This window comes from Capra hircus, chromosome 29, assembly GCF_001704415.2.
Source record: "Capra hircus breed San Clemente chromosome 29, ASM170441v1, whole genome shotgun sequence".
NCBI lineage: Eukaryota > Metazoa > Chordata > Mammalia > Artiodactyla > Bovidae > Capra > Capra hircus.
The window spans coordinates 39,758,925-39,819,872 of NC_030836.1; the positions used below are offsets into that span (position 1 = coordinate 39,758,925).

At 43.1% G+C, this 60,948-nt stretch overlaps 1 protein-coding gene and 1 pseudogene across 1 annotated transcript; both read right to left on the reverse strand.

The window, feature by feature from the left end:
* LOC102191679 lies at window positions 6,757-17,373 on the reverse strand (annotated as a pseudogene).
* PAG-2 (pregnancy-associated glycoprotein-2) lies at window positions 32,112-49,426 on the reverse strand. The gene is given in 9 exon segments (NM_001285720.1): window positions 32,112-32,249; window positions 34,179-34,277; window positions 34,364-34,505; window positions 44,399-44,515; window positions 45,383-45,576; window positions 46,827-46,945; window positions 47,023-47,140; window positions 48,100-48,250; window positions 49,374-49,426. Coding segments are annotated over 9 exon segments (1,131 nt in total).

Here is a 60,948-nt window from a genome sequence, read left to right on the forward strand (position 1 = left end):
AAGAACTATACAAAAATGCTCATAATGACCGGAATAGGGATGATGCTGGGGTCACTCACATAAAGCCAGATATACTGGATATGAAGTCAAGTGGTCTTTAGGAAGCATCACTACAACTTAAGCTAGGGAAGGTGATGAAATTCCAGCTGAGCTGTTTAAAATTCCTAAAGAATGAGGCTGTAAAAGTGCTGCATTCAATATGTCAGCAAATTTGGACAACTCATCAGTGGCCACAGTGCTGGAAAAGGTCAGTTTTCCTTCCAATCCAAAAGAAAGGCAATTCCAAAGAATGTTCAACCTATCATGCCTATTGTGCTCATCTCACTTGCTAGCAAGGTAATGCTCAATATCTTTCAAGCTAAGTTTCAACATTACATGAACTGAGAACTTCCAGCTATACAAACTGATTTGAGGAAACAGAGATCAAATTGCCAACATACATTGGATAATAGAGAAAGCAAGGGAATCCCAGAAAAATATTTCCATCTGCTTCACTGACTATGCTAAAGCCTTCCACTATGTGGACCACAACAAACTGTGGAACATTCTTAAGGAAATGGGAATACCAGATCACCTTACCTTTCTCCTAACAAGTCTGTATATAGGTCAAAAAGCAGCAGTTAGAATCAGACATGGTCAACTGAAAGATTTAAAATTGGGAAAAGAGAATGACAAGGTATACATTGACACTCTGGTTATTTAACTTATCTGTAGGATACATCATTCAGTATGCTGGTCTGGATAAATCCCAAGCTGGAATCAAGATTGCTGGGAGCAGTATCAACATCCACAGACATAAAGATGACACCACCTTAATAGCAGAAAGCAAAGAAGAACTAAAGAGCCTCTCAATGAGGAGAGGAGATGAAAAAACTAGCTTAAACTCAACATTCAAAAAAGTATTCACAAAAAGATACTCAACATTCATGGCTTACAGTCCACCACTTCAAGGCATATAGATGAGGGAAACATGGAAATAGTGGCTGATTTTATTTTCTTGGGCCCAATATCACTATGGACCTTGACTGCAGCCACAAAATTAAAAGACACTTGCTTCTTGGAAGGAAGAAAGGCTATGAAAAACCTGCACAGTGTATTAAAAAGCAGAGACTCACTTTGCTACAGAGGTCTGTAGTGTCAAAGCTATGGTTTTCCCAGTAATCAGGTACAGATGTGATATCTGGACCATAAGAAATGGTGAATGCCAAAGAATTGAGCTTTTGAACTGTGGTGCTTGAGAAGATACTTGAGAGTCCCTCACGCAACAAGGAAATCAAACCAGTCAATCTGAAAGGAAATCAACCTCTGACCCCTGCTGTCTCAGCTGAGGCATCAACTGAGGGCCTCTAGGTGGAAAGAATGAATGCTTCCACTAAAACAGTGCCTAACCATGGCAGCTCCAAGCAAATAGTTTGTAGCCCCACCCATGGAGAAGATCAGAAAGGCTGAAGGCTCTGTGTTCCCTGAGTCTCCCGATACATGCATTGCATTCTCCCCAGCAGCACTGGAGGCCAAGGAAGGGGCATTCTAGGCCCTGGAGGAGGGGGATGGCTCAGGGATCCACTGGGGCCACCACTTACCAAGTAGGACTGTAAAGGATAGAGCGAGCATATGTGGCAGAGAGCTGGTGACTGGGTGTGGGACAAAAGGGAACCAGCTCTCCATGAAGTACCTCACCCAAACTCCCCTGGAGGTGAAGGCCAGTGATAAGTTCATCTGAGATGGGATGAAGAGAGTCTTTTTCATTACCCCTTATAATTCCTCTGAATGAGGAGGTAGTGGAGTTGGCGGGTCATCACAAACTCTTCCATGGCCTAGACTATCTCCCAGTCGCTTTCTTTGGAGCTGCCTCTCCCCAGCTTCAGTCATGTAGTTCTGGAGGAAATTGACAATCATGTGTGCTGCTGGGTCAGGGCCACAAGACCATGTAAAGCCAATCATAGGACCCCATGGCCCTGCCAGAATGGCTGATCTAGGACTGTACTTGTGATCTGTGTTGGGTCATTCAGAGAACACCCTTGAACTCTAATGTCTTCAATCTTTTCTTTCCTTATTGGAGATGCCTTCAGGATTTAAAACCCTAGGGCAGGTAGCTTGGACTCCCTCACTAGGTGTAGAAGCCCTAAGGAAGAAAGTTGTCAGGCTAAGACCATCAGAGAAGAGGGAATGAAACAGTGAGGGTGTGAAATAGAGAACTGGTGCCTTCTGATTTCTTGGGTCCAGTCACAGAGATCTTTGTATTTGCTCTGAGTCTTGTGTCCTGGATTCCCAGAATCATTTCAATGAGTCTCCCCTTTCCTTGAAGCCAGGTGGAGGTGGGCTCCTCTCAACTGTGATTCAGACTTTGTTTTAGATCCTTCCCAGTCATTGTACACCTCCCAGACACAAACAGAGGCACCTGTTTGTTTCAGCACCATTATGAGTGAAATCCTTTATTCTTTAATGAGAACAGGGTGTTCAGAACAACAAATACAGTTCACAGGCATCCTGGGCAGGAGTACCCTAAGTATGATTTAGTGTTTGCTTAGAGCAGCCTTACTGATTCCTGAACCACTCCAGGCATTTCTACTGCCTGTGCCAGGCCAATCCAGTCATTTCCTCAATCAAAGACTGAGAAATACAGCCTCAGGAAGACGTCATCCAGGATCCAGGTCTCTCTAGATGTCCTCACTGTGTTCTCTTTAAAGGTGGTATAGCAGTGGCCTCTAGAATCTTGGGGGAGTCAAAGACACACACCAGTCAGCCTGAGCCCTTACGTGCGACTCCCACAAATATCCAGACCCAGCACATCTCTTGGTTTTGTTTCCCTCTTTTGGTAAGTATCAAGGGATTTTCTCATTAGCAGGGGATATGAGAGCTCATCCACAACTGAAAAGGGCCAATACATGAGGTTGCCATGAGGAAGGGTATGGGGGAGCAAAGGACTGGGAGTTGGGGATACAGAGGAATGATAAAGAACAAAGTCCTACTGAAGAGCATAAGGAAATATATTAAATATCCAGTCATAAACCACACAAGAAAGAATAAAAAGAATATATATTTCTGTATGTGTATAACTGAGTCACATTGCTGTGCAGCAGAACTTAACGCTACACTGAAAATTAGCCACACTTCAATAAAAATTTTACAAAAGAAAAAGAGTGTTCATAGTCCTCCTCTCTCCCTGTTTATTTCTTTATGACTCCTGCTCCTTGTTTTCTCTGCAGAGAAGGCTGATTCTCCTTATGCATCCCCACAATCCATACTTTATTAAGAAACTTTATTTTGTATTGGAGTATAGCTGATTAACAATATTCTGAGATTCAGGTAGACAGTAAACGGACTCAACCATATGTATCCATGTAAACTGGCCCCAAAAATCCCCTCACATCCAGGTTGTCATGTAATTAAGCGGAGTTCCCCATGCTACACAGTAACTCATTGTTGGGAGTTAAGTTGTCCATCTTAAATAGAGCAGTGCCCACAACACTTGAAGACTAACTTAGGAACTCTGGGAAGCTTCCTTCACCCTCTTGGGCCACTCCAGGCTTGGCTGAGTAATGTACTCTGGTTCCCCATCCCCACTGGTCAGTCCATAGCCCTCATCACCCCGAGTAAGTACCCAGTGCCCCAGTGCAGAGCACGTTGGGATACTATTTGCATGGAATCCAGTGCAGATTTACCTAGAACCAAGCCACCCTCCATATGGCTCCATGAGTTTACAGTTTTCAGGTCAGTTCAGTTCAGTTCAGTTCAGTCTCTCAGTCGTGTCCGACTCTTTGCAACCCCATGAATCGCAGCATGCCAGACCTCCATGTCCATCACCATGTCCCGGAGTTCACCCAGACTCACATCCATCGAGTCAGTGATGCCATCCAGCCATCTCATCCTCTGTCGTCCCCTTCTCCTCCTGCCCCCAATCCCTCCCAGCATCAGAGTCTTTTCCAATGAGTCAACTCTTCACATGAGGTGGCCAAAGTACTGCAGTTTCAGCTTTAGCATCATTCCTTCCAAAGAAATCCCAGGGCTGATCTCCTTCAGAATGGACTGGTGGGATCTCCTTGCAGTCCAAGGGACTCTCAGAGTCTTCTGCAACACCACAGTTCAAACGCATCAATTCTTCAGCACTCAGCCTTCTTCACAGTCCAACTCTCACATCCATACATGACCACAGGAAAAACCATAGCCTTGACTAGACAGACCTTAGTTGGCAAAGCAATGCCTTTGCTTTTGAATATACTATCTAGGTTGGTCATAACTTTTCCTCCAAGGAGTAAGCGTGTTTTAATTTCATGGCTACAGTCACCATCTGCAGTGATTTTGGAGGCCAAAAAAAAAAGTCTGACACTGTTTCTATTGATTCCCCATCTATTTCCCATGAAGTGATGGGACCAGATGCCATGATCTTTGTTTTCTGAATGTTGAGCTTTAAGCCAACTTTTTCACTCTCCTCTTTCACTTTCATCAAAAGGCTTTTTAGCTCCTCTTCCCTTTCTGCCATAAGGGTGGTGTCATCTGCATATCTGAGGTTATTGATATTTCTCCCGGCAATCTTGATTCCAGCTTGTGTTTCTTCCAGTCCAGCATTTCTCATGATGTACTCTGCATAGAAGTTAAATAAGCAGGGTAACAGTATACAGCCTTGACGTACTCCTTTTCCTATTTGGAACCAGTTTGTTGTTCCATGTCCTGTTCTAACTGTTGCTTCCTGACCTGCATACAGATTTCTCAAGAGGGAGGTCAGGTGCTCTGGTATTCCCATCTCTTTCAGAATTGTCCACAGTTTATTGTGATCTACACAGTCAAAGGCTTTGGCATAGTCAATAAAGCAGAAATAGATGTTTTTCTAAAACTCTCTTGCTCTTTCCATGATCCAGTGGATGTTGGCAATTTGATCTCTGGTTCCTCTGCCTTTTCTAAAACCAGCTTGAACATCAGGGAGTTCATGGTTCACGTATTGCTGAAGCCTGGCTTGGAGAATTTTGAGCATTACTTTACTAGCATGTGAGATGAGTGCAATTGTACAGTAGTGTGAGCATTCTTTGGCATTGCCTTTCTTTGGAATTGGAATGAAAACTGACTTTTCTAGTCCTGTGGCCACTGCTGAGTTTTCCAAACTTGCTGGCATATTGAGTGCAGCACTTTCACAGCATCATCTTTCAGGATTCGAAACAGCTCAACTGGAATTCCATCACCTCCACTAGCTTTGTTCATAGTGATGCTTTCTAAGGCCCACTTGACTTCACATTCCAAGATGTCTGACTCTAGATTAGTGATCACATTATCATGATTATCTGGGTTGTGAAGATCTTTTTTGTACAGTTCTTCCATGTATTCTTGCCACCTCTTCTTAATATCTTCTACTTCTGTTAGGTCCATACCATTTCTGTCCTTTATCGAGCCCATCTTTGCATGAAATGTTCCCTTGGTATCTCTCATTTTCTTGAAGAGATCTCTGGTCTTTCCCATTCTGTTGTTTTCCTCTATTTCTTTGCATTGATTGCTGAAGAAGGCTTTCTTATCTCCTCTTGCTATTCTTAGGAACTCTGCATTCAGATGTGTATATCTTTGCTTTTCTCCTTTGCTTTTCACCTCTCTTCTTTTCACAGCTATTTGTAAGGCCTCCCCAGACAGCCATTTTGCTTTTTTGCATTTCTTTTCCATGGGGATGGTCTTGATCCTTGTCTCCTGTACAATGTCACCAACCTCATTCCATAGTTCATCAAGCACTCTATCTATCAGATCTAGACCCTTAAATCTATTACTCACTTCCACTGTATAATCATAAGGGATTTGATTTAGGTCATACCTGAATGGTCTAGCGGTTTTCCCTACTTTCTTCAATTTCAGTCTGAATGTGGCAATAAGGAGTTCATGATCTGAGCCACAGTCAGCTCCTGGTCTTGTTTTTGTTGACTGTATAGATCTTCTCCATCTTTGGCTGCAAAGAATATAATCACTCTGATTTTGGTGTTGACCATCTGGTGATGTCCATGTGTAGAGTCTTCTCTTGTGTTGTTGGAAGAGGGTGTTTACTATGACCAGTGCATTTTCTTGGCAGAACTCTATTAGTCTTTGCCCTGCTTCATTCCGCATTCCAAGAATTCCTGAAATTCCCTCCCTTCCTCAAAGTCTTCTTTGAGCCCATCAGCCAGCTCTGAACTCCCACAGGGAACTGACATGAAGCCTCCACCCTGTGCCAGGGCTGAGCAGTCACTGTGCACCCTTTATTCACATTAGCATCCAGCCTCCCCACAGAGGGATCGGGTAGCCTGGCTCACAAAGGGGTCACCCAGCCAGAGCTAGGGGAAGATCCATCTGAGAACTGGGGTGACCATATAACTAATCATCCAAATGAGGAAAACTGCGAGAAGGGAAGGGAGACTGGTAACCTCTATGGTGGGAGAGCACACTGGGAGTGTCCCCAGTCATTCTCCTTTTCACATGGCCTATTTCAATGACCGCTAGAGATGACTTTCATGTTCATGCATCTGAGGTTTCAGATTGAATTGAAGCTCTTTGAGGACTGAGGACCATAGTGTTCCCCTCTCCTTGTGACTCCCGCCATGCCAGCATGGTGTGGCATCTCCACATTTATTTCAGGATGATTAGTGTCCCAGACGGCCTTTTACTCCCAAGTGGTTCGTCTTGTGGAAGGCTCTGGCCCAGCAACAAGGCTCAGCAGCATCTGCAATAGTGCAAGATAGCCTGCAGAGGGCACCTTCATCCCAGCAGCAGCCCAGGGGTTCCTGCAAGTTCCTACTTGAGAACCACCCCTCAGCGTTCTCCCCTCGCCTTGAGGATGTAGGCCTGAGCTGACACCTGGTATTTGATGCTGTTGATAGTGAAGATAATAGAGGGCAGGGTACTGACCGCAAAACATGAAACACAGTGCTGTTAGAGAGAGAGGTTGGCCCTGGAGATCCTTGTTGTGTGTGGAGACTGGGAGTGACCCTGGGACATGACCCTTCACCTCAGAACCCCATGGCATGGTGCCGATGCACCTCTGGAGGTTATTGACCAGTCTTCTTGGGCCAATGACCAGTGATGACCCGGTATCCACAAGGGCCTCGCAGCCGCCAGAACAAACAATGATCTTTCTTTTCATGGAGATGCTGAGAGACAGTGTGACAAAGCAGGCATCAAGGTCACTCTGAGTCTCCCCAGAGCTGCCCCCCTTCCCGACTGTCTTCTAAACAGCCCTCATCTTTTGCACTGACTCTTTTAATTTGCTCTTGACACGGCACCTTCCTTGACATCTTTGAATGCAGTACTTGAATACACCAGCAACTTTGGTATCTTGACACAAGCTGGTCTTCCTTCCTAGAAGAGTCCCCTCCCCTTTGACTAGCAAATTTCTTCTCATCTTCCAGATTCCAGCTTAATTGTCAATGATTCAGGGAAGTCTTTCCCTCGGTGTTTATCAGTCTCCTGCCTTGGTCACTTTCTGTAGACCCTATCTCATGTCTGCTGCTGCTGCTGCTGCTCCTGCTGCTGCTGCTGCTGCTAAGTCACTTCAGTCATGTCTGACTCTGTGCGACCTCATAGATGGCAGCCCATCAGGCTCCCCCATCCCTGGGATTCTCCAGGCAAGAACACTGGAGTGGGTTGCCATTTCTTTCTCCAATGCATGAAAGTGAAGTCGTTCAGTCGTGTCTGACTCTTTGCAACCCCATGGACTGCTCCTCCATCCATGGGATTTTCCAGGCAAGAGTGCCGGGAGCCACCACGGGAGATCCCACCCATGACAAGGTCATGTGGAAGAGAACTGTTAAGCAAGGCTTCAGAACTCAATGGGCTCCCTAGGCTTTCTCGAGCATCTGCCCCCAAAACTAGAATCTGTCTGTTTTACTATTTCATGACTTTCACCAACTCTTCTGACATTAACAGGGGTCTATTCCTGACCACCTTTCTCTGGAAAAAATTAACTTAGGGCTATAGATAATAAGTCTTCTGGACATCAGAAAAATATTTCAAATCAAAACCCCTCTGTTAGCATTTTAGTTTGCTTGGCAAATATATCCAGACTCTTGCAGCTACGCATATGATTATTTACATCCTCCCAACTGTGAGAGGCATGGAAAGCTTAAAACATAGAGCCTTTCAAAGAGTTAAAAGTTATTAGAGTAGTGTTAATGTAGGATTTCATTATTTGGCCAATGCTTATTGCTAAGTTCCCATATCTCTTATCCACTGTGCACCTGGGAGTGCATTAGTTAACATAGTTGGAAAGTAAAAAAAACAAGTGTAGCCTTGAAATTAACCATATCAGACTTTTGAGCTAATTGGTTCTTTCTTGTAACTTACTGCACCTTTACTCTGTGAGAAATGTAACTTGTTTAATACTTTCTGAGGCTGACATAGATTAGAAATATAAGAAAAAAAAACATTTCAAGGGAAAATAAGTTTTCTGGTTGAGAAGCCTTTATCAAAAGAGGGTCATAAAATGTTCACAGGCCTCCAAGGCCAGAAGATAATGTACACAATATTGTTTATGGGAAAGGTTTGCAGAAAAATCCTGGTTTCAATAAAGACAAAACAGATGTAATGTTTGGGCTGACTCTGTATGACTTTGCATCTTTCATTTCCCTCTATGTACAAGTAAAGGTATAAAAGACCCTTTTGAAAATAAAAACAATGGGCCTCGCTTGAAGAAGCTTGGTCACCCCGTGTTTTTCTTTTTTCTCTTTTTTCTCTCTTACTTTCTTTTTTCAGGCTGATCCCTTGGAGCATAGAGGCTCCCTGCGTTCACTTATCTGCCCAGGTTTCTAAAACCTGAACGGGAAGACATTCTGTGTCTTCACTCCCTTGGGAGACAGGGAAGGCACCTGTGGCCTCCGTGAACAGGGCAAACTTCTTGTCTTGAAGTTTTATTGGCTTTCTATGTAAACCAAGGAATATCAGCCTCTGTCTCTCCTCTATTTTCTTATCTACAATATTCTTTCCTTATCTCTCTCTAAATCATCGGCCGACGCCCGTTTTTCCTTCAGGTTCCCCTGGATCCTGCGGGGGCTGGACCCCGGCACAAGAGTACTGGAGTAGGGTGCCTCTCATGTCTAGCATGTACCAAAGTCACAATTCAGTATGTGTGTGTCATTTCTTGTGCACCTGCCTTCTTAGATGTGAAGGCGAGTTTTTATTCTCATTGCCTCCCTAAAGTGTCTGGCACACCGTGGATGCCAAATGTTTGTCTGTTCAGTGAGTGAATGAAGACTGTGAGAATAATGAATGAGAAACACCCAGAGAGTTGTATCTGGTGGGGAACTAATAATGGGTTAAATCGCAGAGTGAAGATGGAGATTCGCAGGGGCGGCAGATTCTCATAGTGAGAGGGTAACAGGCAGGAAGGCCAGGGGTCTCCAAATGGAGGAAATAGCCTGCAAGTGTCAGACATTTTTATCTCTCTTAAGTGGCAGGAGGAAACAAACTAGCGATATTTTTTCCTTCTCTATACAAATTTAAAAGGAGTTTTCTCTTAAAATTCTGTGTTGCCATGACACCTGGTTTCACCTGAAGTTAACTATTCTCAAACCTAGAGATAACCAATGCCTTTTTCTTATGGAAATGTTTGTCTTAAGCTATGCTAATGTACTATGCATTTACCCCAAACTCTGTCTTCAAGTTGGTTCTACCTCTTGGCTCAGAACCTACTTGACAAACCAGTATGTTGTACTCAGATATTGTTCCTCTAATCTATGTAAATGAAACTATTTGTATGGTGATCTGCCTTTCTTCAAGATTCAAGTTAATCATTTTATGGCCCAAGATGAACCATTTGGTGCCAAGATTATCACAAAATGCATCTCATGGGTGAGGGGCCTGGTGCAATTCTGAATTTTAAGACATTCCTTTCTTTCATTAACAGACTGCTGGTGACTATATAACATCCAGCTAAAGACTAGCATGGGGGTACTCTTTCTGCCTCCTTCTGATGCCTATGCAGAAGATTTCTCTATCTTCTTTATACTTTAATAAAACTTTATTACACAAAAGCTCTGAGTGATCAAGCCTTGTCTCTGGCCCCGGATTGAATTCTTCTCCTTTGGGGCCAAGAATCCCAGCATCGTGATTCCACAACAACCTTTCAATAGTGGTGGGAGAGAGAGGCTCCTCCGGGAGAAGGTGTCTGCCAGCACTGCTCCTACAACCAGCTCAGACCCTGAGACCCTGGCCAGGAAATACATGACTAGCCCATAGAAATTCCAAAGGACAGGTCAGCTTTTATCTGAGGGTATCACACAGAATCCTATCAATTATGCCTCTTGTCCTCAGGTCACTCCTGGATCCCACCTTCCTGATTCTCAGTTATAGCCCCTGCCCCACTGTGTGCCCAGGTATGTGAGGTGTCTTTTTTATTAGTTGCTTTCAAGTCTTAAGACTGCAGCCAAGCTCTCTCCACTGCTGGGTAGCTGCTCCCTAAGGAGACCAGCTTTCCCCATTTGCTGAGGACTTACCCTGTTTTTAAACTGACATTTATCTGTACTGAGAACTTCCTTGGTCCCAGGTAGCCCTGGACAGTTGGTCATCTTATAACTCTGTTCAGGCTGGTGTAATCTTCCCTGATCCTCTGTTTACCACACTGTAGAGTCCTCTAACCATGCTCCACACCTCACAGGGCAGTGGGTACAGCCCTCTCCCAGCTGCACAGGCCTCTCCGGACCCTTTTAGGATCCTGGTCAGAGCCCTGGTCAGAAGGCCTGGGGATTATGAACCCATGGGTTGTTTGTGTATCTATGTGTTTATGTGTTTGTTTGTATATGTGTTTGTATGTGTCTCTAATTGTGCTTTTGTGTCTCTGACTAGCTATGCATGTTTATATGTGTCTCTGTTTATATGTGTCTGCTTGTGTGTTTCCATGTGTCTGTGTGTCTGTCTCTGTCGTTGTGGGTGGTGTATATGTCTATGTCACTATGTGTCTGAGAATCCATTGTGTGTGTGTCTGCCTGTGTCCACATACAGATGTGGAGCATCACTCGGGCTGACCCTCAGAGGGGGAGGCTTACCGGTCCATGTGTACAGGCCAGTCTCCCGCTTGGATCAATGGTACCCAGTTGAGCGCTCCCTGGTAGTAGGCTTTGTCCACCCCACAAAACACATCACCACACTGCCCTTCCCCTGCATCTGTAGAGAGAAAAGAGGGGGAGATCTTTGGAGGACAGTAACAACAGCACGGTTGGAGAGCTTTTGTTTGTGCTTGTCTACCCATCAAGGCCCTAATAAGGTCTCCATTTACAGATGCAGATATCGAGGCTAGGAGCAATTGAGAACCAGACTGAAGTCAGTAACAGGCTAATGAGTGGCACAGAGGAGGTTAGAAGCTGAGTCACATGGCTGGGCTCCACCCACTATGTCTTCTGAAGAGGCCCAGGACCTCCTACTACCTGTGTGCTCAGAAACCCTCAGATGACAGGGTGCTGAAGAGTTTTTGCTTTCCCTTTGTCCAGCTTGTCATTTTTCAGGAAAGTCAAAGCCTGGGAGTGCTAAAAATGTGGGTTCAGGTCACCCAGAGTTGGCTCCACTGGCCTGTGACCTCTACTGTTCAAAGGGCCCCACACTCAGAAGGGACCCCACCTCTGCTCTCCCTGTCTTGAAATGCCTAATATTTCTTGAACTGTGGGTCCCACACTTTTGTGTCCCACACTTTCATTTCTCACTGGCTCCACAAATTGGGTAGCTGGTCCTGGGCTCCCAGTGAAATGCTTATGAGGAAGGAAAGATATCACCATTGTTCTCCTTCCTTCCTTATCAAATTCATAAGTAAAGTAAGTAAGTAAGTAAAGTCACTCAGTCGTGTCCAACTCTTTGTGACCCCATGGACTGCAACCTACCAGGCCCCTCAGTTCATGGGATTCTCCAGGCAAGAATACTGGAGTGGGTTGCCATTTCCTTCTCCAGGGGATCTTCTCAGCCCAGGGATCGAACCCAGGTCTCCCACATTGGAGGCAGATGCTTTAACCTCTGAGCCACCAGGGAAGCCCTCAAATTCATAAGCAAATCCTAATGCCTTTCCTTCAACTTGTTTCTTGTTGCCTTCCATTAACATTCCTCCTCACTCACCCCCCTAGACCAAGTTATTGCTCTTGAGCCCAGGAGCAGGAATGTGTTCCAATAAAACATTATTTATAAAAACCAGCAGTGATGCCAGGTAGGGCCCTGGGGCCCTAGTTATCCTGGGTTAGATTATCTCTCAGGATACTTCTTTATCAAGTGTTCTATAATTTTCGTGCAACTGAAAGCATCTTACAGCTAATTTGGAGAAACGGATTGTCCATCTCAGACTTACTCACTCAAGTAGAAGGCAAAAACAGGCTCAGAAATGGCACCTTGACTCTTCAGTTTGTCAAAGATGGGAATGGCTCCAGAGAAGGATATGTTGGGGTAGTTCAAGGCCAAGACACCATCAAAAGGTACACCCTCAAACCCAGATTCTGCCATGCTTAGACAATGGCTGGTCAGTGCTTACAAGGTCCCCAGTCTGTGGGAGAGAAGAGTGTTCCACTTACAGATACATGAAGTGGGGCTAGGACTGGGCTGGGGTGCATTGCCATTAGATCCTCAGAGAAGAATTGAGGCTGGGCTGTATCTTTGGTGGACCTCAGATGGTTAGACCAAGCTGGGAGGGGAATTTGGGTTCCTTTTGTGAGAGGCTGTGAATTTTAAAACATCTGCCCCTCTGAAAAACACCACCTGAGTGAGTCAAAAAGCAAGAGGGTTCCAGAAAAACATATATTTCTGCTTTATTGACTATGCCAAAGCCTTTGACTGTGTAGATCACAATAAACTATGGAAAATTCTGAAAGAGATGGGAATACCACACCACCTGACCTACCTCTTGAGAAATCTGTATGCAGGTCAGGAAGCAACAGTTAGAACTGGACATGGAGCAACAGACTGGTTCCAAATAGGAAAAGAGAGTACATCAAGGCTGTATATTGTCACCCTGCTTATTTAACTTCTATGCAGAGTACATCATGAGAAACGCTGGGCTGGAAGAAACACAAGCTGGAATCAAGATTGCTGGGAGAAATATCAATAACCTCAGATATGCAGATGACACCACCCTTATGGCAGAAAGGGAAGAGGAGCTAAAAAGCCTTTTGATGAAAGTGAAAGTGGAGAGTGAAAAAGTTGGCTTAAAGCTCAACATTCAGAACACTAAGATCATGGCATCTGATCCCATCACTTCATGGGAAATAGATGGAGAAATAGTAGAAACAGTGTCAGACTTTATTTTTTGGGGCTCCAAAATCACTGCAGATGGTGACTGCAGCCATGAAATTAAAAGACGCTTACTCCTTGGAAGAAAAGTTATGACCAACCTAGATAGTATATTCAAAAGCAGAGACATTACTTTGCCCACTAAGGTCTGTCTAGTCAAGGCTATGGTTTTTCCTGTGGTCATGTATGGATGTGGGAGTTGGACTGTGAGGAAGGCTGAGCGCCGAAGAATTGATGGTTTTGAACTGTGGTGTTGGAGAAGACTCTTGAGAGTCCCTTGGACTGCAAGGAGATCCAACCAGTCCATTCTGAAGGAGATAAATCCTTGGATTTCTTTGGAAGGAATGATGTTAAAGCTGAAGCTCCAGTACTTTGGCCACCTCATGCGAAGAGTTGACTCATTGGAAAAGACTCTGATGCTGGGAGGGATTGGGGGCAGGAGGAGAAGGGGACGACAGAGGATGAGATGGCTGGATGGCATCACTGACTCGATGGACGTGAGTCTGAGTGAACTCCAGGAGATGGTGATGGACAGGGAGTCCTGGTGTGCTGCAATTCATGGGGTCACAAAGAGTCAGACACGACTGAGCGACTGAACTGAACTGAGTGAGTCAAATTGGCTTCTGTCCAGGTGGAGCAACCAAGAGTCAGGCCAGGACCCATTGATGCCACCTTGTGGACGAAATGATCGAGAGCAAGATAGCCTTCTCTGGCATCCCTATCACCTAATGACAGGAATGGACTGCATTCTCTGTAATGTACTGAGGATTCTGCATCTGTCCAGGAAGACAGAAGCCGAAAACACAATCATGCTTGCTGGAATCTATGAAATTACTGCCTGGGAAATTCACTTTTGGGGATATGTATGTTTCTTTGAGTGTGTATGAGACAGAAAGAGAGAGGGTAACTATTCAAGTACTTTGGGGTGGCAGGCCAAAGGTTTATTAGATTCTCAAGGGTCCTTTAGAGTGAGAACTCATTCATCAGGCCCCCTGACAATTCTGACTTCCAGTTTCCCACTCTGGATACCTGAAGCCTTTGACTGCCCCCCAGGGTTCCCAGATCAGCTTTATCCTGTCCCCAAACACCCCACAGCAACTTCAGTCCTGAAAAGCCAGCTAAGTTCTACCGCTTACCACAGGCATAACCTCAGCAAGGCCCTTGCTGTCTGCACCTCAGTTTCCTCATATGTCTCATGAGCTAATCAGACTACCTGCTGTGTGAGGTTGTTGCAAGATTAAACCAGTTATTACATGAAAGTGCCTGGAACAGTCTGTGAATATAAAAGTGGGTGTTTTTCCCCTTTTCTTGCTCCCAGCAAAATGAACCTTGAACTGCTCATGGGCAGAGGAGCTGCAAGTCCACACCTCAAGCTACTCTCTGGGTTAGCTAATCTGTTTGCTCGGGTGTAACCACAGGCACTGCCTTCCCAGTGACAGGATTCTGTGTGTAAGATGGTCAATATCTATCGGAGTTAGGCTAGGAAGGGTCCTGCCAGATGGTCCTGCATCTGTTTTGCAAGCCATGGTCACTCCTTAGAGAGTCCTGACTCAGCTTCTGTTTACACGTTACCCGAACGGTGTCATAAGCAAGAAATCCTTCCAGAACCATAGGCGATGCCGAAGGTCTTTTGGGTAGTCCAGAAGGTGGAAGACTCGAGATGTCTGAACATAACATGTGTAGCTGTGGACACAAGAGACAAGTGTCATCAGGTCTCAAGTGTGGAAACCAAGGCAGCAGGGCAAGTGAAGGATGGTCCGGGTATGAGGTGTCTGTACTCACAACAGACTGGACTGGGGCAAAAGACGGAGGGCACTCGCAAGTCTGATGAGCCTGTGTAAAAGACAACCTGGAATTCCTGAGGGTTTGTTCCAATGGTGATGTTACCCACATAGAGCATCTACAGGGAGAAGGAAGGAGTGGGTTAGTGCAGAACTGGCTACCCTCTATTCCCACACTGATGCCTCCCTCTGGGTGTCACATATCTCTTGAGATCACTTTCTAACCACCGTGCACCTCACAGCCTTTTGTCACAGAAGTGCCTGCATTTGATTTTTTTTCTGTGCTACATGGTATGCAGGATATTTAGTCTTACCAAGCATTGAAGTGGTACCGCGTGCACTGGAAGCCCAGAGTCACAACCCCTGAAACTCCAGGACCACTGGACACCCAGGGAAATCCTGGGGCCTTCATTTGAGAAGCTCTGTAGTCTCTTCAAATCCAGCCTTAGCACCCCCTTGTCCAGGAGTCCTTCTTGATCAACCTCAGCTACTCCCTCTAAACTCAGACCACATCCATTCAACACCACATGTGACCCTCTCATGACATGTATTTACTCTTTGCCTATCTCTCAGGCTGGCATGGGAATTCTTAAAGACAAAATAAGTCCTTTTTCTAATCTAAAAACAGTAACCACTGTGTTAGATTCTGATGGCCTTACGCAAAATACAGGTTCTGTAACTTTTTACTGCTATGGTTCTTGCATCTGTGGAAACTGAATTCCTTTGCCTCGGGATTCACAATTGCTTTGCAGTTGGTTCTACCTTTTGATCAGTGATGGTTCACTCCTTATCTGTAACTGAGTGGCTCACTTAGTTCAGAAGGAAGAATCGCCCTCAAACTAATGACACATCTTTGACACAGAAATGGATGTTTACCTGCCACCTGGCATTTGCTGGGCCCAGTCACCACAGACCAAGAGTTGAAGATGAGAGTGCCTTCTCCTCTGGTTGGGGTCCCTGATTTCCAAGGTGTCTGCCTCCTGTAGGTACCCCAACCCCAGCATCCACCAAGCACCTCCAGATGAGCCCTGGTGCTAGGCTAAAGCACCAGGGGGCACTGGGAAGCACCTTCTTCCCAAAATACTCACATCCATGGTGTTCCTCAGGGGGTGAGTAGTTATATTTGAGCCACAAGAAGAAATCTGGTACAGTCTATAAGTACGTTCCTTCAGAAAACTGTTCAGCAATTTTTTTTAAACTGAGGGTTTTTCGCATGGTCTTCACTTTTGTTAGAGGTATTCTTTCACCAAGCATTTGACAAAGAAAACAAAGAAGAAGCTACAATTATCTGTCAGTGTTAAGGTATAACTGTCATTACGTATAACTGTCATTGTAATGGCACAGTGTATTTTCCAGTCATTTTTATGAGTCGCCTTGTTATCAGAATTTTATGCATATCCCATGGCAAAGACATAGGTTTGAATACAGGTTCTGTTCTGCAATGTTGGATAAGCCATGTGCCCATGTGGGGTCTGTCTCCCCCTCAGTAAAATGGTGGAATGTAATAATTCCCACCCTCCAAATAGAATATCTTGAGGATAGTGAAGTGATGGATATAAGGTGCCTGATAAATAGGAAGTCTCAACAATGACAGCCACTAGCACTGCTGTTGCGACCCCACTGTATCCTTCTCATAGAAGCTCAGGGAAGGAGGTAGAAGGGGGATTATTATACTTTTTTTCCAGGGGAGGGATTTGAAATACAGGAAGTTTGTGAGTTGGCTGTAGCCACACTTCTTGTCAGATGTAAAACCATGTATAAGTAGCTCTCCCAAACTTTCTCCATGTTGATAGAGAAGAGAGGGTTGAAAGAAGAATCCAGGAGATAGGGACAATATTAGGAACATTAAGAGATTCAAGAGCAAGGAAGAGTTAAAATTGAAAAATTAAAAGTAAGGAGAAACAACAGAGTTATCTGCAGGCACAGAGACTTCCAAAGAGATGGGGAGATAAATGAGAGAGATACAGAGATGCAGACACACAAATACACACTGAAATAGAGAGAGAACAGAGAAGAGATCTAGAAAAAACTGCAGAAAAGTGCTATTCCACAGGACCACACCTACATCTGCATAGGCTGTGCACTGAACAATTGCAAGGAGTTCCATTTTCAATAAGTTACATGTCTGGGCCCCAAGAGTTGTGCAACCATGCAACTCTACGCCATGACCCTTGGGACCCACAGTCCCTATAGCAAGGTATTTACCAATAAGTAAGAGTTAAACTTTAAAACTGTCAGGGAAATATTCTTTTTCCATCTAACCCTGATGGGTGGAAGAATAATCAGATGAAAAGAAACATCCCAGAAAGGAAGATGATGCCACTCAGAGTCCCTATACTTACACGACTATGCACTCTGAGAGGGACACCAATACGATGAGCCCAAGCCACTTCATGCTTCTTTCCTGGCTCCAAGTACTCAGGGAAAATTCGGTTCTTAGCATGTAGTGAAGACCAAAAATGTCTAGTTATATATGCTCTGAATGACTAATCATTCCCTAGGCCATTGATTGATCTGATAAAAATGCAAACCTCTCGAAAATGTTTACCTCCATTAGTGTCCCTGGGGAGTAGACGTTGAAAATTCTCAGAATACAAAGAATTCTACTGTAATCTCTTCCTTGAGGCTTGGTTGGAAAACCAAAGTGAATGGCGTGGACATCTAAGAGCATGGGAAACTTGCCAAATTGGAGAAAAAACTGCTAATAACATCATAAAAACGAATATTAGAGACCATACTAGACTTTCATGATATCATGTGATCTTCCAGTCACTTCATGAGATGTGCATTGCTGTCCTCATTGGAGAGCTGATTGCTAGGAGGAAAAGCAGGCAAATGGCAAAGTAAAGCCTTCAAGGGCAGCCCAGGGACATACAACTGGCATTAAGTAGTGGGTCAGATGGCAGATATAAGGTGCACCTATGATGCCAGCCTGAATCAAAAGTTTAGAGCAGAGTGGTATTTCAATTGCATGGTTTCAGAATTGGAAGAAATATCAGATGTATCCACAAGATATTTCATATCATTCAACAAACCTACAAGGAAGACCTGTGTGCTGGGATCTGGATTAGATGCTTCAAAGTCAAAGTTGATCAAGACACAAGTGGTCTTTATCTTAGGCAAGCTAACAGTCTAGTTCTCACAAACTCATGGCTACAGAGGCGAGAGAAATGATTCAAGAATTAGGCAGCCATGCTGGACCATGGACAGTACCGGCCTTACCACTGGGAGAAGCCTTTCCTCCACTTCACCCATGCTAGAATGCAGGCCAGTTGGCCATGTTTTCAAGAGAATCAGAAGTTTGGATATTTATATACAACCTACTGATTTTAATGTTAGCCACTATTCTTTTCTTTCAGAAAAAATATAATGGGAGCCAAATCTCCACCACAGAGTATATGGCTGTGGCTATTTCCACCATAGCCTTCAGTCTATGCCTGTTTTTATTTCTGGCCTAGAGTTGGGAGTGCAGTGGGGACGGAGAGGGATTTAATTCAAGTTGATTGATATAAAGTGACTGAATGCATACTAAACATGTTATTTTTCTTTCTGTTTATAAAGGAAGATCACCAGGGACATATAAACCGACTAGTTTAATAATGTCAATTTGCTGAAGATAAATGGATATATTTCTTATGTAATCCCCCAGTAGGGTCCATGCCTTAAAGTTTTTGTCCGCCAAACCAAACATACAAAAAAATAATTTTGAAGTATCTTTTCAATCAAAGAAGACAAAACCACTCAAATCTCCTGCTCAGCCTGAGATGAATAGGGCTACCTGCAAACTGTTACTGCAGCCAAAGTAAAGATGACAGTGTTTTATGACTCCTTCCAAGACTCCCAGGGTCCATTCCTGCATGAGATCTATACAGGCCTGTCCCTTGGGTCCATCGAAAGGAGCCTGGCCTGATTGCCAGGTGTGTATAGATGGGGCACTGTGTCTTAATCCTCATTTTTGCATATTGTTTAATTTAAGTTTTAATGTTAAATTACAACAGGGGGAATACAACAACATCTAATAAATGACACACATTTATACCCTTTAACTCAGCAGTTTTTTTTTTTAATTTTTATTTTTACTTTATTTTACTTTACAATACTGTATTGGTTTTGCCATACATTGACATGAATCCACCACAGGTGTACATGCATTCCCAAACATGAAACCCCCTCCCACCTCCCTCCCCATAACATCTCTCTTGGTCATCCCTGTGCACCAGCCCCAAGCATCCTGTATCCTGCATCGGACATAGGCTATCAATTTGTTTCTTACATGATAGTATACATGTTTCAATGCCATTCTCCCAAATCATCCCACCCTCTCCCTCTCCCTCAGAGTCCAAATGTCTGCTCTACACATCTGTGTCTCTTTTGCTGTCTCACATACAGGGTCATCATTGCCATCTTTCTAAATTCCATATATATGTGTTAGTATACTGTATTGGTGTTTTTCTTTCTGGCTTACTTCACTCTGTATAATCGGCTCGTTTCATCCACCTCATTAGAACTGATTCAAATGTATTCTTTTTAATGGGTGAGTAATACTCCATTTTGTATATGTACCACAGCTTTCTTATCCATTCATCTGCTGATGGACATCTAGGTTGTTTCCATGTCCTGGCTATTATAAACAGTGCTGTGATGAACATTGGGGTACATGTGTCTCTTTCAATTCTGGTTTCCTCAGTGTGTATGCCCAGCAGTGACACTTATGCTGGGTCATAAGGTAGTTCTATTTGCAATTTTTTAAGGAATCTCCACACTGTTCTCCATAGTGGCTGTACTAGTTTGCATTCCCACCAACAGTGTAGGAGGATTCCCTTTTCTCCACACCCTCTCCAGCATTTATTGCTTGCAGATTTTTGGATCGCAGACATTCTGACTGGTGTGAAGTGGTACCTCATTGTGGTTATGATTTGCATTTCTCTCATAATGTAACACAGCAGTTTTACTTCTATGGATCTATAAAACAATACACTGATGAAAATATAAAAAGCCAACTGCACAAGCTATCTACTGTGCATTGTTTTTATTTTTTATTTATTTGTTTTTTATACTTTACAATATTTTATTGGTTATGCCACACATCAACATGAATCTGCCAAGGGTGTATACACGTCCCCCATTTTGAACCCCCCTCCCAGCTCCCTCCCCATACCATCCCTCTGGGTCATCCCAGTGCACCAGCCCCAAGCATTCTGTATCAAACCTGGACTGGCGATTCGTTTCTTATATGATATTATACATGTTTCAGTACACATTATTTTTAAAAATAGAATATCTTTAGGCCAATTTATTCCTAACTATTTTACTCTTTATTGCAATGGTGAATGGGTTTGTTTCTTTAATTTCTGTTTCTGATTTTTCATTGTTCGTGTATAGGAATGCGAGGGATTTCTGTTTATTCATTTTACATCCTGCTGCTGCTGCTAAGTCGCTTCAGTCGTGTCCGACTCTGCACAATCCCAGGGACAGTAGCCCACCAGGCTCCCCCGTCGCTGGGATTCTCCAGGCAAGAACACTGAAGTGGGTTGCCATTTCCTTCTCCAATGCATGAAAGTGAAAAGGGAAAGTGAAGTTGCTCAGTAGTGTGCGACTCTTAGCGACCCCATGGACTGCAGCCTAGCAGGCTCCTCCATTCATAGGATTTTCCAGGCAAGAGTACTGGAGTGGGTTGCCATTTCCTTCTCCCTTTACCATATTCATTGATTAGCTCTAGTAATTTTCTGGTGGTGTCTTTAAGGTTTTCTATGGAGAGGATCATGTCATCTGCAGTCAGACTTTCACTTCTTTTCCAATCTGGATTCCTTTTCTTTCTTTTTATTCTCTGACTGCTGTGGCTAGGACTTCCAAAACTATGCTGAATAGTAGTAGTGATGTGGGCACCCAAATATTTAGCAATAAATTTACCTAAAGAAACAAGAAATAACGATAAATTTAATAAATAACATAACAATAAATTTACCTAAAGAAAACCATGAAACATTGATGAAAGAAATCAAAGATGACACAAATAAATGGAGAAACATACCATGTTGATGGACTGGAAGAATCAGTATAGTGAAAATGAGTATACTACCCAAAGCAAACTATAGATTCAACACAATCCCTATCAAACTACCAGTGGTATTTCCCACAGAACTAGAAAAAATAATTTGACAATTTGTATGAAAATGCAAAAAAAAAAAAATCCAAGTAGCCAAAGCTATCTTGAGAAAGAAGAATGGAACTGGAAGAATCAACCTGCCTGACTTCAGGCTCTACTACAAAGCTACAGTCATCAAGACCGTATTGTACTGTCACAAGGACAGAAATATAGATCAATGGAACAAAATAGAAAGCCCAGAGATAAATCTGAGCACCCATGGACACCTTATCTTTGACAAAGGAGGCAAGAATATACAATGGAGAAAAGACAAACTCTTCAACAAGCAGTGCTGGGAAAACTGGTCAACCATGAGTAAAAGAATGAAACTAGATCACTATCTAACACCATACACAAAAATAAACTTAAAATGGATTAAAGATCTAAATGTAAGACCAGAACAATAAAACTCTTAGAGGAAAATATAGGCAGAACACTCTCTGACATTAGTCACAGCAAGATCCTCTATAATCCATCTCCCAGAGTAATGGAAATAAAAACAAAGATAAACAAATGGGACCTAATTAAACTTAAAAGCTTTTGCACAATGAAGGAAACTATAAGCAAGATGAAAAGACAGCCTTTAGCATGGGAGAAAATAATAGCAACTTAAACAACTAACAAAGAATTAATCTCCAAAATATACAAGTAGCTCATGCAGCTCAATATCAGAAAAATGAACAACCCAATCAAAAAGTGGGCAAAAGAACTAAACAGACACTTCTCCAAAGAACTCATACAGATGGCTAATAAACACATGAAAAGATACTCAACATCACTCATTATTAGAGAAATGCAAATCAAAACCACAATGAGGTATCATCTCACTCCATTCAGAATGGCTGTCATCAAAAAGTCTACAAGCAATAAATGCTGGAGAGGGTGTGGAGAAAAAGGAACCCTTGTATGCTGTTGGTGGGAATGCAAGCTGGTACCGCCACTATGGAGAACAGGGTGGAGATTCCTTTAAAAACTGGAAATAGAACTGCCATACAACCCAGCAATCCCATTGCTTGGCAGAAACCCCAAGGAAACCAGAATTGAAAGAGACACATGAACCTCAGTGTTCACTGTGGTATTATTTACAATAGCTAGGATACAGAAGCCACCTAGACTTCCATTAGCAGATGAATGGATAAGGAAGTTGTAGTATATATACACAATGGAATATGACTCAACTTAAAAAAATGGAATGCATTTGAGTCAATTCTAATGAGGTGGATGAAACTGGAGCCTATTATACAGAGCGAAGTAAGTCAGAAAGAGAAACACAAATACTATTTACTAATGCATATATATGTAATTTAGAAGGATGGTAACAACCATCCTACATGCAGGTCAGTAAAAGAGACACAGATGTAAAGAACAGACTTTTGGATTCTGTGAGAGAAGGTGAAGGTGGGATGATTTGAGACAATAGCACTGAAGCATGTGTATTACCATAATGTAAAAGAGATGACAAGTACAAGTCCAGTGCATAAAGCGGGGCACCCAAAGCAGTGCTCTGCAACAATCCAGAGGGATAGAGTGGAGAGGAAGGAGGGAGGATGTTTCAGGGTAGGGGGACACATGCGTTCCTGTGACAGATTCATGTCGATGTATGGCATAAACCATCACAAAATTGTAAAGAAATTATCCTCAAATTAAAATAAATAAAATAATTTTTTAAAAGCAAAATATCAGCAAGATACCAGAAGTGATCATCCACAGGGGCACGTGAAATAAGGCACAGGGCATCCCAACACGTGGGTATAATGTGGATAGAGGGAGGAGTGCAATGGGTGACTTCAAGGTACGCTGTGTATTTACTTTTAAAAAGAAGAAGATCAAAAAAAAATTCTTATAGTTTGTTGCTTCTACATACACATCTATGTTTATTTTCATTTTTCAAAAGTACAAGAATAAGCCATAAGCTACTGAAATATAATTTACAGATGAGGGGCAGGAAAGTGAGATTTTTCTTGTTTTATACTTTGATTTGCAACCATGCAAATGTGTTGCAGAATCAAAAAATAGGTAATTATATGTGTCAAAATTGAGAGCAAAGACTAATAAGTCTTAATTGTATAAAGTTGGTGACCAGTTGCACATAACAAAACATTACTTAAGTGGCTTTAAAATTAAGAATTATGACTGTACATTCAGAGTGGAATATCTTCTAAGGACAAAGACAAACAAAAATACTGCCCATCCAAAACAAAAGTGAAAGAAACCCAAAAGCAGAAAAGGAAAGAAATCTGAAACTATATTCAACAATTTTTTGTTGCTGATATTGCTTCTGTTACTGTGACAGTATCGTATGTATTTTACAGGTAAAAGCAAGTCAGTAACTAAAGCTAATATTGTTCTGAAGTAAAATTTTCAAAGGTTAGAGAAGAGAGATTCACACATAAAATGAAGAAGCTTAAGTAAAACCCTGCTGTCTTAAATCTTGAACTGAAAGCATAAGTTTGTACAGCCAGTCATATTCCTTTTTTGGTTTTTTAAGGAAAATCTATGTTTCCTGACTCTGACCATTGAAAAGCCTAGAAGCAATGACAACTTGATTTAACGGTGACCATCCTGAAACCTATCACATAGCCTCTAAATATATTTCACACCAGACAATCCATGGATTCTTAAAGAGATGACTGATTTCAGGACTGGTAAAGAAATGCAGCATCATCTTGGGAACCTTCAAAGACCAGAAAGTTGAGGGACTTCAAAGACCAGTGAGGACTGGACATAAAGTGTGGGAATCCATTTGAAGAGGCCAAAATTGGGACAATTTTAGCATTGCATCCAATCCATTGAAACAAATTAAATGTATAAATGTCATAAATTCCAAATACTATGCTGTTGTTCAGTCATGTAGTTGTGTCTAACTCTTTGCAATCCCCATGGAATGCAGCATGCAAGGCCTCCCTGTCCCTCACCATCTCCAGGAGTTTGCTCAAGTTCATGTCCATTGCATTGGCGATACCACCCAGTCATGTCATCCTCTGACACCCTCTCCTCCTTCTGCCCTCCATCTTTCCCAACATCAGGGACTTTTCCTATGAGTCAATTGTTTGCCTCAGGTGACCAAAATAGTGGAGCTTCAGCTTCAGCATCAGTCCTTTCAATGAGTATTCAGGGTTAATTCCTTTCAGATTGACTGGTTTGATCTCCTTGCTGACCAAGGGACTCTAAGGAGCCTTCTCCAGCACCACAGTTCAAAGGCATCAATTCTTTGGTGCTCCCCCCTCTTTACGGTCAGGCTGTCACAACTGTACATGACCACTGGGAAGGCCATCAGTTCAGTTCAGTTCAGTTCAGTTCAGTCACTCAGTCATGTCCAACGCTCTGTGACCCCATGAAGGCCATAATCTTGACTATATAGACCTTTGTTGGCAGAGTGATGTCTCTGCTTTTCAACACTCTTTCTACGTTTGTCATAGCTTTCCTGTCAAGGAGCAAACGTCTTCTGATTTCATGGCTGCAGTCCACATCCACAGTGATTTTAGAGGCCAAGATGAGGAAATCTGTCACTACTTCCACCTTTTCCCCTTCTATTTGCCATGAAGTAACGGGGGTGGCTCCCATGATCTTAGTGTTTTAATATCTAGTTATAAGCCCACTGAAGGTGTCCAAATGTTAATAGGCAATATCTAATTTGTCACTGTGACAGATTGCTAAGGCATCAATTCTCATCAAAGGACTGAGAAAGGAAAATGATCAGCTATATTTATGCTATTTTTGTTTGTATGAGGCATAGTTAATGTACTATAAACAGTAAAAGGAATCTTATTTTTATTGAAGAATTTCAAGAATTAAATTAGAAGGAATGGTAGAAACAAGAACCTCTATTTTGAAATATCCTCATAAAATGATTCTAGGCAGGTGTCATCAATGAATGCTGAAACTGTAAGTGAAAGATAGAAGGGGAGGTATATAAAGTATACATGAGGATGACAACACCAGAATCCACTGCATTTCAGCATCTCTCAAAGTGAGGCAGAAGGAAATTATGAGCCTCTTGTAGTGGAACCATAAGAAATATATATCTGCATATGAAATATTCCAATAAAAAATTCTGAACTCAAGTATAGATCTAACTACCAGTTTCCAGGAAAAAAAAAAAAAAACAGATAAAGGAATGGAGAAAAAATCCTCTAAACAGGTGGTCCCACAACTTGTTGGCACCTAGGGCTGGTTTCTCAGAATAAAATTTTTCCACAAACCTGGGTGGGGGGATGTTTTCTGGATGATTCATGGTTATTTCATTTATCATGCACTTTATTTCTATTACTATTACATTGTGATATAAAAAGAAATTATTATACAACTGTCCATAATGCAGAATCAGTGGGAGCCCAGAACTGGATTTCCTGCAACTAGACAGTCCCATCTAGGGGTGATGGGAGAGTGAGGGGGAGCAGCTGTAAATACAAATGAAGCCTCATTCACTGGCCTGCTGCTCACCTCCTGCTATGCTGCCTGGTTCCTAAAAGGCCAAAGATGGGTACTGGTCCTGGTACCAGTGTTGTAGATCCCTGCTCTAAACCCAATAATGGGACATTGTATAAGACAAACCACCCCAGTTCCTATCAGTTTTTAAACAAATAAATGGCATTAAAATTTCAAGAGAAAAATTATTTCATCTTAAAAGAGAATAACCAAATACGAAATATGAGTACAATCTTTCAAAAAACTGTGAAAAGCCATCTGTCTTTAGAGATCGGGGAAATTTGAACATGGACCAGATAGAAGATGTTTATTTTCCTTGGAACAAAATAGTATTTTTTGCACATAATATCATTTTCTCCCAAATATTTATTATATGTAACTTGTGAAATGGTCATCTCTTCCCTAAAATACTTCAGAAAAATGAATAAAGAGTAAAAAGGGAAATTAAATTAGGGTCTGTCTTGATTTAAAAACAGATCTGCATAGCTGCTATGGACTGAATTTTTTGTGTCCACACCCCAATTCTGATGTTGAATCCTTGACTCCCCATGTGATGGTATTAGGTGGTAGGGCCTTTGGGCAGTAATTAAGTTGATATGGGGTTTCAATGGTAGGGCCCATATGATGGGGTTAGCCTCCCCTTCTTTTTCTCTTTTATTCTCCCTCTTCCTCCCTTCCTATCCCTACCACATGTGAGAACACAGCAAGAAGAGAACTGAAGAAAGTCAAAAAGAGTGTCTTCACCAGGGAGCCAATTGTTCACCTTGATCTTGGCTCCAGTCTATGACAACCTGTGAGACTAAGAGAGTAGTTTTGTAGTTATTAACGCCAAATGGTGAAATACAGCATTCACGATACTATTCTCTCTTACTTTTGTTATGTTTGAAATCACTTCATTATAAGAAGTTTACAAAATGTCCATTCTTAAGTTTCTGTCTTTAGTGATACCCTGCAGAGCCCAAGAAAACAGATTCAGGAAGGCCCCCAGGGAGTGAGTGGTTGGAAACCCACCTGCTCTCTATCCCCCTCTTCTGTCATCTGATCACCATCCTCGACACCCAACAACCCCACCCCCAAACCTATCTGCATCTCCACTCCCTTGCTAATCTGCTTGTTCATCCAGCTGGAGACTTTGATGAGACAGATCAGGGCCTGGAAGTAGAAGGAATGTGGACATTATTAGAAAGAATGATTTGGACCACCCCCTCCCTGGCTTTATCTTCTTTAGTGCCATCTGCTGGTGAAAGGCAGGGCCAGGGTAGGGAGGGAGCCACAAGTGGGGCTGCGGGGATATTTCCAAGGGAAGGGTGAAGTTCACATCCCAGTAACCAAGAAATGGGCAGCTTGGTCAGGACACAGGAGGGAAGGAAGAAGCACTAGGAAAAGAATGATGCCAACCAGAGGGCCAGACGCATCAGGGGTTTCCAGTTAACCTTGCTGGAGATCGTGTTCTTCTGGCTGGAGTTCCTCCTCCAGACATGGAACATCTGGAGTGGAACTCGCTGCTAATGATCCACAGAGAGAGGGACAGTCTCATCCAGGGGCCTTTTGAGTCCACTATAACTGTTGGCATCATCCCAAGCTAGAAACAATATGGCAGGTCATCAGAGAGATGACCTATTCAAAATTTAACCAAGAGTCTTGGCATGTCTTGTGCCCAAAGTTCTTTTCAGTTCAGTTCAGTTCAGTCACTCAATCGTGTCTGACTCTGTGATCCCATGAATTGCAGCATGCCAGGCCTCCCTCTCCATCACCAACTCCTGGAGTTCACTCAAACTCACATCCATTGGTCGGTGATGCCATCCAGCCATCTCATCCTCTGTCATCCCCTTCTCCTCCTGCCCCCAATCCCTCCCAGCATCAGAGTCTTTTCCAATGAGTCAACTCTTCGCATGGGGTGGCCAAAGTATTGGAGTTTCAGCTTTAGCATCAGTCCTTCCAAAGTACACCCAGGACTGATCTCCTTTAGGATGGACTGGTTGGATCTCCTTGCAGTCCAAGGGACTCTCAAGAGTCTTCTCCTATACCACAGTTCAAAAGCATCAATTCTTCAGCGCTCAGCTTTCTTCACAGTCCAACTCTCATATGCATACAAGACTACTGGAAAAACCATAACCTTGACTAGACGGACCTTTGTTGGCAAAGTAATTTCTCTGCTTTTGAATATGCTATCTAGAATTCTTTTAGTAGAGCTGATTCATCATCCCACCTTGGGTTTCTGCTGAGAATCCTACAACCTCCCGGTTAGTAACTTCTGACTTATTATTACCTGATCTCATTCCTCAGAAACCAAGTGGTGGAAAATTCCAGCGGGCAAGGGATCTAAGGTCCTCCATCTCACAGCAGCTGTTTGCCAACTGGTCTGCCCTCTCCACCCTGTTCTGAGCCCAGGATCCATGGACATCACCAGGAAGTCACAGCTCCCTACCTATCAGATGCAGTCTCAGCATTCTCAGCAATATGTACCTCTGAGCCACTTGTCCATTGATTGACATTGAGCTTCAGTCTGGAGCAAATGCTCTGGAGCAAATTCAGTTTCCTTCATCCAACAGATGGGAAACTGAACCCTGGGGTGCATGACTCACTCTAAAGCTGCAGGTGGTGTGGAGAAGTGCTGAGTCCCAGGGATCCTGGTTCTCAGGCTGGGAGAGCTCCAGAAAGGGAAATATCATAGAAAGCTCAATTGCATCCACTGCTGAGCAGCTCTCAGAGGTCTGCTGATGACAGAGTTGAAGTACTTTCCCCTTGCTCCTTAGTCTGGCTCTGATTCTATCAGCAAACCTGCCTTCTTGTAGCAGCAGGAAAGGAATACTTGTAGCTGGGTCTTCTGGGTTCCGGGCATAGTGAGGGCAACCCCCTCCTGGAGTGGCCCCAGGAGACATTGGTACAAATGGTGTCTGACTCACTCCCAGCTCAGCAGCCCCAGAGCTCCCTCTCCTCATCCACACAACACAGACCATTGGGAGGCTGGGTTACATGGATCTGCATTCACAGTAAGGAGTGTTTTCTGCTCAGCCTTCTGACAACTTCGATGCTGTGTCTTATTGTTTCATCAGGGAACCCCTGGCTGAGAAAGGTAGGGGGTGCTGAGACTAGCCTGGATTCAAGGGCTGTGTTCCCTCTTTGGCACTCAAAAAAGACCTTGGAACTTTTAAGGCCTTGAGAGGGGGTGAAATAGTCATGTTCTTTCAGGACTTTGCTTTATGGACCAGGTTGGAGAAAAAGAACAGACACCAGGACAAGGCTGGATATCTCTGGGTCCCAGATAGTTGCAACTTGAGTTCCAGCCACCAAGCTTCACAGTCAGGTGCTGATGTTAGTTACAAATCACCTTTGGAGAAGGAATAGAGAGGAAAGGGTTTTTGCCCAGAGAGCAGTGTGGTCAGGGGACCATGGGATCACACAGGTAAAGATGAGACAAGGGTGATTGCTTGTTTCTTTGCTCTATCAGTTCCCTGGAAGTTCCACCCCTGAGGACAATCTCTCTGACAGAGATTGTCAGAGTCACTGGTGGTGCCCCTGGCACCTGATGCCCTTGGTAATAACTGTTTGTGTACACAATCCTGAGCCCAGAGCTGACTCAGCCCTGCGACAGCCCCAGTCTCCCTTCTGAGGGAGGTGAGATGGCTCATTTGTCACATTGTACAGGAGGCAGACACCTAAAACATCCCTAAGAAACAGAAATGTGAAAAGGTAAAGTGATTGTGTGAGGAGGCCTTACAAAGAGCTGAGAAAAGAAGAGAAGCCAAAGGCAAATGAGAAAGGGAAAGATATACCCAATGAAAGGCAGACTTAAATAGCAAGGAGAGATAAGAAAGTCTTCTTAAGTGAAAAGTGCAAGAAATATAGGAAAACAATAGGATTGCAAAGACTGGATATTTCTTCAAGAAAACTGGAGATACCATAGGAACATTTCATACAAAGATAGGCACAATAAAGGAGAGAAAAGGCCAGACCTAACAGAAGCAGAAGAGATTAAGAGGAGGTGATAAGAATACACAGAACTATACAAAAAGTCTGAATGACCCAGATAGGCATGATGGTGGGGTCACTCATGTAAAGCCAGATTGCGGAGTATGAAGTCAAGTGGGGCTTAGGAAGCAGCACTCCAAACAAAGCTAGTGGAGGTGATAGAATTCCAGCTGAGCTGTTTAAAATCCTAAGAGATGATGCTGTGAAAGTGCTATTTTCAATATGTCAGCAAATTTGGAAAACTCAGCAGTGGTCACAGGACTGGAAGAGGTCAATTTTCATTCCAATCCAAAAGAAAGGCAATTCCAAAGAATGTTCAAACTACCATACAATTGTGTTCATCTTACATGCTGGCAAGGTAATGCTCAAAATCCTTCAAGCTAAGCTTCAATAGTACATGAACTGAGAAATTCCAGAGGTACAAGCTGGATTTAGAAAAGGCAGAGGAACCAGAGATCAAATTGCCAACATTCATTGGATCATACAGAGAGCAAGGGATTTCCAGAAAAACATTTACATCTGCTTCACTGACTATGCTAAAGCCTTTCACTGTGTGGACCAAAACAAACTATGGGATATTCTTAAATAAATGCAAGTACGATATCACTGTACCTGTCTCCTGATAAATCCGTATGCAGGCCAGAAAGTGACTGTTAGAACCAGACATGGGACAGTTGAATGATTCAAATTGGGAAAGGAGCATGACAAGCACTCTGGCTATTTAACTTATGTGTAGGATACATCATTCGAAATGCTGGGCTGGATAAATCTCAAGCTGGAATCAAGACTGCTGGGAAAAATATCAACAACCACAGAAATGAAGGTGTTATCACCCTTATGGTAGGAAAGGAAAAGTAAAGAGCCTCTTGATGAGGGTGAAAGAGGAGAGTGAAAAAGCTGGCTTAAAACTCAACATTCAAAAAACTAAGATCATGATATCCAGTCCCATCACTTCATGGCAGATAGATGGGAGGCAAGTGGAAACAGTGGCAGATTTTATTTTCCTGGGCTCCAAAGTCAATATGGACCTTGACTGCAGCCACGAAATTAAAAGACACTTGCTCTCTGGATGGAAGAAAAACTATGACATACCTGAACAGTGTATGAAAAAGCAGAGAATCACTCTGCTGACAGAGGTTTGTAGTATCAAAACTATGGTTTTTCCAGTAGTCATGTATAAATGTGAGATTTGGACCATAAAGAAAGGTGAGTGCCAAAGAATTGATGCTTTCAAATTGCAGTGCTTGAGAAGATTCTTGAGAGTCCCCTTATACCACAAGGAGATCAAACCAGTCGATCTGAAAGGAGATCAACATCTGACCCCTGCTGTCCCAGCTTTGGCCTCTACCAAGGGTATCCGGGTGGAAAGAACTGATGCTTTCACTCCAAAAGTGCCTAACCATGGCAGCTCCAACCAAATGTTTTGCAGTTCTTCCACTGGAGGAAGCTCAGAAAGGCTGAAGACTCTATATATCCTGGGTCCCCCGCTACATGAATGTCAACCTCCCCAGCAGCACTGGAGGCCAAGAAAGGGGTGTGCTGAGCCCTGGAGGACGGAAATGGATCAGGCATCCACAGAGGCTGTCACTTGCCAAGTGGGACTGGAAATGACCCAGCAGGCATGTGTGGCAGAGAGCTGGTGACTGGATTGGGGTGGGAGATGGACATAAGGGAACCAGCCCAGTATAAAGGACCTCACCCAGAACTCCCTGGAGCAGAAATCCACTGACAAAGTTCATCTGAGATGGGACAAATAGAGTTTATTTTCATTACTCCTTATAATCCCTCTGAATGAGGAGGTTGTGGAGTTGGTAGTGCCATCATAAACTCTTTCAAGGACTAAACCATCCACCAGTCACTATCTTTGGGGCTCCCTCTCTCCAGCTCCAGTCATGCGTTTTTTTTAAGAAACTGACAATCATGTTTGCTACAGGAACAGGGCCATGTGACTTTGTAAAGCCAGTCATAGGACCCCATGGCTCTGCCAGGATAGTTGGTCCAGGGCTGGACTTGTGATCTGAGATGGGCCATTCAGAGCACTCCCTTGAACCTTGATAGCTCTAAGCTTCTTCCTTCCTGGTTAGATGCCTTCAGGATATAAAACCCTATGGCAGGTAGCTTTGGATTCCCTCACTAGGTGTAGAAGCCTTAAGAAAGAAAGCTGTCAGACTAAGACAATCAAAGAAGAGAGAAGGGAAAGAGCGAGGAGGAGAAAGAGAGAACTGATGACTTCTGATTTCTTGGGTCCAGTCACTAAGATCTTTGAATCTGCTCTAGTTCCTGTGTCCTGGATCCCCAGAATTCTTCCAATAAGTTCTCCCTTTCCTAGAAGCCATTTGGAGTTAGGCTTCTCTCACTTGTGATTCAGAATTGGTCCTAGATTCTCCCCGATCATTATGTACCTCCCAGATACAAACAGGCATCCATTTGTTTTAGAACGATTAAGAGTAAAACCTTTTATTCTTTAGTGAGAATATGACTTGCAGAGCACCAAACACAGTTTACCAGCATCCTGGGCAGCAGTGCCCTAAGTATGAGCAAGTGTGTGTTAGAACTGGCCTGACTGATTCCTGAACAAGTCCAAGCATTTACACAGCAGGAGCCAAGCCAATCCTGTTATTTCCTCGGTCATAAACTGAGAAATACAGCCTCAAGAAGACGTCACCCAGGATCCATTTGTCTGTGTTGTCCCCATGAAAGCTGCTAAGGCATAAGCTATTGGAAATCTGAGGGAGACAGAAATATATACCAGTTAGCCTGAGCCCTTGTCTGCAACCCTCCTCAATATCCAGACCTGGCATACTTCTTGGTTTTATTTCCTTCTTTTGATAAGTATCAAGTGGTTTCCTTAGAAGCTGGGGATGTGAGACTGCATGCAAAAAGTTAAAGGGCCAAGACATGTGGTTGCCATGAGGAAGGGTGTTGGGGAGGTGAGGATTGGGAGTTGGGATTATCAAGTGAAACTACTATATACAGGATGAATAAATAGCATAGTCCTACTATATAGCACAGGGAACTATATTCAATATCCAGCAATATACTGTAAGGGAAAAGATTAAGAAAAAAAGTATATATACTTGTTTTTGTGTAACAGAGTCACTGTGCTGTATAGGAGAACTTAATGCAACACTGAAGATCAGCTACAATTAAAATAAATACTTTTTTTAAATGAGCAAGAATGGTCACAGTTCCCCCTCAGTCTCTGTTTCTTTCAGTCCACTGTTCACTGCTTTCTCTGCACAGAATGCCTTTTCTTTTTCCCACTTTTCCCTGACCTGTTTTTTGTTTAAAAAAAAAAAAAACTTAATTTTGTATTGAAGTATAGCTGATTAACAATATTGTGAGTTTTAGGTAGACAGTTAAGGGACTCAGTCATATATATACACATATCCATTCTCCCCCAAACTCTCTTCCCATCCAGACTGCCACATAGCATTGAGCAGAGTTCCCTGTGCTACACAGTAGGTCCTTGTTAGTTATCTATTTCAAATAGATTTATAGCAGTGCCCACAATGCATTGTTTAAGACTGCTCTCAGGCCCTCTAGGCAGCCTTCCAGGACCCACAGTCACCATCCCTGAAGACTTCAGACTGGGTCAATGACTTACCCTGGCTCTGCCATAGTCTGTGGCCCTCATCACTCCTGATCTGTTCCCAGCACACCTTTGCATAGCTACCGGGGTACCATTTGCATGGAATCCAGTATAGATTTGCCTCAACCCAAGCATCTCCTCATTCCTCCATGAGGCTGCGTTTTAGAATTACTGAAATTCCCTGGTCCTCAAAGCCTTCTTTGAGCCCATCAGCCTGCTCTGAACTCCCACAGGGAGCTGATAGGAAGTCTTCACCCTATACCGGGGCTATGCAGTCACTGTGCACCTTTTATTCACCTTAGCATCCAACCTCCCCACAGAAGGGACTGGTACCCCAACTCAGAGAGAGAGCACTGAGGCTTAGCAAGGGGAAGTTGCAGCCAAGTATTAAGGTAATCATGCTGTTTATCACCCTAATCTGGACATTTTTGAGATGGGATGGGAGACTGCTAATCACTATGGTGGGACAGTACACTGCCAACCCCGCTTGTCACATGGTCTATTTCAGGGATTGCTAGAGCTGACTTTCCATGTTCATGCACCTGAGGGCTCTGGTTGAACTGAAGCTCTGTGAGGACTGAGGCCCTTAGTGTTCCCTTCTCCTTGTGACTCCCGCCATGCCAGCATGGAGTGCTGTCTCAACATTTATTTCTGGATGATGGATGTCCCAGACTGCCCTTTACTCAAGTGGTTGGTTTTGTGGGAGGCACTGGCCCAGCCAAAGGAGCTCAGCAGCTTCTGCAATGGTGTGAACTGGCCTGCAGAGGGACCCTTCGTCCCAGCAGCAGCTCAAGGGTTCTTGCCTGTGTGTGTGCTAAGTCACTTCAGTCGTGTCTGACTCTGTGCAGCCCTATAGACTGCAGCTTGTCAGGCTCCTCTATCCATGGGATTCTCCAGGCACGACTAATGGAGTCAATTGCCATGCCCTTCTCTAGGGGATCTCCTGATCCAGGGATCAAACCCGTGTCTTTTACATCTCCTGCATTGGCAGGCAGGTTCTTCACCACTAACACCATCTGGGAGTCCCAGAATTGAGAGGCAGCTCTCAGGATTGGCCCCTCACCTTTTGGATGTAGGCTTCAGCAGGCACTGAGTAATCGATGCCGTTGATGGTGAAGATGACAGGAGGCAGGATACTGATGACAGGACATGAAACCATGTACTGTTGGGGAAAAAGGGAGAGAGGTTGGCCCAGGAGATCCTTGTTGTGTGGGGGAACCGGGAGAAACCTGTGTCATGACCCTTCACCTCGGAATCATAGGGCACAGCATGGATGAACTTCTGGATGTTGGAGACCGGTCCTGCTGGGCCATGGATCAGTGATGTCCCAGTATCCACAAGAGCCTCACAGCCATGTTCACAGCCAATCACTTTCCCATTCATGGAGATGCTGAGAAACAGTGGGACAAAGTGGGGATCAAAATTACTCAGAAGTCTCCCTCACAGTTGCCCCCTCCACAACTGACTCCCAAACAGTCCTTCAGCACCTTCAGCTCTTGCCCTGACTCTGTTTTTCTTTGCTCTCATCATGTCATCTTCTTTGATATCCTTAAATGCAGTACTTGATAGGCGGTCCTAAGATGGCAGAGGAATAGGACAGGGAGATCACTTTCTCCCCCACAAATTCATCAAAAGAACATCTGAACGCTGAGCAAATTCCATAAAACAACTTCTGAATGCTGGCAGAGGACATCAGGCACCCAGAAAAGCAGCCCATTGTCTTCGAAAGGAGGTAGGAAAAAATATAAAAGACAAAAAGAGAGACAAAAGAGGTAGGAATGGAGCTCTGTCCCGGGAAGGAAGTCTTAAAAAAGAGAGAAGTTTTCCAGCACCAGGAAACACTCTCACTGCCGAGTCTGTGGCGAGCCTCAGAACCACAGAGGGCAACATAACTGGGAGGGAAAATAAATGAATATATCAAACCCACAGATTATGTGCCCAACAGTAACACCCCCAGCGGAGAAGCAGCGCAGACGTCTGCATCTGCCACTAGCAAGCAGGGTCTGGGCAGGGAGGCACAGGCGAAAAGCCCTAACCTAAGACACCATCAGGCCCACTCACAGAACAAAGGACTGAACAGAGCTTGCCGGCTGCAGACAATCCCCCTCCGGTGACAGGCAACCAGAGTTGTAAGGGGGAAATCGCGGCCCCAGAGAGGCATCATCTACCAAACCGCAAGCAGGCTTCATTGTTAACTAAGACTTCTTGGGATTCTGCATGGTCAACATCCGCCTGAGAAGGTGCACCAGTTGTACACCCAGAAAACTGAGTGGCAGGGATGGGGGAGGTGCTAACTCACAGCGACCACGCTTGCCAAACACCTGGTCACCTGAGCTCCTCGGACCTGAGAAGGGCACAAAACACAGGCCCAACCAAGTCTGCACCTCTGAGGACGACCCGAGTTCCTGAACCTGAGCAGCTTAGACCTGGGAAGTGCATGCAACTCAGGGCCTGCCTCAGACAGTTCCCAGCTTAGCAACCTAGAGCCTAAGCAGTGTTGACAAGGAAAGCACACACACCGTGAGCGGGAGCAAACCCAGTGTGGCCAAGTCACTGCGAGCACATGCCAGTGTTATCTGTTGGCAGCGTCCCTCCCTCCCCACAGCACGACTGAACAAGTGAGCCTGAACAAGTGAGCCTAAGCAAGTGTCCACCACCCTCCCACCTTGTGTCAGGGCAGAAATTAGATACTGGAGAGACCAGCAAACAGAAGAAGCTAAAACAGAAGGAACCTCCTTGGAAGTGACAGGTGCAATAGATTGAAACCCTGTAGTTAGTACCAACTACATAGGAAGGGGCCTATAGATCTTCAGAAATATAAGCCAGATCAAGGAACTATCCGAAAATGAACTGACCCCAACCTGCCCACTACAACATAAGAAATAGTCCTAGATATATTTTTACTATTTTTACTATCATTCTTTATTTTTTTAATTTTTTTAATTTTTAAGTCCTCTATTACTCCTTTAATTTTCATATTTATAACCTACTGTTACTTTGCAAAAAAAGAAAAAGAGAGAGAGTGAGACCCAATTTTTTAAAGCAAACTTCATATATATATATATATTTTATAATTTTTATGACTTTATTTTATTTCTTTAATATTGTATTTTTGAAAATCCAACCTCTACTCTAGACATTTAATCTTTGCTTTTTGGTATTTGTTATCAATTTTGTACCTTTAAGAACCCAATCTTCAGTACCCATTTTTACTGGGGAGCAAGATTACTGGCTTGACTGCTCTCTCCCCCTTTGGACTCACCTTTTTCTCCACCAGGTCGCCTCTATCTCCTCCCTCCTCCTTCTCTTCTCTACCCAACTCTGTGAATCTCTTTGTGTGTTCCAGGCTGTGGAAAACACTTAGGGAACTGATTATTGGCTGTATCTGTCTCTCTCCTTTTGATTCCCCCTTTTTTCCTCCTGGCCACCTCTATCTCCTTTCTCCCGCTTCTCTTCTCTGTATAACCCCATGAGCATCTCTGAGCAGTCCAGACTGTGGAGTGCACATAAATAAGTGATTACTGGCTAGATTGCTCTCTCTTTTGATTCCACCTCATCTCATTTGGGTCACCTCTAACTCCGTCTTCCCTCTTCATTCTCCATGTAACTCTGTGAACATATCTGAGTGTGCCTCAATGTGGAGAAACTTTTCATCTTTAACCTAGATGTTTTGTCAACAGTGCTGTATAGATGGAGAAGTCTTGAGGCTACTGTAAAAATAAAACTGAAAACCAGAAGCAGGAGGCTTAAGTGCAAATCCTCAAAACACCAGAGAACTGACTCCAGGGAATATTAATCAACAGGAGCTCAACAAATGCCTCCATACCTACACTGAAACCAAGCATCAGCCAAGGGCCAACAAGTTCCAGAGAAAGACATACCACGAAAATTCTCCACCAACAGAGGAACACAGCCCTGAGCTTCAATATGCAGGCTACCCAAAGTCACTCCAAACCCACTGACATCTCATAACTCATTACTAGACACTTCATTGCACTCCAGACAGAAGAAATCCAGCTCCACCCACCAGAACAAGCACACAAGCTTCCCTAACCAGGAAACCTTGAGAAACCACCTGTACAACCCCACCCACAGCAAGGAAACTCCATAATAAAGAGAACTCCACAAACTGCCAAAATACAGAAAGGCCACCTCAAACACAACAATATAAACAAGATGAAGAGACAGAGGAATACCCAGCAGGTAAAGGAACAGGATAAATGCCCACCAAACCAAACAAAAGAGGAAGAGATAGGGAATCTACCTGATGAAGAATTCTGAATAATGATAGTAAAAATGATCCAAATCTTGAAAACAAAATGGAGTTACAGATAAATAGCCTGGAGACAAGGATTAAGAAGATGAAGGAAAGTTTCAACAAGGACCTAGAAGAAATAAAAAAAGAGTCAATATATAATGAATAATGCAACAAATGAGATCAAAACATCTGGAGGGAACCAACAGTAGAATAACAGAGGCAGAAGATAAGATAAGTGAGGTAGAAGACACGATAAGTGAGGTAGAAGACAGAACAGTGGAAATAAATGAAACAGAGGGGAAAAAGAAAAACAAATTAAAAGAAATGAGGACAATCTCAGAGATGTCTGGGACAATGTTAAACACCACAACATTTGAATCAGAGAAGTCCCAGAAGAAGAAGACAAAAAGAAAGACCATGAGAAAACACTTGAGGAGATGACAGTTGAAAACTTCCCTAAAATGGGGAAGGAAATAATCACCCACATCCAAGAAACCCAGAGAGTCCTAAACAGGAAAAACCCAAGGCAAAACACCCCAAGAAACATATTAATCAAATTAACAAAGATCAAACACAAAGAACAAATATTAGAAGCAGTAAGGGGTAAACAACAAATAACACACAAGACGATTCCCATAAGGATAACAGCTGATCTTTCAATAGAAACTCTTCAGGCCAGGAGGGAGTGGCAAGACATACTTACAGTGATGAAAGAAAATAACCTACAGCCCAGATTACTGTACCCAGAAAGGATCTCATTCAAATATGAAGGAGAAATCAAAAGCTTTACAGACAAGCAAAAGATGAGAGAATTCAGCACCACCAAACCAGCTCTCCAACAAATGCTAAAGGATCTTCTCTAGACCAGAAACACAGAAAGGGTGTATAAACTCGAACCCAAAACAATAAAGTAAATGGCAAGGGGATCATACTTATCAATAATTCCCTTAAACATAACTCGGTTGAATGCCCCAACCAAAAGACAAAGACTGGCTGACTAGATACAAAAACAAGGCCCCTATATATGTTGTCTACAAGAGACCTACCTCAAAACAAAGGACACATTCAGACTGAAAGTGGAGGGCTGGAAAAATATTTTCCATGAAAATAGAGACCAAAAGAAAGCAGGAGTAACAATACTCATATCAGATTAAATAGACTTTAAAACAGGCTATGAAAAGAGACAAAGAGGGACACTACATAATGATCAAAGGATCAATCCAAGAAGAAGATATAACAATTATAAATATATATGCACCCAACATAGAAGCATCACAATACGTAAGACAAATGCTAACAAGTCTGAAAAGGGAAATTAACAATAACAATAATAGCGGGAGCCTTTAATACCCCACTCACACCTATGGATAGATCAACTAACCAGAAAATTAACAAGGAAACACAAACTGTAAATGATACAATAGACCAGTTAGACCTAATTGGTATCTATAGAGCATTTCACCCAAAAACAATGATTTCACCTTTATCTCAAGCGCACACAGGACCATCACCAGGATAGATCACATCCTGGGCCATAAATCTACCCTTGGTAAATTCAAAACAAAAAACAAAAAAAAACAAAAAAGAAATCATTCAAAGCATCTTTTCTGACCACAAGGCAGTAAGATTAGATCTCAATTACAGGAGAAAAACTATTAAAAATTGCAACATATGGAGGCTGAACAACATGCTGATGAATAACCAACAAATCACAGAAGAAATCAAAAAAGAAATCAAAATATGCATAGAAATGAATGAAATAAAGTCACAACAACCCAAAACCTGTGAGACACTATAAAAGCCATGCTAAGGGGAAGGTTCATAGCAGTACAGGCATTCCTAAAGAAACAAGAAAACAGTCAAATAAATAACCTCACTCTACATCTAAAGCAACTAGAAAAGGAAAAAATGAAGAACCCCTGGGTTAGTAGTAGGAAAGAAATCTTTAAAATACGGCAGAAATAAACGTAAAAGAAACAAAAGAGACCATAGCAAAAATCAACAAAGCCAAAACCTGGTTCTTTGAAAGGATAAATAAAATTGACAAACCATTAGCCAGACTCATCAAGAAACAAAGGGAAAAAAATCAAATCAATAAAATTAAAAATGAAAATGGGGAGATCACATCAGACAAAACAGAAATGCAAAGGATCATAAGACAGTACTATCAGCAATTATATGCCAACAAAATGGACAACTGGAAGAAAAGAACAAATTCTTAGAAAAGTACAACTTTCCAAAACTGAACCAGGAAGAAATAGAAAATCTTAACACACCCATCACAAGCATAGAAATTGAAACTGTAATCAGAAATCTTCCAGCAAACAAAAGCCCAGGTCCAGATGGCTTCGCAGCTGAATTCTACCAAAATTTTAGAGAAGAGCTAACACCTATCTTACTCAAACTCTTCCAGAAAATTACAGAAAAAGGTAAACTTCCAAACTCATACTATGAGGCAAACATCACCCTAATACCAACACCTGACAAAGATGCCACAAAAAAAGAAAACTACAGGCCAATATCACTGATGAACATAGAAGCAAAAATCCTTAACAAAATTCTAGCAATCAGAATCCAATAACACATTAAAAAGATCATACACCATGACCCAGTGGGCTTTATCCCAGGGAAGCAAGGATTCTTCAATATCCACAAATCGATCAATGTTATACACTGCATTAGCAAACTTAAAAGTAAAAGCCATATGATTATCTCAATAGATGCAGAGAAAGCCTTTGACAAAATTTAAGATCCTTTTATGATAAAAATAAAACCTCCAGAAAGCAGGAATAGAAGGAATATACCTCAACAAAATAAAAGCTATATGTGACAAACCCACAGCAAACATTATCCTCAGCAGTGAAAAAATGAAAGCATTTCCCCAAAAGTCAGGAACAAGACAAGGGTGCCCACTTACAACACTACTATTCAACATAGTTCTGGAAGTTTTGGCCACAGCAATCAGAGCAGATAAAGAAATAAAAGGAATCCAAATTGGAAAAGAAGAAGTAAAACTCACTGTTTGCAGATGACATGATCCTCTACATAGAAAACTTTAGAGATTCCACCAGAAAATTACTAGAGCTAATCAATGAATATAGTAAAATTGCAGGATATAAAATCAACCCACATAATTCCCTTGCATTCCTTTACACTAATAATGAGAAAATAGAAAGAGAAATTAAGGAAACAATTCCATTCACCATTGCAATGAAAATAATAAAATACTTAGGAATATATCTACCTAAAGAAACTAAAGACCTACATATAGAAAACTATAAAACACTGGTGAATGAAATCAAAGATGACACTAATAGATGGAGAAATATACAGTGTTCGTGGATCAGAAGAATCAATATAGTGAAAACAAGTATACCACCCAAAACAATCTATAGATTCAATGCAATCCCTATCAAGCTACCAACAGTATTTTTCACAGAACTAGAACAAATTATTTCAGAATTTGTATGGAAATACAAAAAACATCAAATAGTCAAAGCAATCTTGAGAAAGAAGAATGGAGCTGGAGGAATCAACCTGCCTGACTTCAGGCTCTACTACAAAGTCACAGTCATCAAGACAGTATGGTACTGCCACAAAGACAGAAATATGAATCAATGGAATGAAATAGAAAGCCCATAGATAAATCCACACACCTATGGACACCTTATCTTTGACAAAGGAGGCAAGAATATACAATGGAGAAAAGGCAAACTCTTTAACAAGTTGTTCTGGGAAAACTGGTCAACCACAAGTGAAAGAATGAAACTAGAACACTTTCTAACACCATACATAAAAATAAACTCAAAATGGGTTAAAAACCTAAATGTACAACCAGAAACTATACAACTCTTAGAGGAGAACATAGGCAAAACAGTCTTTGACATAAATCACAGCAGGATCCTCTATGTCCCACCTCCCAGAATATTGGAAATAAAAGCAAAAAGAAAACAAATTGGCCTAATTAAAATTGAAAGCTTCTGCACAACAAAGGAAACTATAAGCAAGGTGAAAAGGCAGCCTTCAAAATGGCAGAAAATAATAACAAATGAAGAAACTGACAAACAACTAATCTCAAAGATATAAAAGCAACTCCTGCACCTCAACTCCAGAAAAATAAATGACCCAATCAAAAAATGGGCCAAAGAACTAAACAGATATTTCTCCAAAGAAGACATACAGATGGCTAACAAACACATGAAAAGATGCTCAATATCACTCATTATCAGAGAAACGCAACTCAGAACCACAATGAGGTACCATTTCATGCCAGTAAGAATGCCTGTTATCCAAAAGTTTACAAGCAATACATGCTGGAGAGGATGTGGAGAAAAGGGAACCCTCTTACACTGTTGGTGGGAATACAAACTAGTACAGCCACTATGGAGAACAGTGTGGAGATTCCTTAGAAAACTGGAAATAGAACTGCCTTATGACCCAGCAATCCCACTGCTGGGCATACACACCGAGGAAACCAGAACTGAAAGAAACACATATACCCCAGTGTTCATCGCAACACTGTTTATAATAGCCAGGACATGGAAGCAACCTAGCTGTCCATCAGCAGACTAATGGATAATAAAGCTTTGGTACATATACACAATGGAGTATTACTTAGCCATTAAAAAGAATACATTTGAATCAGTTCTAATGAGGTGGATGAAACTGGAGCCTATTATACAGAGTGAAGTAAGCCAGAAAGAAAGACACCAATACAGTATACTAATGCATATATATGGAATTTAGAAAGATGGTAATGATAACCTTGTATGTGAGACAGCAAAAGAGACACAGATGTATAGAAGTCTTCTGGACTCTGTGGGAGAGAGTGAGGGTGGGATGATTTGGGAGAATGGCATTGAAACATGTATAATATCATATAAGAAATGAATCACCAGTCCAGGTTTGATGCATGATACAGGATGCTCAGGGCTGGTGCACTGGGATGACCCAGAGGGATGGTACGGGGAGGGATGTGGGAGGGGGGTTCAGGATGGGGAACACGTGTACACCCATGGTGGATGCATGTTGATGTATGGAAAAACCAATACAATAATATAAAGTATAAACAATAAATAAATAAATAAAATGTAAAAAACTAAAATAAAATGCAGTACTTGAATAGGCTCTTTCCTACCTCAGGACCATGACACAAGCTGGTCTTCCTTCCTAGAAGACCCCACTCCCCTTTGACTAGTGAATTTCTCCTTGTCTTTCAAATTCCAGCTTAATTGTCATGGTTTCAGTGAAGTCTTTCCCCCAGTGTATATCAAACTCCTGTCTTGGTCATTCTCTGTAGACCCTTCCTCATGTCTAGCATATACCAAAGTGACAATTCACTATGTGTGCGAGTCATTCTTTGATGTGAGGGCAAGTTTTATTCTCATTGCCTTGCTAAAGTGCCTGACACACAGTGGATGAACAATGAATGAATGAATGTGAAAATAATAAATGAGGAACATCCAAAGAGCTATATCCAGTGTCTCAATGATAATGAGTCAAACACACAGTGAAGATGGAGGTTCCCTGGGGCAGCAGATTCTCATAGTGGGAGACAAGCTGCCCTGGGAGAGGGTGTCTCCCATTACTGCTCATTCACCCACCTCAGACACTGAGGCCCTGGTCATATGATACCTGATAGCCCACGGATTCTCCAAAGGACAGGGCAAATTTGTCTGATGGTATCACAGAGATTCCCATCAATTACTATGTTAGTTATCAGGCCACTCCTGGATCCCACCTTCCTGATTCCGTCAATCACAGTGCCTACTCCACTGTGGGCTCAGGATGGAGGTCGGGGAATTGGTAGCTATGGTTACATGGAGCATCTCTTTTTATGAGTTGCTTTCAGGTCTCAAGACGGTAGCCAACCTCTCTACATAGCTGAGTAGCTTCTCCCTAAGGGGACCAGATTTTCCCATTTGTTCAGAACTTTCTGTTTTAAACTGACATTTATATGTACTGAGAACTTCCTCAGTCCTGGGTTCAGTTCAGTTCAGTCACTCAGTCATGTCCAACTCTTTGTGACCCCATGAACTGCAGCACACCAGGCCTCTTTATCCATCACCAACTCCTGGAGCCTACCCAAACTCATGTCCATTGGGTCGGTGATGCCATCCAACCATCTCATCCTCTATCGTCCCCTTCTCCTCCTGCCCTCAATCTTTCCCAGCATCAGGGTCTTTTCAAAGGAGTCAGCCCTTTGCATCAGGTGGCCAAAGTATTGGAGTTTCAGCTTCAACATTAGTCCTTCCAATGAACACCTAGGACTGATCTCCTGGGTGGACTGAAGAGGATGGACTGGTTGGATCTCTTTGCAGTCCAAGGGACTCTCAAGAGTCTTCTCCAACACCACAGTTCAAAAGCATCAATTCTTCGGCCTTCAGCTTTCTTTATAGTCCAAATCTCACATCCATACATGACTACTGGAAAAACCATACCCTTGGCTAGACGGACCTTTGTTGGCAAAGTAATGTCTTTGCTTTTTAATATGCTGTCTAGGTTGGTCATAACTCTCTTTAACCTGGACAGTTGATCATCTTATCACAACTCTGTTCAGGCTGAGGAAATTCTCCCTGATCCTCTGTTCACCACACTGTAGGGTCCTCTAACCATGCTTCCCACATCACAGGGCAGTGGGTACAGCCCTCCCCCAGCTGCACAGACCTCTCTGGACCCTGTGAAGGACCCTGGTCAGAGCCCTGGTCAGAAAGCCTGGGATGATTATGAACCAAGGGGGATTTGTGTATCTATGTGTTTGTGTGTTTGTTTGTGTGTGTGTTTATGTGGCTCTGTATGTCTGTCTGTCTGTGTGCTTGTGTGTATCTGTCTGCCTAAGTGTGTTTATATGTGTGCCTGCATGTGTGTTTATATGTGTCTGTGTGTGTGCTTATATGTGTGGCTTTATGGGTGGAGCATATCTCTGTGTGTGATCATGTGTCTGTGCATGCGTTTGTGTGCCTGCATATGTCTATGTATAGATGTGGGAGCATCATTTGGGGTGGCATTCAGAGGAAGAGGCTTACCGGTCCACAGTTATTAGCCAGCTTTTGGTTTGAGACACTGGTATCCAGTTGAGCTTTCCCTTGTGGTAGGAGTGGTCCACTCCACCTAACATCAACACACTGCCATTCTCCTTGTGGCTGTCAAGAGAATAAAAGAGGGGGACTCCTTGGAGGACTGTTATGCTGGGCAGTCTGAGGGCTGTGCTTGTCCACCCAACAAGGCCCTAATAGGGTCCCCATTTTACAGATGCAGAAATTGAGGGATTGAGAACCCAACCAAGATTAGTCACTGGCTAGAGTGGCACAGAGCAGATTAGAAGCTGAGTCACTTGGCCAGGTTCCACCCACCCAGGCTTCTTAAGAGGCCCTGTACCTCCTGCAACCTGAATACCCTCAGAGGACAGTGTGCTGAAGGGTTTGGGCTTCCCCCTTGTCCAGCCTGTAATTTTTTCAGAAAAATCAAGGCCTGAGAGTGTGGCCTCAGGTCACCCAGGGTTGGTTTCACCTGCCTATGACCTGTGCTGTCCATGGGGCCCCACATTTAGCAGGGCCCCCCACCTCTGTTATCTCTGTCTGGAAATTCCTAAGACTAGTTGGATAAGGTGTCCCACACTTCCATTTTGCACTGTCTCCTGAAAGTTATGTAGTTGGTCCCGGTGAAATGTTAGTGAGGAAGGAAAGACTTCCCATCGCTCTCTTTCCTTCCATTGCAAACTCGCCAGCAAACTGTGTTACATTTTTCCTCCAACTTTTATCCTGACACCTTCCATTGCCCTCCCACTCCCCTCACCCCAAAGACCAAGCCACTGCCCTTGAGCCCATGAGCTAGGTTGTGTTCCAGTAAAACTTCATTTACAAAAGCCAGTGGTGAAGCCCTGGGGCCATAGTTATCCTGGGCTGCACAGTCTTTCAGGATACTTCTGTAACAAGTGTTCTATAATATTCATCCAACTGAAAGCATCTCACAGCTAATTTGGAAAGAGGGCTTGTCCAGCTCAGACTTACGTGCTCAAGTAGAAGGCAAAGATAGGCTCAGAAATGGCACCTTGTTGCTTCAGCTTGTCAAAGATGGGGATGGTTCCTGGGACAGCGAGGCTGGGGTAGGACAAGCCCAGGACGCCATCAAAGGGTGCATTATCAAATCCGAATTGTTGCAGGCTTAGGCCAAACGGCTGGTCAGTGCTGACAAGGTTCCCGATCTGTGGGAGAGACGAGTGTTCACACATAGAGGATTGGAAGTGGGACTGGTCTAGGGGGGGTTCAGATGCCATTAGAACCTCAGAGAAGAACTGAGTCCTGGCTGTGCCCTAGGTAGACTTCAGATGGTTAAAACAAGCTGGGACAGGAATTCAGGTTCCATTGGTGTGCGGACATGAATTTTAACCAGCACCAGCTATTTCTGCAAACACCATCTGAGTTAAATAGGCCTCATGCCTTCTGTACAGGTGGGGAAACCAAGTCAGGACTGGACCCAATGGTGCCCCCTTGAGGACAAAATGAGTAGCGAGCAGGGCAGTCCTCTCTTCGGCATCACTATGATCTGATGACAGAAATGGACTGAATTTATTGCAATGTATTATGGATTCTGTGCTTGCCAAGGAAGGCAGGAGCCCATTTTACAATGTCACTGGCAGAGTTCTTATGAATATGCTACCTGGGAAATACACATTTAGGGGTGTGTGTGTGTGAGAGAGAGAGAGAGAGAGAGAAATAGAGAGACAGGGAAAATCCTCAGGCACTTTGGGGAGGGAGGCCACCGATTTTACTAGACTTTCAGTGGCCCCCTAGAGTGAAAACCCATTTATCAAGTCCCTCCCATATGTGTGGGCCCCTGCTTTTGCTGCCTGGGTATCTGAAGCCGTGGGCTGCCCCCAGGGTCCCCCAATCAGTTTTATTCTCTCTCAAATAACCCCACACCTGCTTGAGTCCTGACAAGCCAGCCCAGCTACCACTTCCCAGATGTATGACTGTGACAAGGCCCTTGCTCTCTACACCTCAGTTCCCTCATGTGTATCATGTAACTAATCAGAGTAACTTCTGTGTGAGGTTGTTACAGGATTAAACAAGTTATTGCTATAAAAGTACCCAGCACAGTCTGAGAATATAAAAGTGGGTGCTTTTTTCCCTGTCCCTGTTCCCAACAAAAGGAACCTTGAGCTGCTCATGGGCAAAGGAGCTGCAAGCCCACACCCCAAGCCACTCTTGGGGTTAGCCACTCTTGGAGTTTGTGTGTCAGCAGGGGCCCTATCTCCCCAGGAACAGGATTTTGCAGGTAAGGCGGCTAGTCACAAGGGGAGTTAGGGAAGGACAGGCCCTGCCAGCTGGTCCTGCATCTGTTATGTAAGCAGTGGTCACTCCATAGCCAGTTCTGACCTAACATAGGGCATCTATGGGGACCAGGAGGGGGTTGGTTAGTGCAGATCTGATTCAGCTTCTGTTTCCATGTTACCCGAACAGTGTCATAGGCAAGAACTCCATTCATCATCCCAGATCCGTAGAGGATGCGGAAGGGCCTGCGCGTAAGCCGGAAGGTGGAAGATTTGTGATGGTCAAAGGTAATGTGTGTATCTGCAGACACGAGAGATGAGTGTCAGTCAGGTCATAGGGTGGAGGGGATGAGTCAAGATGGGGAAGGCGGTACTCACGACAGGCAGGACTGATGCACTTGATGGAGGGCACCCACAAGTCAGATGAGCCTGTGTCAAAGACAACCCGGAACTCCTTAGGCGGTGTTCCAATGGTGACGTTACCCACATAGGCCATCTAGAAGGACCAGGAAGAAGTGGATTAGTGCAGACATGGCTCCCCTCGATTCCCAGACTGCTGCCTCCCTCTGGGTGTCACATGTCTCTTGAAATCACTTTCCAAACACCATTCAGCTCACAACCTTTGCTCACAGAGTTCTTGCATTCAATATTTTTTCCTGTGCTATGTGGTATGCAGGATTTTAACTCTATGACCAGGCATTGAAGCAGTACCTCCTGTATTCAAAGCCCAGAGTCATAATCACTGAACCCCCAAGGAAATCCAGTGACCTCATCTGAGAAGCTCTCTAGTCTCCTCTTCAAACCCAGCCTGAGCACCTCCTTTTCCAGGAGGTCCTCCTTAATCAATCCCAGCCACTCCTTCTAAACTCAGACCATGTTTGATCAACACCACACAATTGGCCCTTTCACTAAACATATATTTACTCTTTGCATATCTCTCAGGGTAGCTTGGCCATTCTTGAATAACAGATGAGACCTTTTTCAAATCAATAATAACTATAGTGTTAAATTCTTATGGCATCAAGTGCCTTAGGGTTTCAGTAAATTTTTGCTGCTGTGATTCTTGGCTCTCTGGAAGTTGAATTCCTCTACCTGGGGATTCACACTTGATTTCCAGTTGGCTTTATTTCTATTAGAGGTGGCTTACCACTTCACCTGTAACTGAGTGGCTCACTTAGTTCAGAAAGAACAATCTCCCTCAAACTAATGCCACATCTTTGGCACAGAAATAGATGTTTGCCTGCCACCTGGTCATTGCTGGGCCCAGTCACCACAGACCAAGAGTTAAGGATGAGAATGTCTTCTCCTCTGGGAATGGGGCCCCTGTTCTCCACTGTTTTTGCCTCCTGCAGGAGCCCCAGATCCAATATCCGACCTGGCACCTCTAGATGAGCCCCACTGCTAGGCCAGAGCACAAAGGGGTGCTATGGAGCACCAGCCTCCCAACCCACTCACATCCAGGGCATTCCTCAGGGGATGAGTAGATAATTTGGGGTCACTAGCAGAATCATCGGACATTCTACTGGCTTGTTCCTCCAGGAAATTGTTCAGCAAGTTTTTTTCCCTCAGGATTTCTCGCATTGTCTTCGTTTTAGTTAGAGGCATTCTTTCACCAAGCATGAGGAAAAGGAAACAAAGAAGGAACAGCAGTCAACTGTCTGTGTTATAGTATAACAGTCATACCTGGCCTTTTAACAGCACTGTGCATTTTCCAAGCATTTTTTTTTTTTTGAGTGCCATCTATTATCAGAATGCTGTGCAAACACAGGGCAAAGACATAGGTTTGAATACAGATTCTGTTGTGTTATCTTGGGTCAGCCATATGAACATTTGGAGTCTCAGTTTTCCTATCGGTAAAAAGGTAGAAGGGATAATTCCCACCCACCCCCCATATAGAATGCTTTGGCTGTTAAATAACATTATGGATATAATGTACCTGATATATAGGGAGTCTCAACAAAGACAGCCATTACCGTTGCTGTTGCCACCCCATTATATCTTTCTCATAGAAGCTCAGGGAGGGAGGAAGAAGGGGGATTCTCATCCTCTCTTTACAGGGGAGAAATTTGAAATGCAGCAAGTTTGTGAAGTGACTGTGATCACTTTGCTTGTTTGAGGTAAAAACAGTCTAGATGTAGCCTTCCTAATCATTCTTCAGAGTTGAAGCAAAAGAGAGGGGTGAGAGAAGAATCCAGGAGAGGGGAACAAATTAGAGAAATTAAGAGGCTAGAGAAACAAGAAAGAGTCAAAATTGAAAAGAGAAAAGGAAAAAAAACAGAGAGATCTACATGAACAGAGATATCAAAGAGATGGAGAAATAAATAGATGAAGAGATAAATGAGAGAGAGATAGAGATGCAGACGTGGACACATACACACAGAAGTAGAGAGAGAACAGAGAGGACACCTAGAATAAAATGTGGAAAATGCTACTCAACAAGACCACACGTACATTTGCATAGGATGTGCACTGAACAATTGCAAAGTGCTCCATTTTCACATAGATCATGACTGCACCCCCAAAGTCGTACAACCCTGAAGATCTACCTCAAGACCCTTGGAACCCACATTTCCCATGTCAAAGTACTTGCCAATAAGTGAGAGTTGAACTTTAAGACCGTCATGGAGTGATTATATTCCCTTCTAACCCTGACAGGTGGAAGAATATGAGGAAAATAAGAAAAAAAAAACAGAAAGGAAGTTGATTCCACTTACAGTCCCTGTACTTACATGACTATGCACTCTGAGAGGGCCACCAGCCAGAGGAGCACAAGCCACTTCATGCTTCTTTCCTGGCGCCAAGTGCTCGCAGAAGATCGGGTTCTAGTCTGCAGCGGTGATCAGGCCCTTCTAGTTATATATGTTCAGAACTACCTTAAGTGTTCCCTTTAGGCCATTATTAGATTTGATAAAAATAGAAACCTCCCGATAAAATCTTTACCTCAATCAGTGTCCTTGGGGAGTGGACTTTGAAAATTCTCAGAATACAAAGAGTCTACTATAATCTCTTCCTTGAGGCTTGGCTAGAAAGCCAAACTGAAGTGCATGGATTATCTGAGAGTGTGGAAAAATTTGCCAACCTAGAGACAAAACACTGTTGTTAACGTGATAAAAGTGAACACTAGGGGCCAGGCTAGACATTTGTGATCTCATGTGGTCTTCCTAGCCACTTCATGAGATGTGCATTGATGTCCTCAGTTGGACAGGAGATTGCAAGAAGGAAAAGCCATCAAAAAGACTTTAGGGGCAGCCCAGGGACATACGAGTCACTTTAGGTAGTGAGAGGGATGGCACAGATTAGGAGCACCTGTGATGCAAGTCTGCATCAAAGAGCTAGACTAGCGCAGTATTTCAATTGCATGGTTTCAATATTGGAATAAATGTCATGCATCCACAAGATACTTTATATAATCGAACAAGCTTATACAGAAAACCTTGTGTGCTTGTGTCTGGGTTAGATGCTAGCAAGAGTCAAAGAGGATCAAGACACAAGTGGTCCTTATCTTCAGCAAGCTAGCAGTCTAGGGCAATTCTCACAAATTCATGGCCCAGGAGGCAAGAAAATGAATACAAGGACTAGGTGGCTATGCTAAACACTGGGCAACACAAGCCTTACCACTGAGGGCAGCCTCTCCTCCACTCCAACCATGCTGGAAAGCGGGCCAGTAGGCTAAGTTTTCAAGAGAAGTCAGAAGTCTGGATACTTGTGTACAATCTCCTGATTTTAATGTTAGCAACATTTTTTTTCTTTTTTCAGGAAAAAATAGTGAGAGTAAAATCTCCACAACAGAGTGCTGGATTCAGCCTTCAGTCTATGTAGGTTTTTATTTCTGGACTAGAGGTGAGAGTGCAGTGGGGACAGAGAGGGGTTTAATTCAAGTTGGTTGGTGTAAAGTGATTGAATCCATATTAAACATATTAGTTTTCTTTCTATTTATAAAGAAAGTCACCAGGACATATAAACCAATGAATTTAATACTACCCATTTGCTGAAGATAAATGGATATATCTCTGACATAATATCCCAGTAGGGCCCATGCCATGAAAAATTTTTCTGCCCAACCAAACATATAAAGAAATAATTTTGGAATGTCTTATCAGTCAAAGAAGACAAAGAAAACCACTCAGAGCTCCTGTTCAGCCTGAGATGAACAGCGAAAGTCGTTCAGTCATGTCCAACTCTTTGCAACCCCATGGACTATACAGTCCATGGAATTCTCCAGGCCAGAATGCTGGAGTGGGTAGCCTTCCCCTTCTCCAGGGGATCTTCCCAACCCAGGTTTCCCACACTGCAGGTGGATTCTTCACCAGCTGAGCCACAAGAGAAGCCCAAGAATACTGAAGTGGGTAGCCTATCCCTTCTCCAGAGGATCTTCCTGACCCAGGAATCAAACAGGGGTCTCCTGCATTGCAGGCAGATTCTTTACCGACTGAGCTATCAGGGAAGCCTGAGATGAACAGGGCTACCTGTTAAATTCTTACTTCAGCCAAAGTAAAGATAATAATGTTTTATGGTTGCTTGCAGGACTCCTAGGACCTATTTCAGAATGAGATCTATCCCGATCAGTCCCTTGGATATAACAATGAGAACCTGGCGTGCTCACCAGGTGTGGATAGATAGGACGTTATGTCTAAACCCTCATTTTTACACATTGTTTAAATTCAGTTTTGGTGGTTCAGTACCAACAGAGGGAATATCTAACAAATGACACATACATACACCATTTAACTCAGCAATTCTCCTTCTAGGAATGAATCCCAACTATACACACTGCCGAGAATATAAAAAAAAAAAATCTGCACAAGCTGTCTACTGCACATTGTTTTTAAAAACAAAATATCAGCAAGATACCAGAAGTGACCATCCACAGGGGTGTGTGGAATAAGGCACAGAGCATCCCAACAACTGGGTAAAATGTGGATGGAATAAGGAGTGGAGTGGGTGAGATGTTCAGGGTGTACTTTGTATTTATTTTTTAAAAGAAGATCCAAAAAAGTTCTTATAGTTTGTTGCTTCTATGTACACATATATGTCTATTTTCATTTAGAAACAGTAGAATTAGCCAAAAACAAGTAAAATATAATTTATGGGTGAGGGACAGGAAAGTGAGATCTTTCTTGTTTTATACTTTGATATGCAATGGAAATGTGTTACAGAATCAAAAAATAGATAATCACATCTGTCAAACTGAGAACAAAGACTAATATATCTAATTGTATCAAGTTGATTACAAGTTGCACATAGCAAACCATTACTTCAGTGGCTTTAAATTTCAGCTTTATGACTCAACATTCAGACTAGAGTGTCTTCTAAAGACAAAGACAAATAAATATACCCCCCTCATTCAAAACAAAAGCAAAAAATCTGAAACTATATTCAACAACTTGTTGTTGCTGATATAGCTTCTGTTATTGTGACAGTATCATATGTATGTTACAGGTTAAAGCAAGTCAGTAATAAATGCTAACATTGTTCTAAAGTAAAGCTTACAGTGGTTAGAGAAAAGAGGTTCACACATAAAATAAAAAAGCTTAAGTAAAACCCTGCTATCTTAAAACTTCTATTGAAAGCATACGTCTGTAACAATCAAATTTTGCATTTTTTTATTTTTTAAAGACTATCTGACTTCCTAGTTCTGACCACTGAAAAGCCTAAAAGCAAAGATAACTCGATAAAAGTAGCTATCCTGAGGTCTAACTTGTAATTTCTAAATGCATTTCCCACCAGAGGATCCATGGATTCTTAAAGAGATGACTGATTTCAGAATTGGGTAAAGAAATGCACAAAATAATCTTAGGAATCTTGAAGAACCAGAAAGTTGAAAGACGTCAAAGACCAGAGGGGACTGGACAGAAAGTTTAGAAATCCGCATTAAAAGAAAAAGGAAATCCAGAAAAAGAGGCCAAAAGTGGGGCTATTTTAGTATAACATCCGATCAACTGGAACAAATTAAATGCATAAAAAGTCAAATATTCTACATGCTAATAGACAATATCTAATTTGTCACTGTGACAATTGCTAGAGAACCAACTCACCATTCTGAGCCCTGAGAAAGGAAAATAATCATCAATATATATGCTTTTTCTTTCTATGAGACATATTTCATGTAATTACAGTTAAAGGAATTTTCTTTCTAATTGAAAATTTTCAGGATTTAAATCCAGAAAGAGTGGTGGAAACAGGAAAGCACTGTTTTGCAACATCTTCATGAAAAAACAGATCTAGGCAAAGGGTATCAATGGATGCTAAAACAATGAATGAAAGGTAGAGAGGGAGTACATAATGCATGTATCAGGTTGGCAACATCAGGACCTAGTGCGTATGAGCATCTATCAGAGTGAGGCAACTAGAAATTATGAACCTCTTGAAGTGGTGCCATTAGAAATATGTATCTGCATATGAAATTTTCCAATAAAAAAGCTTGAACTCAAGTGTAAATCTAACTACCAGTTTTCAGGGAAATAACACATAGAAAGGAAGAGAGGGGCAATCCTCTAAACCCAGCGGTCTCTAACCTTTTTAGCACCAGGGGCTGCTTTCCTTGAAGACAATTTTCCATAGACCAGGGTGGTGGGGGGAGGGGGATGGTTTCGGGATGATTCAAGGGCATTACATTTATTGTGCACTTTATTTCTATTATCTTTACATTGTGATATACAATGAAATAACTATACAACTGTCCATAACACAGACTCAGTGGGAGCCCTGAGCTTGTTTTCCTGGAACTAGACTGTTCCATCTAGGGGTGATGGCAGAGTGATGGGGAGCAGCTGTAAATACAGATGAAGCCTCACTCACTGGCCTGCTGCTCACCTCCTGCTGTGTGGCCTGGTTCCTAATAGACCAAGGACTGGTACTGGTCCTGGTACCAGTGTTGTGGACCCCTCTTCTAAATCCAATACTTGGGACATTCTTCAAACCAGCCTACCTCCTCCCACTTTTTGAACAAATAAATGGCATAAAAATTGGGAGAGAGACAGTTAATTTAGTTTCAAAAGAGAACAATCAAGTGCAACATATGAACACATTCTCTAAATAAACTGTGAAAAGACATCTGTTTTTTGAGAATCAGGGAAATTTGAACATGGGCTGGATATTAGATGTTAATATTTTGGAAACAAAATACATTGCGGTTATGTATATTTTGTGAAATGTAATTTCTTCCTTAAAATATTTCAGGAAAAATTAATAAATAGTAAAAAAAAAGAAATAAATGAGAGTGTCTTAAAACAGGTCTGCATGGCTGCTATGGATTGAATTGTGTCCACCCCCCAATTCATATGTCGAATCCTTAAATTCTGATATGATGGTTAAGGGGTAGGACCATTGGGAGGTAAGTAAGTTGATATCAGGTCTTGATGGTTGTCCCTCATGATGGGACTAGCCTTTCCCTCTTTCTATCTCTTATTCTCCCTCTTCCTCCTTCCCCCTCCCTATGACATGTGAAAACATAGCAAGAAGGGAATTGAAGCAAGTCAAGAAGGGAATTGAAGCAAGTCAAGAAGGGTCCTCACCAGGAACCCAATTGTCCACCACTTTGATCTTGCACTTCTAGCTTCTGGTATGACAACTTGTGGGACTAAGAGAGTAGTTTTGTACTTATTGATGAGAGGGAATTTCAGAAAAACATCCACTTGCTTTCTTTATGATCTACTGGATGTTGGCAGCACTTTAACAGCATCATCTTTTAGGATTTTTAATAACTCACCTCCACTAGCTTTGTTCCTAGTAATGCTTCCTAAGGGCCATTTGACTTTATACTCCAGGATGTCTGGCTCTATGTGAGTGTCCCCAGCATCAAGCTCATCCAGGTCATTAAGACCTTTTTTTATCTAGTTCTTCTATGTATTCTTGCCATCTCCTCTTAATCTCTTCTGCTTCTGTTAGATCCTTGACTTTTCTATCCTTTATTGTGCCCAACTCTGAATGAAATATTACTTTGGTATCTTCAGTTTTCTTGAAGATATCTCTAGTCTTTCTCATGCTATTTTTTCCTCTATTTCTTGTTCACTTAAGGAGGCTTTCTTATTTCTCCTTGCTATTCTCTGGGACTATGCATTCGGTTGAGTATATCTTGCTCTTTCTCATTTGCCTTTCTCTTCTCTTCTTTTTCAGCTATTTGTAAATCTCCTCAGACAACCACTTTGCCTTCTTGCATTTTTTTCCCCTCTGGGATGGTTGGTCACCTTCCCTGTACAATGTTACCAACATCTATCCATAGTTCTTCAGGCACTCTGTATTGGATCTTCAGCTTCAGCATCAAATCAATATTGTTCTACTACTTCCCAGAACAAAACACATGCTTTCAATCACATGACAAATAGTCAACTTTGGGAAAGATTAATACCACTGGGGTCCTGTCCTCAATACTGTCTCTACTCCAGGTGGAGAGAACTTATATCCAGCTTCGCCAACAGCAAGGTAGCATGCCAGTCTGAGTGTAGAGTCAAAATTCTGAATTTTAAAGCCAATTAAGTAATGTTTTGTTATGTACAGATCCCCTGAAGGAGGAAGTGGCATTCAACTCCAATATTCTTGCCTGGGAAATTCCATGAACAGAGAAGCCTGGAGGTCCATGGGGGTCACAAAAGATTCAGACACAACTGAGCGACTAAAGAACAACAACAACAAATGGCAGGCAACACTTTTCATTCACACTAGTCAGTGCATGAATTAGCACATGCTCTTCACCCTGCCATGGCAACTGGTGACACTGCAGATGGTGAAGCATTCATCAGTCTGTATTCCAGGAAGACAATGTCCCAGGTCAGAGCCCCAGACAATAGTGAGATGCTTTCTCAGTGTCTCCCTCCATGCCCCACCCTCTTGTCTTCTCTGCATTGCTTCCAAGTTCCCTAAGCCCAGGACTAAGGAGCAACTGGATTGACCATCAGACAGATCTGAATTCAAATCTTGGCTGTACTACTTAAGGCCCTATATCCTTCAGGAAGAGGCTTAATGCCTCTCAACCTCAATTTCCTCATCTGTAAATTAATGACAATTTCATGCTTTCAAGGTGCCCATGAAAAGCACACAGGTAAATGCAGTCAGTGTCTATGGGCTTTTCAAAAGGATCAGGCTCTGTGCATGTGAGACTGGAGTGGGCAGAGAAGGCCTGCCTTAGGAAGACACATTTGAGATGGTGCTGAATGTGGAGAAGGAACCAGCCATGCAAAAAGATGGGAGAAGAACATTCTACATGTGGGAAATAGCCATTGCAAAGGCCCAAGGTAACCAAGGTTAATAAATCGATACTTTTTCACCTCCAATCTTCCTTCCACTCTTGGAACTTGGCTACAGGTCACCCACCGAAACTTCATCAAATACTTCACTCATGAGATACCAGCAGGGAATCATCTCAACCTTCCAGAAGGAAAACCCTGGGGCTGTCACAGGGCTGAGTCAGCTCTGAGCCCGGGGTCCAGTACACAAGGTGGTTATTGCCAGGGGCACCACAAGTGACTCTTAGCTTTTCCATGTGCTTGTCCTCTCCCCTAAATCCCCAGGGAACTGATTGAACTAAGAGACAAGTAATAGCTCCTGACTCATCTTCCCCTGTGTGATGATCCCGTGGTTCCCTGATCATACTGCTCTCTGGACACAATCTGTTTCCTCTATTCCTTCTCTGAAGGTGGCTTGTGAACAACATCAGCACCTGACCCTGAAGAATGGTATCTGGAACTTAACTGACAGTCAGCTAGGACTCAGGGATGCCTAGCCATGTCCTGTGCATCTGTCCTTTTCTCCAACCAGATGAATAAACCAAATTCTCAAAGAACATCACGATTCACTCCCTCTCAAGGCCCTCACAGTTCCAAGGGCTATTTTGAGCATCGAAAAAGGAACATATCCCTTGAATTTAGGCTAGTCTCAGCCTCCAACCTCACTCCGCCAGGGGTTTCTTGAGGAAATAGTAAGTTACCGCATTGAATTTGCCAGAGGGTTGAACAGAAAATGCTCCTCACTGTGAACACAGGTCTATGTGACCCAGTCTCCCAAGGGTCTGTGTTGTGTGAATGAGGAGCGGGAGCTCTGGGCCTGCTGAGCTGGGAGTGAGTCAGCTACCACCTGCATGACTGCTTCCTGGGGCCACTCCAGCTGGGGCTGCCTCCACTGTGTCTGGAACCCAGCAGAATCAGCTCCCAGTATTGCTTTTCTGCTGCTACTGGAAGGCAAGTCAGCTGATAGAATTGCAGCCAGACTTGAGGGACAAGGAGAAAGGACTTTGTCACCTTGGCACTTACAGACCTCTGAGAGCTGCCCAGCATTGGATGCAATTGAGTTTCCTCAGATCTTTGCTTTCCCAGAGGTCTCCCAGCCCAAGAACCAGAGGTCTGGGGTCCCAAGTCTTCACTAAGTTACCTGCAGCCTTAGAGTGAGTCACACACCCCAGGGTTCAGTTTCCCATCTCTTGGATGAGGGAGACTGGACTTTCTCCAGAAAGCTTGTTCCAGACTGAAGCTCAATGTCAATCAGTGGACAAGTGGCTCAGAGGTGCATGTTGCCAAGGATGCTGAGGCTGCATCTGGTGGGCAGGGGGCCGTGACTGCCTGGTGATGCTCATGGACCCCGAGCTCATGACTGGGAGTGGTAGACCACTTGGCACACAGCTGTGTGAGGCCTTGCCTACTGACACTTTCCGTCACTTGGATTCTGTGCGATGAGGTTCTGTGTGATGAGTTGACTCATTGGAGAAGACTTTGATGTTGGGAGGGATTGAGGGCAGGAGGAGAAGGGGACAACTGAGGATGAGATGGCTGGATGGCATCACTGACTCAGTGGATGCAACTCTGAGTGAACTCCGGGAGTTGGTGATGGACAGGGAGGCCTGGCATGCTGCAATTCATGGGGCCGCAAAGAGTCGGACACTACTGAGCGACTGAACTGAACTGAACTGAAATCAGAAGTTGCCAACTGGAAGGTTGTAGATTCCTCTGCAGAAACCTGAGTTGGGCTGATGAATTAGCTCTCCGAAAGGAATTCTGGGAACAGGAAATGCCAGGACTCTTAGATAAATTAGGAAGTATTTTAAATGCTTTAGATGACCTGTCATTTTGCTGTCTAGCTTGGGATGATGCCCACAGTTAGAGTGGAATCAAAGGGCTCCTGGAGGGTCCCTCTCCCTATGGCTCATTAGCAGTGAGTACGGCTCTATCCCTTCATGTCCAGAGCAGGAATTCCAGCAGGAAGGAAGTGACCTTCAGTAAGGTTAACCAAAAAACAGTAGGCCTGGTCCTCTCATAGGCACCATTCTTTTCCCAGTGCTTCTTCCTTCCTGGATCCTGAGCAATCTGCCCACCTTTTGGTAACTGGGTTATGAACTCCTCTTCTCTTCCTTTCCAAATGTCCCCACAGCCCCACTAGTGGTTCCCTCCCTACCCAAGCCCTCTCCCTCACTTGAAGATGGCACTAAAGAAGAGAAAATCAGGAAGCAGCTGCCCAGTTCATTCTTTTAAAAAATGTCCCCATTCCTTCCACCTCCAGGCCATGACCTGACTCATCAAAGTCTCCAGCTGGATGAACAAGCAAGTTAGCAGGGGGGTGCAGGTGGGGGTGAGGGTGGGGTTGTTGGCTGTGGGTGATGGTGATCAGATGACAGAAGAGCTGGATAGAGAGCATGTGGGTCTCCAACCACTCAGTCTTTTGGGGGCCTGCCTGAATCTGCTTTTCTTGGGCCCCTCAGGGTACCACTAAGACAGAGACTTTAAAATAGACATTTTGTAAACTTCTGACTACAAAATTATTTCAAACATAACAAAAATAATAAAGAATAGTGTCATGAACCCTGTATTTCATCACTCAGCATCAATAACTGCAAAACTACTCTCTTAGTCCCACAGGTTGTAGTAAACTGGAGACTAGAAGTGCAAAATCAAGGCAGTGGACAATTGGGTTCCTGGTGAAGACACTCTTGTTGACTTGCATCAGTTCTTTTCTGGCTGTGTTCTCATATGTGGTAGGAGAGGGGACAGAAGAAGAGGGAGAATAAGAGAGAAAAAGAGGGAGAGGCTAATACCATCATGACGACCCTACTATCATAACCCCATGTCAACTTAATTACCTTGCAAAGGCCCTACCCCCTAATACCATCACATCAGGATTTAAGGGTTCAACATTAGAATTGGAGGATGGACACAATTCAACCCATAGCAACTACACAGATCTGTTTTTAAATCAAGACAGATCCTCACTTATTAAATTTCCTGAAATACATTAAGGAAGAGATTCAGTTCAGTTCAGTTGCTCAGTCGTGTCCGACTCTTTGCGACCCCATGAATCGCAGAACACCAGGACTCCCTGTCCATCAAAAACTCCCGGAGTTCACTCAGACTCACGTCCATTGAGTCAGTGATGCCATCCAGCCATCTCATCCTCTGTCGTCCCCTTCTCCTCCTGCCTCCAATCCCTCCCAGGGTCAGAATCCTTTCTAATGAGTCAACTCTTCTCATTAGGTGGCCAAAGTACTGGAGTTTCAGCTTTAGCATCATTCCTTCCAAAGAAACCCCAGGGCTGATCTCCTTCAGAATGGACTGGTTGGTTGCAGTCCAAGGGACTCTCAAGGGTCTTCTCCTACACCACAGTTCAAAAGCATCAATTCTTTGGCGCTCAGCTTTCTTCACAGTCCAACTCTCACATCCATACATGACCACTGGAAAAACCATAGCCTTGACTAGACGGACTTTTGTTGGCAAAGTAATGTCTCTGCTTTTGAATATGCTATCTAGGTTGGTCATAACTTTCCTTCCAAGGAGTAAGTGTGTTTTAATTTCATGGCTGCAGTCACCATCTGCAGTGATTTTGGAGCAGGAAGAGATTACCATTTCACAAAACGTACATAATCACAATGTATTTTGTTTCAAAACAATTAACATCTAATATCCAGCCCATGTTCAAATTTCCCTGATTCTCAAAAAACAGATGTCTTTTCACAGTTTATTTAGAGAATGTGTTCATATGTTGCACTTGATTGTTCTCTTTTGAAACTAAGTTAACTGTCTCTCTCCCAATTTTTATGCCATTTATTTGTTCAAAAAGTGGGAAGAGGTAGGCTGGTTTGAAGAATGTCCCAAGTATTGGATTTAGAAGAGGGGTCCACAACACTGGTACCAGGACCAGTACAAGTCCTTGGTCTATTAGGAACCAGGCCACACAGCAGGAGGTGAGCAGCAGGCCAGTGAGTGAGGCTTCATCTGTATTTACAGCTGCTCCCCATCACTCTGCCATCACCCCTAGATGGAACAGTCTAGTTCCAGGAAAACAAGCTCAGGGCTCCCACTGAGTCTGTGTTATGGACAGTTGTATAATTATTTCATTGTATATCACAATGTAATAATAATAGAAATAAAGTGCACAATAAATGTAATGCCCTTGAATCATCCCGAAACCATCCCCCGCCCCCCGCCACCCTGGTCTATGGAAAATTGTCTTCAAGGAAAGCAGCCCCTGGTGCTAAAAATGTTACAGACCGCTGGTTTAGAGGATTGCCTCTCTCTTCCTTTCTATGTGTTATTTCCCTGAAAACTGGTAGTTAGATTTACACTTGAGTTCAAGCTTTTTTATTGGAAAATTTCATATGCAGATACATATTTCTAATGGCACCACTTCAAGAGGTTCATAATTTCTAGTTGCCTCACTCTGATAGATGCTCATACGCACTAGGTCCTGATGTTGCCAACTTCATACATGCATTATGTACTCCCTCTCTACCTTTCATTCATTGTTTTAGCATCCATTGATACCCTTTGCCTAGATCTGTTTTTTCATGAAGATGTTGCAGAACAGTGCTTTCCTGTTTCTACCACTCTTTCTGAATTTAATTACTGAAATTCTTCAATTTAAAAGGAGATTGTTTGGAGAGATTGGCCAATACCCTCCAATATTCTTGCCTGGACATGGGGAGAGGGGAGGAGAAGGTGAGATGTATGGAAAGAGTAACATGGAAACTTACATTACCATATGTAAAATAGATAGCCAATGGGAATTGGCTGTATGGCTCAAGAAACTCAAAAAGAGGCTCTGTATCAACCTAGAAGAGTGGAATGGGGAGGGATATGGGAAGGAGCTTTGAAAAAGAAGGCATATATGTACACCTATGGCTGATTCATGTTGAGGTTTGACAGAAAACAGCAAAGTTCTGTAAAGCAATTATCCTTCAATAAAAAATAAATTAATTTTTTAAAAGGCTTCTTTAACTGCAGTTACATGAAATATGCTTCATATAAACAAAAGCAACATAAATATTGATAATTATTTTCCTTTCTCAATGCTCAGAATGGTGAGTTGATGCCCTAGCAATCTGTCACA